Source organism: Dama dama, chromosome 16 (assembly GCF_033118175.1).
Source record: "Dama dama isolate Ldn47 chromosome 16, ASM3311817v1, whole genome shotgun sequence".
NCBI classification, from domain to species: Eukaryota; Metazoa; Chordata; class Mammalia; order Artiodactyla; family Cervidae; genus Dama; species Dama dama.
Genome location: NC_083696.1, coordinates 45,541,770 through 45,613,858, shown reverse-complemented (window position 1 = coordinate 45,613,858; position 72,089 = coordinate 45,541,770).

The window sequence follows — 72,089 nt, the reverse complement described above, 5'->3', positions numbered from 1 at the left end:
GACACCTTTTGAAGCTCTTCATATTTTTCACATCTTTTCAGGATCTTCATGTTTTTCAAAACCGATTCATGCTCCTCCTATTTTTCAGACCGTTTCATGCTCCTCCTATGTTTCAGAGCGTTTAATGCTCCTCATATTTTGACACCTTTTGAAACTCTTCATATTTTTCACACCTTTTCAGGCTCTTCATGTTTTTGAACATGGCTTCATGATCCTCCTATTTTTCTGACCGTTTCATGCTCCTCATATTTGACACGATTTGAAGCTCTTCATATGTTTCACACCTTTCCAGGCCCTTCATGATTTTCAACACCGATTCATGCTCTTCCTATTTTTCAGACCGTTTCATGCTCCTCCTATTTTTCAGAATTTCATGCTCCTCATATATTTACACCTTTTGAAGCTCTTAATATTTTTCACAACTTTTCAGGCTCTTCATGTTTCTGAACACGGCTTCATGCTCCTCCTATATTTCAGACCGTTTCATGCTCCTCATATTTTTGACACCTTTTGAAGCTCTTCATATTTTTCACACCTTTTCAGGCCTTTCATGTTTTCGAAAAGTGCTTCGTGCTCCTCCTATTTTTTAGACTGTTTCATGCTCCTCATATTTTTGACACCTTTTGTAGCTCTTCATATATTTCACACCTTTTCAGGCTATTCATGTTTTTCAACACCGCGTCATGCTCCTCCTATTTTTCACACCGTTTCATGCTCCTCCTATATTTGACACCTTTTGAAGCTCTTCATATATTTCACACCTTTTCAGGCTCTTCAGGTTTTTCAACACCGCTTCATGTTCCTCCTATTTTTCAGACCGTTTCATGCTCCTCATATTTTTGACACCTTTTGAAGCTCTTCATATTTTTCACACCTTTTTAGGCTCTGCATGTTTTTGAACACGGCTTCATGATCCTCCTATTTTTCAGGCCGTTTCTTGCTCCTCATATTTTTGACACCTTTTGAAGCTCTTCATATTTTTCACACCTTTTCATGCTCTTCATGTTTTTCAACACTGATTCATGCTCCTCCTATTTTTCAGACCGTTTCATGCTCCTCATATTTTTGACAACTTTTGAAGCTCTTCATGTTTTTCACACCTTTTCATGCCCTTCATGTTTTTCAACACCCATTCATGCTCCTCCTATTTTTCAGACCGTTTCATGCTCCTCCTATTTTTCAGGCCGTTTCATGCTCTTCATATTTTGACACCTTTTGAAGCTCTTCATATTTTTCACACCTTTTCAGGCTCTGCATGTTTTTGAACACGGCTTCATGATCCTCCTATTTTTCAGGCCGTTTCTTGCTCCTCATATTTTTGACACCTTTTGAAGCTCTTCATATTTTTCACACCTTTTCATGCTCTTCATGTTTTTCAACACTGATTCATGCTCCTCCTATTTTTCAGACCGTTTTATGCTCCTCATATTTTTGACAACTTTTGAAGCTCTTCATATTTTTCACACCTTTTCATGCCCTTCATGTTTTTCAACACCCATTCATGCTCCTCCTATTTTTCAGACCGTTTCATGCTCCTCCTATTTTTCAGCCGTTTCATGCTCTTCATATTTTGACACCTTTTGAAGCTCTTCATATTTTTCACACCTTTTCAGGCTCTTCATGTTTTTGAACACGGCTTCATGCTCCTCCTATTTTTCAGACCGTTTCATGCTCCTCATATTTTTGACACCTTTTGAAGCTCTTCATATTTTTGACACCTTTTCAGGCTCTTCATGTTTTTCAACACCGCTTCATCCTCCTCTTTTTTTTCAGACAGTTTCATTCTCCTCCTATTTTTGACACCTTTTGACGCTCTTCATATATTTCACTCCTTTTCAAGCTCTTCATGTTTTTGAACACCGCTTCACGCTCCTCCTATATTTCAGACCGTTTCATGCTCCCCCTATTTTTGACACCTTTTGAAGCTCTTCATATATTTCACACCTTTTCAGGCTCTTCAGGTTTTTCAACACAGTTTCATGTTCCTCCTATTTTCAGACCGTTTCATGCTCCTCCTATTTTTGACACCTTTTGAAGCTCTTCATATATTTCACGCCTTTTCAGGCTCTTCAGGTTTTTCAACACCGCTTCATGCTCCTCCTATTTTTCAGACCGTTTCATGCTCCTCCTATTTTTCAGGCCGTTTCATGTTCCTCATAGTTTTGACACCTTTTGAAACTCTTCATATTTTTCACACCTTTTCATGCACTTCATGTTTTTGAACACGGCTTCATGCTCCTCCTATTTTTCAGACCTTTTCATGCTCCTCATAGTTTTGACCCTTTTGAAGCTCTTCATATTTTTCACATCTTTTCAGAATCTTCATGTTTTTCAACACCGATTCATGCTCCTCCTATTTTTCATACCGTTTCATGCTCCTCCTATTTTTCAGACCTTTTAATGCTCCTCATATTTTGACACCTTTTGAAACTCTTCATATTTTTCACACCTTTTCATGCCCTTCATGTTTTTCAACACCCATTCATGCTCCTCCTATTTTTCAGACCGTTTCATGCTCCTCCTATTTTTCAGGCCGTTTCATGCTCTTCATATTTTGACACCTTTTGAAGCTCTTCATATTTTTCACACCTTTTCAGGCTCTGCATGTTTTTGAACACGGCTTCATGATCCTCCTATTTTTCAGGCCGTTTCTTGCTCCTCATATTTTTGACACCTTTTGAAGCTCTTCATATTTTTCACACCTTTTCAGGCCTTTCATGTTTTCGAAAAGTGCTTCGTGCTCCTCCTATTTTTTAGACTGTTTCATGCTCCTCATATTTTTGACACCTTTTGTAGCTCTTCATATATTTCACACCTTTTCAGGCTATTCATGTTTTTCAACACCGCGTCATGCTCCTCCTATTTTTCACACCGTTTCATGCTCCTCCTATATTTGACACCTTTTGAAGCTCTTCATATATTTCACACCTTTTCAGGCTCTTCAGGTTTTTCAACACCGCTTCATGTTCCTCCTATTTTTCAGACCGTTTCATGCTCCTCATATTTTTGACACCTTTTGAAGCTCTTCATATTTTTCACACCTTTTTAGGCTCTGCATGTTTTTGAACACGGCTTCATGATCCTCCTATTTTTCAGGCCGTTTCTTGCTCCTCATATTTTTGACACCTTTTGAAGCTCTTCATATTTTTCACACCTTTTCATGCTCTTCATGTTTTTCAACACTGATTCATGCTCCTCCTATTTTTCAGACCGTTTCATGCTCCTCATATTTTTGACAACTTTTGAAGCTCTTCATGTTTTTCACACCTTTTCATGCCCTTCATGTTTTTCAACACCCATTCATGCTCCTCCTATTTTTCAGACCGTTTCATGCTCCTCCTATTTTTCAGGCCGTTTCATGCTCTTCATATTTTGACACCTTTTGAAGCTCTTCATATTTTTCACACCTTTTCAGGCTCTGCATGTTTTTGAACACGGCTTCATGATCCTCCTATTTTTCAGGCCGTTTCTTGCTCCTCATATTTTTGACACCTTTTGAAGCTCTTCATATTTTTCACACCTTTTCATGCTCTTCATGTTTTTCAACACTGATTCATGCTCCTCCTATTTTTCAGACCGTTTTATGCTCCTCATATTTTTGACAACTTTTGAAGCTCTTCATATTTTTCACACCTTTTCATGCCCTTCATGTTTTTCAACACCCATTCATGCTCCTCCTATTTTTCAGACCGTTTCATGCTCCTCCTATTTTTCAGCCGTTTCATGCTCTTCATATTTTGACACCTTTTGAAGCTCTTCATATTTTTCACACCTTTTCAGGCTCTTCATGTTTTTGAACACGGCTTCATGCTCCTCCTATTTTTCAGACCGTTTCATGCTCCTCATATTTTTGACACCTTTTGAAGCTCTTCATATTTTTGACACCTTTTCAGGCTCTTCATGTTTTTCAACACCGCTTCATCCTCCTCTTTTTTTTCAGACAGTTTCATTCTCCTCCTATTTTTGACACCTTTTGACGCTCTTCATATATTTCACTCCTTTTCAAGCTCTTCATGTTTTTGAACACCGCTTCACGCTCCTCCTATATTTCAGACCGTTTCATGCTCCCCCTATTTTTGACACCTTTTGAAGCTCTTCATATATTTCACACCTTTTCAGGCTCTTCAGGTTTTTCAACACAGTTTCATGTTCCTCCTATTTTCATACCGTTTCATGCTCCTCCTATTTTTGACACCTTTTGAAGCTCTTCATATATTTCACGCCTTTTCAGGCTCTTCAGGTTTTTCAACACCGCTTCATGCTCCTCCTATTTTTCAGACCGTTTCATGCTCCTCCTATTTTTCAGGCCGTTTCATGTTCCTCATAGTTTTGACACCTTTTGAAACTCTTCATATTTTTCACACCTTTTCATGCACTTCATGTTTTTGAACACGGCTTCATGCTCCTCCTATTTTTCAGACCTTTTCATGCTCCTCATAGTTTTGACCCTTTTGAAGCTCTTCATATTTTTCACATCTTTTCAGAATCTTCATGTTTTTCAACACCGATTCATGCTCCTCCTATTTTTCATACCGTTTCATGCTCCTCCTATTTTTCAGACCTTTTAATGCTCCTCATATTTTGACACCTTTTGAAACTCTTCATATTTTTCACACCTTTTCATGCCCTTCATGTTTTTCAACACCCATTCATGCTCCTCCTATTTTTCAGACCGTTTCATGCTCCTCCTATTTTTCAGGCCGTTTCATGCTCTTCATATTTTGACACCTTTTGAAGCTCTTCATATTTTTCACACCTTTTCAGGCTCTGCATGTTTTTGAACACGGCTTCATGATCCTCCTATTTTTCAGGCCGTTTCTTGCTCCTCATATTTTTGACACCTTTTGAAGCTCTTCATATTTTTCACACCTTTTCATGCTCTTCATGTTTTTCAACACTGATTCATGCTCCTCCTATTTTTCAGACCGTTTTATGCTCCTCATATTTTTGACAACTTTTGAAGCTCTTCATATTTTTCACACCTTTTCATGCCCTTCATGTTTTTCAACACCCATTCATGCTCCTCCTATTTTTCAGACCCTTTCATGCTCCTCCTATTTTTCAGGCCGTTTCATGCTCTTCATATTTTGACACCTTTTGAAGCTCTTCATATTTTTCACACCTTTTCAGGCTCTTCATGTTTTTGAACACGGCTTCATGCTCCTCCTATTTTTCAGACCGTTTCATGCTCCTCATATTTTTGACACCTTTTGAAGCTCTTCATATTTTTGACACCTTTCCAGGCTCTTCATGTTTTTCAACACCGCTTCATCCTCCTCTTTTTTTTCAGACAGTTTCATTCTCCTCCTATTTTTGACACCTTTTGACGCTCTTCATATATTTCACTCCTTTTCAAGCTCTTCATGTTTTTGAACACCGCTTCACGCTCCTCCTATATTTCAGACCGTTTCATGCTCCCCCTATTTTTGACACCTTTTGAAGCTCTTCATATATTTCACACCTTTTCAGGCTCTTCAGGTTTTTCAACACAGTTTCATGTTCCTCCTATTTTCAGACCGTTTCATGCTCCTCCTATTTTTGACACCTTTTGAAGCTCTTCATATATTTCACGCCTTTTCAGGCTCTTCAGGTTTTTCAACACCGCTTCATGCTCCTCCTATTTTTCAGACCGTTTCATGCTCCTCCTATTTTTCAGGCCGTTTCATGTTCCTCATAGTTTTGACACCTTTTGAAACTCTTCATATTTTTCACACCTTTTCATGCACTTCATGTTTTTGAACACGGCTTCATGCTCTTCCTATTTTTCAGACCTTTTCATGCTCCTCATAGTTTTGACCCTTTTGAAGCTCTTCATATTTTTCACATCTTTTCAGAATCTTCATGTTTTTCAAGACCGATTCATGCTCCTCCTATTTTTCATACCGTTTCATGCTCCTCCTATTTTTCAGACCTTTTAATGCTCCTCATATTTTGACACCTTTTGAAACTCTTCATATTTTTCACACCTTTTCAGGCTCTTCATTTTTTTGAACATGGCTTCATGCTCCTCCTATTTTTCTGACCGTTTCATGCTCCTCATATTTGACATGATTTGAAGCTCTTCATATATTTCACACCTTTCCAGGCACTTCATGATTTTCAACACCGCTTCATGCTCCTCCTAATTTTCAGAACGTTTCATGCTCCTCATATTTTTGATACCTTTTGAAGCTCTTCATATTTTTCACACCTTTTCAGGCTCTTCATGTTTTTGAACACCCCTTCATGCTCCTCCTATTTTTCAGACAATTTCATGCTCCTCATATTTTTGACATGTTTTGAAGCTCTTCATATTTTTCACACGTTTTCAGGCTCTTCATGTTTTCAACACCGATTCATGCTCTTCCTATTTTTCAGACCGTTTCATGCTCCTCCTATTTTTCAGAATTTCATGCTCCTCATATTTTTACACCTTTTGAAGATCTTCATATTTTCCACAACTTTTCAGGGTCTTCATGTTTTTGAACACGGCTTCATGCTCCTCCTATTTTTCTGACCGTTTCATGCTCCTCATATTTTTGACACCTTTTGAAGCTCTTCATATTTTTCACACCTTTTCAGGCTCTTCATATTTTTCAACACCGCTTCATCCTCCTCCTTTTTTTAAGACAGTTTCATTCTCCTCCTATTTTTGACACCTTTTGACGCTCTTCATATATTTCACTCCTTTCAAGCTCTTCTTGTTTTTGAACACCGCTTCACGCTCCTCCTATTTTTCAGACCGTTTCATGCTCCTCCTATTTTTGACACCTTTTGAAGCTCTTCATATATTTCACACCTTTTCAGGCTCTTCAGGTTTTTCAACACAGTTTCATGTTCCTCCTATTTTCAGACCGTTTCATGCTCCTCCTATTTTTGACACCTTTTGAAACTCTTCATATATTTCACGCCTTTTCAGGCTCTTCAGGTTTTTCAACACCGCTTCATGCTCCTCCTATTTTTCAGGCCGTTTCATGCTCTTCATATTTTGACACCTTTTTAAGCTCTTTATATTTTTCACACCTTTTCAGGCTCTTCATGTTTTTGAACACGGCTTCATGCTCCTCCTATTTTTCAGACCGTTTCATGATCCTCATATTTTTGACACCTTTTGAAGCTCCTCATATTTTTCACACCTTTTCAGGCTCTTCATGTTTTTCAGCACCACTTCATGCTCCTTCTTTTTTTCAGACAGTTTCATTCTCCTCCTATTTTTGACACCTTTTGACGCTCTTCATATATTTCACTCCTTTTAAAGCTCTTCATGTTTTTGAACACCGCTTCATGCTCCTCCTATTTTTCAGACCATTTCATGTTCCTCATATTTTTGACACCTTTTGAAGCTCTTCATATATTTCACACTTTTTCATTCTCTTTATGATTTTGAACAACGCTTCATGCTCCTCCTATTTTTCAGACATTTTCATGCTCTTCCTGTTTTTCAGACCGTTTCATGCTCCTCATATTTTTGATAATTTTGAAGCTCTTCATATTTTTCACACCTTTTCAGGACTTTCATGTTTTTCAACACCGCTTCATGCTCCTCCTATTTTTCAGACTGTTTCATGCCTCCTCATGTATTTCACACCTTTTGAAGCTCTTCATATTTTTCATACATTTTCAGGCTCTTCTTGTTTTTGAACAACGCTTCCTGCTCCTCCTATTTTTCAGACCGTTTCTTTCTCCTCATATTTTTGACACCTTTTGAAGCTCTTCATATATTTCACACCTTTTCAGGCTCTACATCTTTTCAACGCCACTTCATGCTTCTCCTATTTTTCAGATCGCTTAATGCTCATCTCAATTTTGACCCGTTTTGAAGCTCTTCATATTTTTCACACCTCTTGAAGCTCTTCATATATTTCACACCTTTTCAGTCTCTTCATGTTTTTGAACACCGTTTCATGCTCCTCCTATTTTTCAGACCGTTTCATGCTCCTCATACTTTTCAAACCTTTTGAAGCTCTTCATATTTTTCACACCTTTTGAGGCTCTTCATGTTTTTGAACACCGCTTCATGCTCCTCCTATTTTTCACACCGTTTCATGCTCCTCATATTTTTGACACCTTTTAAAGCTCTTCATATTTTTCACAGCTTTTCAGGCTCTTCATGTTTTTCAACACCGCTTCATGTTCCTCCTATATTTCAGACCGTTTCATGCTCCTCATATTTTTGACACCTTTTGAAGCTCTTCATATTTTTCACACATTTTCAGGCTCTTCATGTTTTTCAACACCACTTCATGCTCCTCCTATTTTTCAGACCATTTCATGCTCCTCATATTTTTCGCTCCTTTTGAAGCTCTTCATATTTTTCACACCTGTTCAGGCTCTTCATGTTTTTCAACCCCGCTTCATGCTCCCCTATTTTTCAGTCCGTTTCATGCTCCTCATATTTTTGACACCTGTTGAAGCTCTTCATATATTGCACACCTTTTCGGGCTCTTCATTTTCTTGAACACAACTTCATGCTCCTCCTATGTTTCAGACCGCTTCATGGTCGTCATATTTTTGACACGTTTTGAAGCTCTTTATATTTTTCACACCTTTTCATGCTCTTCATGTTTTCACACAGCGCTTCATGCTCCTCCTATTTTTCAGACCATTTCATGCTCCTCCTATTTTTGACACCTTTTGAAGCTCTTCATATATTTCACACCTTTTCAGCCTTTTCATGTTCTTGTACACTGCTTCATGCTCCTGCTATTTTTCAGATCGTTTCATGATCCTCATATTTTTGACAGCTTTTGAAGCCCTTCATATTTTTCACACCTTTTCAGGCTCTTCATGTTTTTCAACACCGCTTCATGCTCATCCTATTTTTCACACCTTTTGAAGCTCTTCATATTTTTCACACCTTTTCAGGCTCTTCATGTTTTTCAACACCGCTTCCTGCTCCTCCTATTTTTCAGACTGTTTCATGCTCCACTTTATTTTTGACACCTTTTGAAGCTCTTCATATTTTTCACACCTTTTCAGGCTCTTCATGTTTTCAACACCGCTTCATGCTCATCCTATTTTTCACACCTTTTGAAGCTCTTCATATTTTTCACACCTTTTCAGGCTCTTCATGTTTTTCAACACCGCTTCCTGCTCCTCCTATTTTTCAGACTGTTTCATGCTCCACTTTATTTTTGACACCTTTTGAAGCTCTTCATATTTTTCACACCTTTTCAGGCTCTTCATGTTTTTCAACACCGCTTCATGCTCATCCTATTTTTCACACCTTTTGAAGCTCTTCATATTTTTCACACCTTTTCAAGATCTTCATGTTTTTCAACACCGCTTCGTGCTCCTCCTATTTTTCAGACAGTTTCATGCTCCACTTTATTTTTGACACCTTTTGAAGCTCTTCATATTTTTCACACCTTTTCAGGATCTTCATGTTTTTCAACACTGCTTCCTGCTCCTCCTATTTTTCAGACTGTTTCATGCTCCACTTTATTTTTGTCACCTTTTGAAGCTCTTCATATTTTTCACACCTTTCCAGGCTCTTCGTGTTTCTCAAAACCACTTCATGCTCCTCCTATATTTCAGACCATTTCATGATCCTCATATTTTTGAAACCTTTTGAAGCTCTTCATATTTTTCACACCTTTTCGGGCTCTTCATGTTTATGAACACCGCTTCATGCTCCTCCTATTTTTCAGATCTTTTCATGCTACTCATATTTATGACACCTTTTGAAGGTCTTCGTATTTGTCACACCTTTTCAGGCTGTTCATGTTTTTGAACACAGCCTCATGCTTCTCCTATTTTTCAGATGTTTCATGCTCCTCATATTTTTGACACCTTTTGAAGCTCTTCATATTTTTCACACCTTTTCGGGCTCTTCATGTTTTTGAACACAGATTCATGTTCCTCCTATTTTTCAGACGGTTTCATGCTCCTCATATTTTTGACACCTTTTGAAGCTCTTCATATTTTTCACACCTTTTCGGGCTCTTCATGTTTTTGAACACGGATTCATGTTTCTCCTCTTTTTCAGACCATTTCATGCTCCTCATATTTTTGACACCTTTTGAAGCTGCTCATATTTTTCACACATTTTGAGCTCTTCATATATTTCACACCTTTTCTGGCACTTCTTGTTCTTCAACCCCACTTCATGCTCCTCCTATTTTTCATACCGTGTCATGCTCATCACATTTTTGACACCTTTTAAAGCTCTTCATATATTTCACACCTTTTCAGGCTCTTAATGTTTTTCAACACCGCTTCATGCTCCTCCTATTTTTCCGACATTTTCATGCTCCTCATATTTTTGACACCTTTTGAAGTTCTTCATATTTTTAACACCTTGTCCGGCTCTACATGTTTTTGAACACGGCTTCATGTTCCTCCTCTTTTTCAGACGGTTTCATGCTCCTCATATTTTTGACACCTTTTGAAGCTCTTCATATTTTTCACAGCTTTATGGGTTTTTTCCTGTTTTTGAACAACGCTTCATGCTCCTCCTATTTTTCATACCGTTTCATGCTCCTCCTATTTTTCAGACCTTTTAATGCTCCTCATATTTTGACACCTTTTGAAACTCTTCATATTTTTCACACCTTTTCAGGCTCTTCATGTGTTTGAACATGGCTTCATGCTCCTCCTATTTTTCTGACCGTTTCATGCTCCTCATATTTGACATGATTTGAAGCTCTTCATATATTTCACACCTTTCCAGGCACTTCATGATTTTCAACACCGCTTCATGCTCCTCCTAATTTTCAGAACGTTTCATGCTCCTCATATTTTTGATTCCTTTTGAAGCTCTTCATATTTTTCACACCATTTCAGGCTCTTCATGTTTTTGAACACCCCTTCATGCTCCTCCTATTTTTCAGACAATTTCATGCTCCTCATATTTTTGACATGTTTTGAAGCTCTTCATATTTTTCACACCTTTTCATGCTCTTCATGTTTTCAACACCGATTCATGCTCTTCCTATTTTTCAGACCGTTTCATGCTCCTCCTATTTTTCAGAATTTCATGCTCCTCATATTTTTACACCTTTTGAAGATCTTCATATTTTTCACAACTTTTCAGGGTCTTCATGTTTTTGAACACGGCTTCATGCTCCTCATATTTTTCAGACCGTTTCATGCTCCTCATATTTTTGACACCTTTTGAAGCTCTTCATATTTTTCACACCTTTTCAGGCTCTTCATATTTTTCAACACCGCTTCATCCTCCTCCTTTTTTTAAGACAGTTTCATTCTCCTCCTATTTTTGACACCTTTTGACGCTCTTCATATATTTCACTCCTTTTCAAGCTCTTCTTGTTTTTGAACACCGCTTCACGCTCCTCCTATTTTTCAGACCGTTTCATGCTCCTCCTATTTTTGACACCTTTTGAAGCTCTTCATATATTTCACACCTTTTCAGGCTCTTCAGGTTTTTCAACACAGTTTCATGTTCCTCCTATTTTCAGACCGTTTCATGCTCCTCCTATTTTTGACACCTTTTGAAACTCTTCATATATTTCACGCCTTTTCAGGCTCTTCAGGTTTTTCAACACCGCTTCATGCTCCTCCTATTTTTCAGGCCGTTTCATGCTCTTCATATTTTGACACCTTTTTAAGCTCTTTATATTTTTCACACCTTTTCAGGCTCTTCATGTTTTTGAACACGGCTTCATGCTCCTCCTATTTTTCAGACCGTTTCATGATCCTCATATTTTTGACACCTTTTCAAGCTCCTCATATTTTTCACACCTTTTCAGGCTCTTCATGTTTTTCAGCACCACTTCATGCTCCTTCTTTTTTTCAGACAGTTTCATTCTCCTCCTATTTTTGACACCTTTTGACGCTCTTCATATATTTCACTCCTTTTAAAGCTCTTCATGTTTTTGAACACCGCTTCACGCTCCTCCTGTTTTTCAGACCATTTCATGTTCCTCATATTTTTGACACCTTTTGAAGCTCTTCATATATTTCACACTTTTTCATTCTCTTTATGATTTTGAACAACGCTTCATGCTCCTCCTATTTTTCAGACATTTTCATGCTCTTCCTGTTTTTCAGACCGTTTCATGCTCCTCATATTTTTGATAATTTTGAAGCTCTTCATATTTTTCACACCTTTTCAGGACTTTCATGTTTTTCAACACCGCTTCATGCTCCTCCTATTTTTCAGACTGTTTCATGCCTCCTCATGTATTTCACACCTTTTGAAGCTCTTCATATTTTTCATACATTTTCAGGCTCTTCTTGTTTTTGAACAACGCTTCCTGCTCCTCCTATTTTTCAGACCGTTTCTTTCTCCTCATATTTTTGACACCTTTTGAAGCTCTTCATATATTTCACACCTTTTCAGGCTCTACATCTTTTCAACGCAACTTGATGCTTCTCCTATTTTTCAGATCGCTTAATGCTCATCTCAATTTTGACCCGTTTTGAAGCTCTTCATATTTTTCACACCTCTTGAAGCTCTTCATATATTTCACACCTTTTCAGTCTCTTCATGTTTTTGAACACCGTTTCATGCTCCTCCTATTTTTCAGACCGTTTCATGCTCCTCATACTTTTCAAACCTTTTGAAGCTCTTCATATTTTTCACACCTTTTGAGGCTCTTCATGTTTTTGAACACCGCTTCATGCTCCTCCTATTTTTCACACCGTTTCATGCTCCTCATATTTTTGACATCTTTTAAAGCTCTTCATATTTTTCACACCTTTTCAGGCTCTTCATGTTTTGCAACACCGCTTCATGTTCCTCGTATATTTCAGACCGTTTCATGCTCCTCATATTTTTTACACTTTTTTAAGCTCTTCATATTTTTCAAAACTTTTCAGCCTCTTCATATTTTTGAACATCTTTTCAGGCTCTTCATTTTTTTCAACACCGCTTGATGCTCCTCCTATTTTTCAGACCACTTCATGCTCCTCATAATTTTGACACCGTTTGAAGCTTTTGATATTTTTAACACATTTTCAGGCTCTTCATGTTGTTCAACACCGCTTCATGCTCCTCCTATTTTTCAGACTGTTTCATGCTCCTCATATTTTTGACACCTTTTGAAGCTCTTCATATTTTTCACACCTTTTCAGTCTCTTCATGTTTTTGAACACCACTTCTTGCTCCTTAATTTTTGGAGATCGTTTCATGCTTCTCATATTTTTGACACCTTTTGAAGCTCTTCATATTTTTCACACCTTTTAAGGCTCTGCATACTTTTCAATACCGCTTCATGCTACTCCTATTTTTCAGACCGTTTCATGCTCCTCATATTTTTGACACCGTTTGAAGCTCTTCATATTTTTCACACCTTTTCAGGCTCCTCATGTTTTTCAACACCGCTTCATGCTCCTCCTATTTTTCAGACCGTTTCATGCTCCTCATATTTTTCACACCTTTTAAGGCTCTGCATGCTTTTCAATACCGCTTCATGCTACTCCTATTTTACAGACCGTTTCATGCTCCTCATATTTTTGACACCGTTTGAAGCTCTTCATATTTTTCACACCTTTTCAGGCTCCTCATGTTTTTCAACACCGCTTCATGCTCCTCCTATTTTTCAGACCGTTTCATGCTCCTCATATTTTTCACACCTTTTATGGCTCTTCGTATTTTTCACAGCTTTTCAGGCTCTTCGTGTTTTTCAACACTGCTTCATGCTCCTCCTATTTTTCAGACCGTTTCATGCTACTCATAATTTTCACACCTTTTGAAGCTCTTCATATTTTTCACACATTTTAAGGCTCTTCATGTTTTTCAACACCGCTTCATTCTCCTCCTATTTTTCAGACTGTTTCATGCTCCTCATATTTTTGACACCTTTTGAAGCTCTTCATATTTTTCACACGTTTTCAGCTCTTCATGTTTTTCAACACCGCTTCTTGCTCCTCCTATTTTTCAGACAGGTTCATGCTCCTCATATTTTTCAGACTTTCTGAAGCTCTTCAGATTTTTCACACCTTTTCAGGCTCTTCATGTTTTTGAACACCGTTTGATACTCCTCATAATTATCAGGCCGTTTCATGCTCCTCATATTTTTGACACCTTTTGAAGCTCTTCACGTTTTTCAACACCGTTTCATGCTCCTCTTAATTTTCAGACCATTTGATCCTCCTCTTATTTTTCAGACCGTTTCATGCTCCTCATATTTTTGACACCTTTTGAAGCTCTTCATATTTTTCACACCTTTTCAGGCTCTTCATGTTTTTCAACACCATTTCATGCTCCTCATATTTTTGATAGCTTTTTAAGCTCTTCATATTTTTCACACCTTCTCAGGCTTTTCATGTTTCTGAACACCGTTTCATGCTAATCCTATTTTTCAGACCGTTTCACGCTCCTCATATTTTTGAAACCTTTTGAAGCTCTTCATATTTTTCACACCTTTTCAGGCTCTGCAAGTAATTCAACAACGTTTCATGCTCCTCCTATTTTTCAGACCCATTCATGCTCCTGATATTTTTGACACCTTTTGAAGCTCTTCATATTTTTCACACCCTTTCAGGCTCTTCTTGTTTGTCAACACCGTTTCATGCCAATCCTATTTTTCAGACAGTTTCACGCTCCTCATATTTTTGACACCGTTTGAAGCTCTTCATATTTTTATCACCTTTTCAGGCTCTTAAAGTTTTTCAACAACGTTTCATGCTCCTCCTGTTTTTCAGACGTTTACATCCTCCTCATTTTCTTGAAACTTTTTGAAGCTTTTCATATTTTTCACATCTTTTCATGCTCTTCATATTTTTCAACACGGTTTCATGTTCCTCCTGTTTTTCAGACCGTTTCATGCTCCTCGTATTTTTGACACTTTTTGAAGCTCTTCATGTTTTTCAACACCGTTTCATGCTTGTCCTATTTTTCAGACCGTTTCATGGTCCTCATTATTTCAGACCGTTTCATGCTTCTCATATTTTTGACACCTTTTGCAGCTCTTCATATTTTTCACACCTTTTCTTGCTCTTCATGTTTTTCAACACCGTTTCATGCTCCTCCTATTTTTCAGACCATTTCGTGCTCCTCATATTTTTCAGACCGTCTCATGCTCCTCTTATTTATGACAGCTTTTGAAGCTCTTCATATTTTTCACACTTTTTGAAGCTCTTCATGTTTTTCAACACCGTTTCATGCTCCTCCAATGTTTATGACCCTTTCATGCTCCTCATATTTTTAACATCTTTTGAAGCTCTTCATATTTTTCATACCTTTTCAAGCAATTCATGTGTTCAACACCATTTTATGCTCCTCCTATTTTTCAGACCCTTTCATGCTCCTCATATTATTGACACCTTCTGAAGCTTTTCTTATTGTTCACAGCTTTTCAGACTCTTCATGATTTTCAACCCCGTTTCATGCTCCTCCTACTTTTCAGATGGTTTCAGACTCCTCATATTTTTGACACCTTTTGAAGCTCTTCATGTTTTTCAACACCGTTTCATGCTCGTCCTATTTTTTAGACCGTTTCATGGTCCTCATATTTTTCTGACAGTTTCATGTTCCTCATATTTTTGACACCTTTGAAGCTCTTCATATTTTTCCAACGTTTTCAGGTTCTTCATGTTTTTACACCGTCTCATGCTTCTCCTATTTTTAAGACCGTTTCATGCTCCTCATATTTTTGACACCTTTTGAAGCTCTTCATATTTTTCACACCTTTTCATTCTCTTCATGTTTTTCAACACCGTTTCATGCTCCTCCTCTTTTCCAGACCGTTTCTTGCTCCTCATATTTTTGACAGCTTTTGAAGCTGTTTATATTTTTCACACTTTTAATGGCCCTCATGTTTTTCAACACCGTTTCATGCTCCTCATATATTTGACACCTTTTGAAGCGCTTCATATTTTTCACCTTTTCAGGCTTTTCATGTTTTTCAACACCATTTCATGCTCCTCATATTTTTGACACCTTTTGAACTCTTGATATATTTCACACCTTTTCAGGCTCTTCACGTTTTTTAACACTGTTTAATGCTCCTCCTATTTTTCAGACAGTTGCATGCTCCTCATATTTTTGACACATTTTGAAGCTCTTCCTATTTTTCACACCTTTTCATGCTCTTCAGGTTTTTCAACACGTTTTCATGCTCCTCCTGTTTTTCAGACCGTTTCATGCTCCTCATATTTTTGACACCTATTGAAGCTCTTCATATTTTTCACACCTTTTCATGCTGTTTATATTTTTCAACACGTTTTCATGCTCCTCCTGTTTTTCAGACCGTTTCATGCTCCTCATATTTTTGACACCTTTTGAAGCTCTTCATATTTTTCACACCTTTTCATTCTCTTCATATTTTTCAACACTGTTTCATGCTCCTCTTTTTTTTTGACACCTTTTGAAGCTCTTCATATTTTTCACATCTTTTCATGCTCTTCAGGTTTTTCAACACGTTTTCATGCTCCTCCTGTTTTTCAGACCGTTGCATGCTCCTCTTTTTTTTGACACCTTTTGAAGCTTTTCATATTTTTCACACCTTTTCATGCTGTTCATATTTTTCAACACGTTTTCATGCTCCTCCTGTTTTTCAGACCGTTTCATGCTCCTCATATTTTTGACACCTTTTGAAGCTCTTCATATTTTTCACACCTTTTCATTCTCTTCATGTTTTTCAACACCGTTTCATGCTCCTCCTATTTTTCAGAACGTTTCATGCTCCTCAAAGTTTGGCACCTTTTGAAGCTCTTTATATTTTTAACACTTATCATGCTCTTCATGTTTTTCAACACCGTTTCATGCTCCTCCTATTTTTCAGACCGTTTCATGCTCCTCATATTTTTGACACCTTGAAAGCTCTTCATATATTTCCAACCTTTTCAGATTCTTCATGTTTTTCAACACCATCTCATGCTCCTACTTTTTTTCAGACTGTTCCATGCTCCTCATATTTTTGACTACTTTTGAAGATCTTCATATATTTTTTTTAACACCTCCTCTTCTGCATTTATTTATTTTTTTTTAGTACTTCTTCATTGTTTTAGGGTGCATTTCTTTAGTGACAAGTGATTATCAATGTATGACAAAACCCACTGGAAAAAACTAATAATAATAATAAAAAAAATAAAAAATTAAAAAAAAAAATAATGGGCAAAACATCTGAACAAACAATTTATCAAAGAAGATACACAGATTGAAAATAGGCACACAAAATGTACTCAAGATCTTCATATTTTTCACACTTTTAATGCTCTTCATGTTTTTCAACACCGTTACATGCTCCTCATATTTTTGACACCTTTTGCAGCTCTTCAAATTTTTCACACCTTTTCATGCTCTTCATGTATACATACAAAGTTTCATGCTCCTCCTATTTTCAGTCCCTTTCATGCTCCTCGTATGTTTGATAACTTTTGAACCTCTTCCTATTTTTCACACCTTTTCATGCTCTTCATGTTTTTCAACACCGTCTCATGCTCCTCCTTTTTTTGAAACCTTTTGAAGCTCTTCATATATTTCACACCTTTTCAGGATCTTCATGTTTTTCAACACCGTCTCATGCTCCTCCTATTTTTTTACCCGTTTCATGCGACTAATAATTTTGAAACCTTTTGAAGCTCTTCATATTTTTCACACCTTTTCATGCTCTTTATGTTTTTCAACACCGTTTCATACTCCTCCTATATTTCAAACCGTTTCATGATCCTCATATTTTTGACACCTTTTGAAGCTCTTCATATTTTTCACACCTTTTCAGGCTGTTCATGTTTTTCAAGACCATTTCATGCTCCTCCTATCTTTCAGACCCATTCATGCTACTGATATTTTTGACACCTTTTGAAGCTCTTCATATTTTTCACACCTTTTCAGGCTCTTCATTTTTTTCAACATCGTTTCATGCTCCTCCTATTTTTCAGACCGTTTCATGCTCCTCATATTTTTGACACCTTTTGGAGATTTTCATATATTTCACACTTTTTCAGGCTCTTCATGTTTTTCAACACCACTTCATGATCTTCCTATTTTTCAGACCGTTTCTTGCTCCTCTAATTTTTGACACCTTTTGAAGCTCTTCATATTTTTCACACCTTTTGAAACTCTTCATATTTTTCACACCTTTTGAAGCTCTTCATAGTTTTCACACCTTTTCAGGCTCTTCATGTTTTTGAACACCGTTTCATGCTCCTCCTATTTGTGACAACTTTTGAAGCTCTTCATATTTTTCACACCTTTTCAGGCTCTTCATGTTTTTCAACACCGCTTCATTCTCCTCGTATTTTTCAGACCGTTTAATGCTCCTCATATTTTTCACACCTTTTGAAGGTCTTTATATTTTTCACACCTTTTCAGGCTCTTCATGTTTTTGAACACCGCTTCATGCTCCTCCTATTTTTCAAACCGTTTCATGCTCCACATATTTTTGGCACCTTTTGAAGCTCTTCATATTTTTCACACCTTTTCATGTTCTTCATGTTTTTCAACACCGTTTCATGCTCCTACTGTTTTTCAGACCGTTTCATGCTCCTCGTATTTTTGACACTTTTTGAAGCTCTTCATATTTTTCAACACCGTTTCATGCTTGTCCTATTTTTCAGACCGTTTCATGGTCCTCATTATTTCAGACCGTTTCATGCTTCTCATATTTTTGACACCTTTTGCAGCTCTTCATATTTTTCACACCTTTTCAGTTTCTTCATGTTTTTCAATACCGTTTCATGCTCCTCCTATTTTTCAGACCTTTTCATGCTCCTCATTTTTGACATCTTTGAAGCTCTTCATGATTTTCCAACCTTTTCAGGTTCTTCATGTTTTTCAACACCGTCTCATGCTCCTCCTATTTTTCAGACCGTTCCATGCTCCTCATATTTTTCACACCTTTTGAAGCTCTTCATATTTTTCACACCTTTTCTTGCTCTTCATCTTTTCATACAACGTTTCATGCTCCTCCCATTTTTCAGACCATTTCGTGCTCCTCATAATTTTCAGACCGTCTCATGCTCCTCTTATTTATGACAGCTTTTGAAGCTCTTCATATTTTTCACACTTTTTGAAGCTCTTCATGTTTTTCAACACCGTTTCATGCTCCTCCAATGTTTATAACCCTTTCATGCTCCTCATATTTTTAACATCTTTTGAAGCTCTTCATATTTTTCAGACCTTTTCAAGCAATTCATGTGTTCAACACCATTTCATGCTCCTCCTATTTTTCAGACCCTTTCATGCTCCTCATATTATTGACACCTTCTGAAGCTCTTCTTATTGTTCACACCTTTTCAGGCTCTTCATGATTTTCAACACCGTTTCATGCTCCTCCTATTTTTCAAATGGTTTCAGGCTCCTCATATTTTTGACACCTTTTGAAGCTCTTCATGTTATTCAACACTGTTTCATGCTCGTCCTATTTTTTAGACCGTTTCATGGTCCTCATATTTTTCTGACAGTTTCATGTTCCTCATATTTTTGACAGCTTTGAAGCTCTTCTTATTTTTCCAACGTTTTCAGGTTCTTCATGTTTTTACACCGTCTCATGCTTCTCCTATTTTTAAGACCGTTTCATGCTTCTCATATATTTGACACCTTTTGAAGCTCTTCATATTTTTCACACCTTTTCATTCTCTTCATGTTTTTCAACACCGTTTCATGCTCCTCATATATTTGACACCTTTTGAAGCTCTTCATATTTTTCACCTTTTCAGGCTTTTCATGTTTTTGAACACCGTTTCATGCTCCTCATATTTTTGACACCTTTTGAACTCTTGATATATTTCACACCTTTTCAGGCTCTTCATGTTTAAACACTGTTTAATGCTCCTCCTATTTTTCAGACAGTTGCATGCTCCTCATATTTTTGACACCTTTTGAAGCTCTTCGTATTTTTCACACCTTTTCAGGCTCTTCATGTTTTTGAACACCGTTTCATGCTCCTCCTATTTGTGACAACTTTTGAAGCTCTTCATATTTTTCACACCTTTTAAGGCTCTTCATGTTTTTCAACACCGCTTCATTCTCCTCGTATTTTTCAGACCGTTTAATGCTCCTCATATTTTTCACACCTTTTGAAGCTCTTTATATTTTTCACACCTTTTCAGGCTCTTCATGTTTTTGAACACCGCTTCATGCTCCTCCTATTTTTCAGACCGTTTCATGCTCCACATATTTTTGGCAACTTTTGAAGCTCTTCATATTTTTCACACCTTTTCATGTTCTTCATGTTTTTCAACACCGTTTCATGCTCCTCCTGTTTTTCAGAACGTTTCATGCTCCTCGTATTTTTGACACTTTTTGAAGCTCTTCATATTTTTCAACACCTTTTCAGGCTCTTCATATTTGTGAACACTGCTTCATGCTCCTCCTATTTTCATACGGTTTCATGCTCCTCATATTTTTGAGACGTTTTGAAGCTCTTCATATTTTTCACACCTTTTGAAACTCTTCATATTTTTCACACGTTTTCAGGCTCTTCATGTTTTTGATCACCGTTTCATGCTCCTCCTATTTTTCAGACCGTTTCATGCTCATCTCAATTTTGACACCTTTTGAAGGTCTTCGTATTTTTCACACCTTTTGAAGCTCTTCTTACTTTTCGCACCTTTTCTGGCTCTTCATATTTTTCGCACCTTTTCAGGCTATTCATGTTTTTCAACACCGCTTCATGCTCCTCCTATTTTTCAGACCGTTTCATGCTCCTCGTATATTTGAGATGGTTTCATGCTCGTCCTATTTTTGACACCTTTTGAAGCTCTTCATACATTTCGCGCCTTTTCTGGCTCTTCATATTTTTCGCACCTTTTCAGTCTCTTCATGTATTTGAACACCAATTCATGCTCCTCCTATTTTTCAGACCGTTTCATGCTCCTCGGATATTTGAGACCGTTTCATGCTCCTCCTATTTTTCAGACCGTTTCATGCTCCTCATATTTTTGACACCTTTTGAAGCTCTTCATTTTTTTCACACCTTTTCAGGTTCTTCATAATTTTAAACACCGCTTCATCCTCCTCCTATTTTTCAGACCATTTCTTGCACCTAATAATTTTTACACCTTTTGAAGCTCTTCATATTTTTCACACCTTTTCAGGCTCTTTATGATTTTCAACTTTGCTTCATGATCCTCCTATTTATCAGACCGTTTCATGCTCATCTCATTTTTGACACCTTTTGAAGCTGCTCTTATTTTTCACACCTTTTGAAGCTCTTCATTTTTTTCACACCTTTTCAGGCTCTTCATGTTTTTCAACACCGCTTCATGCTCCTCCTGTTTTTCAGACCGTTTCAAGCTCCTCATGTATTTCATATCTTTTGAAGCTCTTCATATTTTTCACACGTTTTAAGGCTCTTCATGTTTTTCAACACCGCTTCATGATCCTCCCAATTTTCAGACTGTTTCATGCTCCTCATCATTTTCACATGTTTTGAAGTTCTTCATATTTTTCACAACTTTTCAGGCTCTTCATGTTTTTGAACACCGTTTAATGCTCCTCCTATTTTTCAGACCGTTTCATGCTCCTCATATTTTTGACACCTTTTGAAGCTCCTCATATTTTTCACACCTTTGGAAGCTCTTCATATTTTTCACACGTTCACAGGCTCTTCAGGTTTTTCAACCCCGCTTCATGCTCCTCCTATTTTTCAGACCGTTTCATGCTCCTCATAATTTTGACAACTTTGAAGCTCTTCATATTTTTCAAACCTTTTCAGGCTCTTCGTTTTTTTCAACAAAACTTCATGCACCTCCTATTTTTCAGACCGTTTCATGCTCCTCATATTTTGACACCTTTTGAAGCTCTTCATATTTTTCACACCTTTTCAGGCTCTTCATGTTTTTCAACACCACTTCATGCTCCTCCTATTTTTCAGACTGTTTCATGCTCCTCATATTTTTGACACCTTTTGAAGCTCTTCATTTTCTTCACACCCTTTCAGGCTCTTCATATTTTTAAACACCGCTTCATCCTCTTCCTATTTTTCAGACCGTTTCTTGCACCTAATAATTTTTACACCTTTTGAAGCTCTTCATATTTCTCACACCTTTTCAGGCTCTTCATGATTTTCAACACCGCTTCATGATCCTCCTATTTATCAGACCATTTAATGCTCCTCATATTTTTGACACCTTTTGAAGCTCTTCATATTTTCCCAACTTTTCAGGCTCTTCATGTTTTTCAACACCACTTCATACTCCTCTTATTTTTCAGACCTTTTCATGCTCGTGATATTTTTGACACCTTTTGAAGCTCTTCATATTTTCACACCTTTAGAAACTCTTCATGTTTTTCACACGTTTTCAGGCTCTTCATGTTTTTCAACACCGCTTCTTGCTCCTCCTATATTTCAGACCGTTTCATGCTCGTCATATTTTTGACACCTTTTGAAGCTCTTCATATTTTTCACGCCTTTAGAAGATCTTCATATTTTTCACACGTTTTCAGGCTCTTCATGTTTTTCAACACCGCTTCATTCTCCTCCGATTTTTCAGATAGTTTCATGTTCCCCATATTTTTGACACCTTTTGAAGCTCTTCATATTTTTCACACGTTTTCAGGCTCCTCATGTTTTTCAACACCACTTCATGCTCCTCCTATTTTTCAGTCGTTTCTTGGTTCTCATATTTTGACACCTTTTGAAGCTCTTCATATATTTCACACCTTTTCAGGCTCTTCATGTTTTTCAACACCGCTTCATGTTCCTCCTATTTTTCATTCCGTTTCATTCTTCTCATATTTTTGGCACCTTTTGAAGCTCTTCATATTTTTCAAACATTTTCATGCGCCTCATCTTTTGCAAAACAGTTTCATTTTCATCCTATTTTTCCGACTGTTTCATGCTCCTCATATTTTTGACACCTTTTGAAGCTCTTCATATAATTCACACCTTTTGAACTCTTCATATTTTTCACACGTTTTCAGGCTCTTCATGTTTTTCAACACCGCTTCCTGCTCTTCCTATTTTTCAGACTGTTTCATGCTCATCTCATTTTTCACACCTTTTGAAGCTCTTCATATTTTTCACATTTTTGAAGCTCTTCATATTTTTCACACGATTTCAGGCTCTTCATGTTTTTCAACACCGCTTCATGCTCCTCCTATTTTTGAGACCATTTCATACTCCTTATATTTTTGACATTTTTTGAGGCTCTTCATATTATTCACACCTTTTCAGGCTCTTCATGTTTTTGAACACCGTTTCATGATCCTCCTATTTTTCAGAACGTTTCATGCTCCTCATATTTTCACACCTTTTGAAGCTCTTCGTATTTTTCACACCTTTTGAAGCTCTTCATATTTTTCACATTTTTGAAGCTCTTCATATTTTTCACATATTTTCAGGCTTTTCATGTTTTTCAACACTGCTTCATGCTACTCCTATTTTTCAGACCATTTCATGCCCCTCATATTTTTGACAACTTTTGAAGCTCTTCATATTTTTCACACCTTTTCAGGCTCTTCATATTTTTGAACACCGGTTTATGCTCCTCCTATTTTTCAGACAGTTGCATGCTCCTCATATTTTTCACACCTTTTGAAGCTCTTCATATTTTTCACACCTTTTCAGTCTCTGCATATTTTTGAACACCGCTTCAGGCTCTTCATGATTTTCAACACCGCTTCATGCTCCTCCTAATTTTCAGTCGTTTCATGGTTTTCATATTTTTGAAACCTTTTGAAGCTCTTCATATATTTCACACCTTTTCAGGATCTTCATGTTTTTCAACACCGCTTCATGTTCCTCCTATTTTTCAGACCGTTTCATGCTTCTCATATTTTTGGCACCTTTTGAAGCTCTTCATATTTTTCAAACATTTTCATGCGCCTCATCTTTTGCAAAACAGTTTCATTTTCATCCTATTTTTCCGACTGTTTCATGCTCCTCATATTTTTGACACCTTTTGAAACTCTTCATATTTTTCACACATTTTCAGGCTCTTCATATTTTTCAACACCGCTTCATGCTCCTCCTATTTCTCAGACCGTTTCTTGCACCTCATATTTTTGACACCTTTTGAAGCACTTCATATTTTTGACAACGTTTCAGGCTCTTCATGTTTTTCAACACCGTTTCATGCTCCTCCTATTTTTCAGACCGTTTCCTGTTCCTCATATTTTGACACCTTTTGAAGCTCGTCATATTTTTCACACCTTTTCAGGCTCTTCATGTTTTTGACGACCGCTTCATGCTCCTCCTATTTTTCAGACCGTTTCATGCTCATCAAATTTTGGACACCTTTTGAAGCTCTTCATATTTTTCACACCTTTTCAGGCTCTTCATGTTTTTCATACTTTTTCAGGCTCTTGATGTTTTTGAACACCGTTTCATGCTCCTCCTATTTTTCAGACTGTTTCATGCTCCTCATATTTTTGACACATTTTGAAGCTCTTCACATTTTTCACACCTTTTCAGGCTCTTCATGTTTTTGAACACCGCTTCATGCTCCTCCTATTTTTCAGACCGTTTCCTGCCTATCTCATTTTGACACCTTTTGAAGCTTTTCATATTTTTCACACCTTTTGAAGCTATTCATATTTTTCACACGTTTACAGGCTCTTCATGTTTTTCAACACCGCTTCATGTTCCTCGTATTTTTCAGACCGTTTAAAGCTCCTCATATTTTTGACACGTTTTGAGGCTCTTCATATTTTTCCCACCTTTCCAGGCTCTTCTTGTTTTTGAACACCGTTTCATTCACCTCCTATTTTTCAGACCTTTTCATGCTCCTCATATTTTTGACACCTTTTGAAGCTCTTCATAATTTTCACCCCTTTTCAGGCTCTTCATGTTTTTCAACACCGCTTCTTGCTCCTCCTATTTTTCAGACCGTTTCATGCTCCTCAAATTTTTGACACCTTTTGAAGCTCTTCATATTTTTCACTCCTTTTCAGGCTCTTCATGTTTTTCAACACCTCCTCATGCTCCTCCTATTTTTCAGACCGTTTAATGCTCCTCATAATTTTGACACCTTTTGAAGCTCTTCATATTTTTCACCCCTTTTCAGGCTCTTCATGTTTTTTAACACCGCTTCATGCTCCTCCTATTTTTCAGACCGTTTCATGCTCATCTCAATTTTGACACCTTTTGAAGCTCTTCGTATTTTTCACACCTTTTGAAGCTCTTCTTACTTTTCGCACCTTTTCTGGCTCTTCATATTTTTCGCACCTTTTCAGGCTATTCATGTTTTTCAACACCGCTTCATGCTCCTCCTATTTTTCAGACCGTTTCATGCTCCTCGTATATTTGAGACCGTTTCATGCTCGTCCTATTTTTGACACCTTTTGAAGCTCTTCTTACTTTTCGCACCTTTTCTGGCTCTTCATATTTTTCGCACCTTTTCAGGCTATTCATGTTTTTCAACACCGCTTCATGCTCCTCCTATTTTTCAGACCGTTTCATGCTCCTCGGATATTTGAGACCGTTTCATGCTCCTCCTATTTTTCAGACCGTTTTATGCTCCTCATATTTTTGACACCTTTTGAAGCTCTTCATTTTTTTCACACCTTTTCAGGTTCTCCATAATTTTAAACACCGCTTCATCCTCCTCCTATTTTTCAGACCATTTCTTGCACCTAATAATTTTTACACCTTTTGAAGCTCTTCATATTTTTCACACCTTTTCAGGCTCTTCATGATTTTCAACTTTGCTTCATGATCCTCCTATTTATCAGACCGTTTCATGCTCATCTCATTTTTGACACCTTTTGAAGCTGCTCTTATTTTTCACACCTTTGAAGCTCTTCATTTTTTTCACACCTTTTCAGGCTCTTCATGTTTTTCAACACCGCTTCATGCTCCTCCTGTTTTTCAGACCGTTTCAAGCTCCTCATGTATTTCATATCTTTTGAAGCTCTTCATATTTTTCACACGTTTTAAGGCTCTTCATGTTTTTCAACACCGCTTCATGATCCTCCCAATTTTCAGACTGTTTCATGCTCCTCATCATTTTCACATGTTTTGAAGTTCTTCATATTTTTCACAACTTTTCAGGCTCTTCATGTTTTTGAACACCGTTTAATGCTCCTCCTATTTTTCGGACCGTTTCATGCTCCTCATATTTTTGACACCTTTTGAAGCTCCTCATATTTTTCACACCTTTGGAAGCTCTTCATATTTTTCACACGTTCACAGGCTCTTCAGGTTTTTCAACCCCGCTTCATGCTCCTCCTATTTTTCAGACCGTTTCATGCTCCTCATAATTTTGACACCTTTGAAGCTCTTCATATTTTTCAAACCTTTTCAGGCTCTTCGTTTTTTTCAAAAAAACTTCATGCACCTCCTATTTTTCAGACCGTTTCATGCTCCTCATATTTTTGACACCTTTTCAAGCTCCTCATATATTTCACACCTTTTCAGGCTCTTCATGTTTATCAACACCACTTCATGCTCCTCCTATTTTTCAGACTGTTTCATGCTCCTCATATTTTGACACCTTTTGAAGCTCTTCATATTTTTCACACCTTTTCAGGCTCTTCATGTTTTTCAACACCACTTCATGCTCCTCTTATTTTTCAGACTGTTTCATGCTCCTCATATTTTTGACACCTTTTGAAGCTCTTCATTTTCTTCACACCCTTTCAGGCTCTTCATATTTTTAAACACCGCTTCATCCTCTTCCTATTTTTCAGACCGTTTCTTGCACCTAATAATTTTTACACCTTTTGAAGCTCTTCATATTTCTCACACCTTTTCAGGCTCTTCATGATTTTCAACACCGCTTCATGATCCTCCTATTTATCAGACCATTTAATGCTCCTCATATTTTTGACACCTTTTGAAGCTCTTCATATTTTCCCAACTTTTCAGGCTCTTCATGTTTTTCAACACCACTTCATACTCCTCTTATTTTTCAGACCTTTTCATGCTCGTGATATTTTTGACACCTTTTGAAGCTCTTCATATTTTCACACCTTTAGAAACTCTTCATGTTTTTCACACGTTTTCAGGCTCTTCATGTTTTTCAACACCGCTTCTTGCTCCTCCTATATTTCAGACCGTTTCATGCTCGTCATATTTTTGACACCTTTTGAAGCTCTTCATATTTTTCACGCCTTTAGAAGATCTTCATATTTTTCACACGTTTTCAGGCTCTTCATGTTTTTCAACACCGCTTCATTCTCCTCCGATTTTTCAGATCGTTTCATGTTCCCCATATTTTTGACACCTTTTGAAGCTCTTCATATTTTTCACACGTTTTCAGGCTCCTCATGTTTTTCAACACCACTTCATGCTCCTCCTATTTTTCAGTCGTTTCTTGGTTCTCATATTTTGACACCTTTTGAAGCTCTTCATATATTTCACACCTTTTCAGGCTCTTCATGTTTTTCAACACCGCTTCATGTTCCTCCTATTTTTCATTCCGTTTCATTCTTCTCATATTTTTGGCACCTTTTGAAGCTCTTCATATTTTTCAAACATTTTCATGCGCCTCATCTTTTGCAAAACATTTTCATTTTCATCCTATTTTTCCGACTGTTTCATGCTCCTCATATTTTTGATACCTTTTGAAGCTCTTCATATATTTCACACCTTTTGAACTCTTCATATTTTTCACACGTTTTCAGGCTCTTCATGTTTTTCAACACCGCTTCATGCTCTTCCTATTTTTCAGACCGTTTCATGCTCATCTCATTTTTCACACCTTTTGAAGCTCTTCATATTTTTCACATTTTTGAAGCTCTTCATATTTTTCACACGGTTTCAGGCTCTTCATGTTTTTCAACACCGCTTCATGCTCCTCCTATTTTTGAGACCATTTCATACTCCTTATATTTTTGACATTTTTTGAGGCTCTTCATATTATTCACACCTTTTCAGGCTCTTCATGTTTTTGAACACCGTTTCATGATCCTCCTATTTTTCAGAACGTTTCATGCTCCTCATATTTTCACACCTTTTGAAGCTCTTCGTATTTTTCACACCTTTTGAAGCTCTTCATATTTTTCACATTTTTGAAGCTCTTCATATTTTTCACATGTTTTCAGGCTTTTCATGTTTTTCAACACTGCTTCATGCTACTCCTATTTTTCAGACCATTTCATGCCCCTCATATTTTTGACAACTTTTGAAGCTCTTCATATTTTTCACACCTTTTCAGGCTCTTCATATTTTTGAACACCGGTTTATGCTCCTCCTATTTTTCAGACAGTTGCATGCTCCTCATATTTTTCACACCTTTTGAAGCTCTTCATATTTTTCACACCTTTTCAGTCTCTGCATATTTTTGAACACCGCTTCAGGCTCTTCATGATTTTCAACACCGCTTCATGCTCCTCCTAATTTTCAGTCGTTTCATGGTTTTCATATTTTTGAAACCTTTTGAAGCTCTTCATATATTTCACACCTTTTCAGGATCTTCATGTTTTTCAACACCGCTTCATGTTCCTCCTATTTTTCAGACCGTTTCATGCTTCTCATATTTTTGGCACCTTTTGAAGCTCTTCATATTTTTCAAACATTTTCATGCGCCTCATCTTTTGCAAAACAGTTTCATTTTCATCCTATTTTTCCGACTGTTTCATGCTCCTCATATTTTTGACACCTTTTGAAACTCTTCATATTTTTCACACATTTTCAGGCTCTTCATATTTTTCAACACCGCTTCATTCTCCTCCTATTTCTCAGACCGTTTCATGCACCTCATATTTTTGACACCTTTTGAAGCACTTCATATTTTTGACAACGTTTCAGGCTCTTCATGTTTTTCAACACCGTTTCATGCTCCTCCTATTTTTCAGACCGTTTCCTGTTCCTCATATTTTGACACCTTTTGAAGCTCGTCATATTTTTCACACCTTTTCAGGCTCTTCATGTTTTTGACGACCGCTTCATGCTCCTCCTATTTTTCAGACCGTTTCATGCTCATCAAATTTTGGACACCTTTTGAAGCTCTTCATATTTTTCACACCTTTTCAGGCTCTTCATGTTTTTCATACTTTTTCAGGCTCTTCATGTTTTTGAACACCGTTTCATGCTCCTCCTATTTTTCAGACTGTTTCATGCTCCTCATATTTTTGACACATTTTGAAGCTCTTCATATTTTTCACACCTTTTCAGGCTCTTCATGTTTTTGAACACCGCTTCATGCTCCTCCTATTTTTCAGACCGTTTCATGCTCCTCATATTTTTGACACCTTTTGAAGCTCTTCATATTTTTCACACGTTCACAGGCTCTTCAGGTTTTTCAACCCCGCTTCATGCTCCTCCTATTTTTCAGACCGTTTCATGCTCCTCATAATTTTGACACCTTTGAAGCTCTTCATATTTTTCAAACCTTTTCAGGCTCTTCGTTTTTTTCAAAAAAACTTCATGCACCTCCTATTTTTCAGACCGTTTCATGCTCCTCATATTTTTGACACCTTTTCAAGCTCCTCATATATTTCACACCTTTTCAGGCTCTTCATGTTTATCAACACCACTTCATGCTCCTCCTATTTTTCAGACTGTTTCATGCTCCTCATATTTTGACACCTTTTGAAGCTCTTCATATTTTTCACACCTTTTCAGGCTCTTCATGTTTTTCAACACCACTTCATGCTCCTCCTATTTTTCAGACTGTTTCATGCTCCTCATATTTTTGACACCTTTTGAAGCTCTTCATTTTCTTCACACCCTTTCAGGCTCTTCATATTTTTAAACACCGCTTCATCCTCTTCCTATTTTTCAGACCGTTTCTTGCACCTAATAATTTTTACACCTTTTGAAGCTCTTCATATTTCTCACACCTTTTCAGGCTCTTCATGATTTTCAACACCGCTTCATGATCCTCCTATTTATCAGACCATTTAATGCTCCTCATATTTTTGACACCTTTTGAAGCTCTTCATATTTTCCCAACTTTTCAGGCTCTTCATGTTTTTCAACACCACTTCATACTCCTCTTATTTTTCAGACCTTTTCATGCTCGTGATATTTTTGACACCTTTTGAAGCTCTTCATATTTTCACACCTTTAGAAACTCTTCATGTTTTTCACACGTTTTCAGGCTCTTCATGTTTTTCAACACCGCTTCTTGCTCCTCCTATATTTCAGACCGTTTCATGCTCGTCATATTTTTGACACCTTTTGAAGCTCTTCATATTTTTCACGCCTTTAGAAGATCTTCATATTTTTCACACGTTTTCAGGCTCTTCATGTTTTTCAACACCGCTTCATTCTCCTCCGATTTTTCAGATCGTTTCATGTTCCCCATATTTTTGACACCTTTTGAAGCTCTTCATATTTTTCACACGTTTTCAGGCTCCTCATGTTTTTCAACACCACTTCATGCTCCTCCTATTTTTCAGTCGTTTCTTGGTTCTCATATTTTGACACCTTTTGAAGCTCTTCATATATTTCACACCTTTTCAGGCTCTTCATGTTTTTCAACACCGCTTCATGTTCCTCCTATTTTTCATTCCGTCTCATTCTTCTCATATTTTTGGCACCTTTTGAAGCTCTTCATATTTTTCAAACATTTTCATGCGCCTCATCTTTTGCAAAACATTTTCATTTTCATCCTATTTTTCCGACTGTTTCATGCTCCTCATATTTTTGATACCTTTTGAAGCTCTTCATATATTTCACACCTTTTGAACTCTTCATATTTTTCACACGTTTTCAGGCTCTTCATGTTTTTCAACACCGCTTCATGCTCTTCCTATTTTTCAGACCGTTTCATGCTCATCTCATTTTTCACACCTTTTGAAGCTCTTCATATTTTTCACATTTTTGAAGCTCTTCATATTTTTCACACGATTTCAGGCTCTTCATGTTTTTCAACACCGCTTCATGCTCCTCCTATTTTTGAGACCATTTCATACTCCTTATATTTTTGACATTTTTTGAGGCTCTTCATATTATTCACACCTTTTCAGGCTCTTCATGTTTTTGAACACCGTTTCATGATCCTCCTATTTTTCAGAACGTTTCATGCTCCTCATATTTTCACACCTTTTGAAGCTCTTCGTATTTTTCACACCTTTTGAAGCTCTTCATATTTTTCACATTTTTGAAGCTCTTCATATTTTTCACATGTTTTCAGGCTTTTCATGTTTTTCAACACTGCTTCATGCTACTCCTATTTTTCAGACCATTTCATGCCCCTCATATTTTTGACAACTTTTGAAGCTCTTCATATTTTTCACACCTTTTCAGGCTCTTCATATTTTTGAACACCGGTTTATGCTCCTCCTATTTTTCAGACAGTTGCATGCTCCTCATATTTTTCACACCTTTTGAAGCTCTTCATATTTTTCACACCTTTTCAGTCTCTGCATATTTTTGAACACCGCTTCAGGCTCTTCATGATTTTCAACACCGCTTCATGCTCCTCCTAATTTTCAGTCGTTTCATGGTTTTCATATTTTTGAAACCTTTTGAAGCTCTTCATATATTTCACACCTTTTCAGGCTCTTCATGTTTTTGAACACCGCTTCATGCTCCTCCTATTTTTCAGATCGTTTAATCCTCCTGTGTATTTCACACCTTTTGAAGCTCTTAATATATTTCACACCTTTTCATGCTGTTCATGTTTTTGAACACCATTTCATGCTCTTCCTATTTTGCAGAACTTTTCATTCTCCTCATATTTTTACACCTTTTGAAGCTCTTCATATATTTTACACCTTTTCAGGCTTTTCATTTTTTCAACACCACTTCATGCTCCTCCTATTTTTCAGACCGATTCATGCTCATCTCATTTTGACACCTTTTGAAGCTCTTCATATTTTTCACACCTTTTCAAGCTCTTCATATTTTTCATATTTTTGAAGTTCTTCATATTTTCACACATTTTCAGACTCTTCATGTTTTTCAACACCGCTTCATGCTCCTGCTATTTTTCAGACCGTTTCATGCTCTTCATAATTTTGACAGGTTTTTAGGCTTTTCATATTTTTCACACCTTTTCAGGCTCTTCATGTTTTTGAACACCGCTTCATGCTCTTCCTATTTTTCAGACAGTTTAATCCTCCTCATGTATTTCACACCTTTTGAAACTCTTCATATTTTTCACACCTTTTCATGCTCTTTATGTTTTTGAACACCATTTCATACTCGTCCTATTATGCAGACCGTTTCATTCTCCTCATATTTTTACACCTTTTGAAGCTCTTCATATATTTCACACTTTTTCAGGCTTTTCATTTTTTTCAACATCACTTCATGCTCCTCCTATTTTTCAGACCGGTTCATGCTCATCTCATTTTGACACCTTTTGTGGCTCTTCACATTTTTCACACCTATTCAGGCTCTTCATGTTTTTGAACACCGTGTCATGCTCCTCCTATTTTTCAGACCCTTTCTTACTCCTCATATTTTTGACACCTTTAGAAACTCTTCATATCTTTCACACCTTTTCAGGCGCTTCATGTTTTTCAACACCGCTTCATGCTCCTCCTATTTTTCAGACCGCTTCATTCTCCTCATATTCTTGACACCATTTGAAGCTCTTCATATATTTCACACCTTTTCAGGCTCTTCATTTTTTCAAACACCACTTCATGCTCCTCCGATTTTTCAGACACTTTCATGCTCATCTATTTTTTGACACCTTTTGAAGCTCTTCATATTTTTCACACCATTTGAAGCTCTTCCTATTTCTCACACTTTCTCAGGCTCTTCATGTTTTTCAACACCGCTTGATGCTCCTCCTATTTTTCAGACCGGTTCATGCTCCTCATATTTTTGACACCTTTTGAAGCACTTCATATTTTTCACACCTTTTAAGGCTCTTCATGTTTTTCAACACCGCTTCATGCTCCTCCTATTTTTCAGACCATTTCATGCTCCTCATATTTTTGACACCTTTTGAAGCTCTTCTTATTTTTCACACCTTTTCAGGCTCTTCATATTTTTCAACACCGCTTCATGCTCCTCCTATTTTTCAGACCGTTTCATGCTCCTCATATTTTTGACACTTTTAGAAGCTTTTCATATTTTTCACACCTTTTCAGGCTCTTCATTTTTTTCAATGCTACTTCTTGCTCCTCCAATTTTTCAGACCGTTTCATGCTCATCTAATTTTTGATACCTTTTGAAGCTTTGCATATTTTTCACAACTTTTCAGGCTCTTCATGTTTTTGAACACCGCTTCATGCTCCTCCTGTTTCTCAGACAATAACATGCTATTCATATTTTTCACCCCTTTTGAAGCTCTTCATATTTTTCACATTTTTTCAGGCTCTTCATGTTTTTGAACACCACTTCATGCTCCTCCTATTTTTCAGAGAGTTTCATGCTGCTCATGTATTTCACACCTTTTGAAGCTCTTCATATTTTTCACACCTTATCAGGCTCTTAATGTTTTTCCGCACCACTTCATGCTTCTACTATTTTTCAGCCTGTTTCATGCTCCTCATGTATTTCACATCTTTTGAAGCTCTTCATATATTTCACACCTTTTCAGGCTCTTCATGTTTTTGAACACCGCTTCATACTCCTCCTATTTTTCAGACTGATTCTTGCTCCTCATATTTTTGACACCTTTTGAAGCTCTTCATATTTTTCACACCTTTTCAGGCTCTTCATGTTTTTGAACACCGCTTCATGCTCCTCCTATTTTTCAGATCGTTTAATCCTCCTGATGTATTTCACACCTTTTGAAGCTCTTCATATTTTTCACACCTTTTCAGGCTCTTCATGTTTTTGAACACCGCTTCATACTCCTCCTATTTTTCAGACCGTTTCATGCTCATCTCATTTTGACACCTTTTGAAGCTCTTCATATTTTTCACACCTTTTCAAGCTCTTCATATTTTTCATATTTTTGAAGTTCTTCATATTTTCACACGTTTTCAGACTTTTCATGTTTTTCAACACCGCTTCATGCTCCTGCTATTTTTCAGACCGTTTCATGCTCTTCATAATTTTGACAGGTTTTTAGGCTTTTCATATTTTTCACACCTTTTCAGGCTCTTCATGTTTTTGAACACCGCTTCATGCTCCTCCTATTTTTCAGACCGTTTCGTGCTCCACATATTTTTGACACCTTTTGAAGCTCTTCATATTTTTCACACTTTTTGAAGCTTTTCATGTTTTTTAACCCCGTTTCATGCTCCTCCTATTTTTCATACCGTTTCATGCTCCTCATATGTTTCACACCTTTTGAAGCTCTTCATGTTTTTTAACACCTTTTCATGCTCCTCCTATATTTCAGACAGTTTCATGCTCCTCATATTTTGACACCTTTTGAAGCTCTTCATATTTCTCACACCTTTTCTGGCTCTTCATGTTTTTGAATACCGCTTCATGCTCCTCCTATTTTTCAGACCGTTTCATGCTCCTTATATTTTTGACACCTTTTGAAGCTCTTCATATTTTTCACACCTTTTCTGGCTCTTCATGTTTTTGAATACCGCTTCATGCTCCTCCTATTTTTCAGACCGTATCATGCTCCTCATATATATGACACCTTTTGAAGCTCTTCATATTTTTCACACCTTTTTAGGGTCTTCATGTTTTTCAACACCGCTTAATGCTCCTCCTATTTTTCAGACCATTCATGCTCCTCATATTTTTGACAACCTTTGAAGCTCTTCATATTTTTCACACCTTTTCTGGCTCTCCATGTTTTTCAACACCGCTTCATGCTCCTCCTATTTTTCAGACCGATTCATGCTCCTTAAGTATTTCACAACTTTTGAGGCTCTTCATGTTTTTCAGCACCACTTCATGCTCCACCTATTTTTCAGACCGTTTCATGCTCATCTCATTTTTGACACCTTTTGAAGCTCTTCATATTTTTCACACCTTTTCAGGCTCTTAATGTTTTTCAACAGCGCTTCATGCTCCTCCTATTTTTCAGACCGTTACAATCTACACATATTTTTGACACCTTTTGAAGCTTTTCATATATTTCACAACTTTTCAGGTTCTTCATGATTTTCAACACCACTTCATGCTCCTCCTATTGTTCAAACTGAATCATGCTCGTCATAATTTTGACACCTTTTGAAGCTCTTCATATTTTTCACACTTTTTCAGGCTCTTCATGTTTTTCAACACCACTTCATGCTCCTCATATTTTTCAGACCGATTCATGTTCCTCATATTTATGACACATTTTGAATCTCCTCAAAATTTTCACACCTTTTCAGGCTCTTCATGTTTTTGAACACCACTTGTGGTCCTCCTATTTTTCACACCGTTTCATGCTCCTCATATTTTTGATACCTTTTGAAACTCTTCATATATTTCACACGTTTTCAGGCTCTTCATGTTTTTCATCACCACTTCATGCTTCTCTTATTTTTCAGACCGTTTTATGCTCCTCGTATTTTTCACACCTTTTGAAGCTCTTCATATTTTTCACACCTTTTCAGGCTCTGCATGTTTTTGAACACCGCTTCATGCTCCTCCTATTTTTCAGACTGTTTCATGATCCTCATATTTTTGACACCTTTTGAAGCTCTTCATATTTTTCACACCTTTTATGGTCTTCATGTTTTTTACACCGCTTCATGCTCCTCCTATTTTTCAGACCGTTTCATGCTCCTCCTATTTTTGACACGTTTTGAAGCTCTTCATATTTTTCACACCATTTCAGGCTCTTCATGTTTTTGAACACCGTTTAATGCTCCTCCTATTTTTCAAACCGTTTCATGCTCCTCATATGTTTGACACCTTTTGAAGCTGTTCATATTTTTCACACCTTTTCAGGCTCCCCATGTTTTTGAACACCGCTTCATAATCTTCCTATTTTTCAGATCGTTTCATGCTCATCTCATTTTTGACAAATTTTGAAGCTCTTCATATTTTTCACACCTTTTGAAGCTCTTCATATTTTTCACACCTTTTGAAGCTGTTCATATATTTCACACCTTTTCAGGCACTTCATGTTTTTCAACACCACTTTATGCTGCTCCTATTTTTCAGACCCTTTCATGCTAATCTAATTTTTGACACCTTTTGAAGCTCTTCATATTTTTCACACCTTTTGAAGCTCTTCATTCTTTTCACACCTTTTCAGGCTGTTCATGGTTTTGAACACCGCTTATGCTCCTCCTATTTTTTAGACCGTTTCATGCTCCTCATATTTTTGACACCTTTTGAAGCTCTTCATATTTTTCACACCTTTTCAGGCTCTTCATGTTTTTCAACACCACTTCATGCTCCTCGTATTTTTCAGACCGTTTCATTCTCCTCATATTTTTGACACCTTTTGAAGCTCTGCCTATTTTTCACACCTTTTCAGGCTCTTCATGATTTTCAACACCGCTTCATGCTCCTCCTATTTATCAGACCGTTTCATGCTCATCTCATTTTTGACATCTTTTGAAGCTCTTCATATTTTTCACACCTTTTGAATCTCTTCATATTTTTCATATTTTTGAAGCTCTTCATAGTTTTCACACGTTTTCAGGCTCTTCATGTTTTTCAATACCACTTCATGGTCCTCCTATTTTTCAGACCGTTTCATGCTCATCTCATTTTTGACAACTTTTGATGCACTTCATATTTTTCGCACCTTTTGAAGCTCTTCGTATATTTCACACTTTTTCAGGCTCTTCATGTTTTCAACACCACTTCATGCTCCTCCTATTTTTCAGACCCTTTCATGCTAAACTAATTTTGACACCTTATGAAGCTCTTCATGTTTTTCACACCTTTTCATGCTCTTTATGTTTTTGAACACCGGTTCATGCTCCTTCTATTTTTCAACCCGTTTCATGCTCCTCCTATTTTTTACACCTTTTGAAGCTCTTCATATTTTTCACAATTTTTCAGTCTCTGCATTTTTTTGAACACCGCTTCATGCTCCTCCTATTTTTTATACCGTTTCATGCTCATCTCATTTTTGACACCTTTTGAAGCTCTTCATATTTTTTACACCTTTTGAAGCTCTTCATATTTTTCACACCTTGTCAGTCTCTTCATGTTTTTGAACACCGCTTTATGCTCCTCCTATTTTTCAACCCGTTTCATGCTCCTCCTATTTTTTACACCTTTTGAAGCTCTTCATATTTTTCACACCTTTTGAAGCTCTTCATATATTTCACACATTTTCAGGCTCTTCATGATTTTCAACACCGCTTCATGCTCCTCCTATTTTTCAGACCGTTTCATGCTCATCTCATTTTTGACATCTTTTGAAGCTCTTCATATTTTTCACACCTTTTCAGGCTCTTCATGATTTTCAACACCGCTTCATGCTCCTCCTACTTTTCAGACCGTTTCATGCTCATCTCATTTTTGATATCTTTTGAAGCTCTTCATATTTTTCACACCTTTTCAGGCTTTTCATGTTTTTGAACACCGTTTCATGCTCCTCATATTTTTCAGACCTTTTAATGCTCCTCATGTATTTCACAGCTTTTGAAGCTCTTCTTATGTTTCACACATTGTGAAGCTATTCCTTTTTTTTAACACCGCTTCATGCTCTTCGTATTTTTCAGACCGTTTCATGCTCCTCATATTTTTCACACCTTTTGAAGCTTGTCTTAATTTCACAGATTTTCAGGCACTTCATGTTTTTCAACACCGCTTAATGCTCCTCCTATTTTTCAGACCGTTTCATGCTCCTCATATTTTTGACACCTTTTGAAGCTCTTCATATTTTTCACAACTTTTCAGGCTCTTCATGTTTTTCAACAACGCTTCCTGCTCCTCCTATTTTTCAGACCGTTTCATGCTCCTCATATTTTTGACACCTTTTGAAGCTCTTCATATTTTTCACACTTTTTGAAGCTCTTCATGTTTTTTAACCCCGTTTCATGCTCCTCCTATTTTTCATACCGTTTCATGCTCCTCATATGTTTCACACCTTTTGAAGCTCTTCATGTTTTTTAACACCTTTTCATGCTCCTCCTATATTTCAGACAGTTTCATGCTCCTCATATTTTGACACCTTTTGAAGCTCTTCATATTTCTCACACCTTTTCTGGCTCTTCATGTTTTTGAATACCGCTTCATGCTCCTCCTATTTTTCAGACCGTTTCATGCTCCTTATATTTTTGACACCTTTTGAAGCTCTTCATATTTTTCACACCTTTTCTGGCTCTTCATGTTTTTGAATACCGCTTCATGCTCCTCCTATTTTTCAGACCGTATCATGCTCCTCATATATATGACACCTTTTGAAGCTCTTCATATTTTTCACACCTTTTTAGGGTCTTCATGTTTTTCAACACCGCTTAATGCTCCTCCTATTTTTCAGACCATTCATGCTCCTCATATTTTTGACAACCTTTGAAGCTCTTCATATTTTTCACACCTTTTCTGGCTCTTCATGTTTTTCAATACCGCTTCATGCTCCTCCTATTTTTCAGACCGATTCATGCTCCTTAAGTATTTCACAACTTTTGAGGCTCTTCATGTTTTTCAGCACCACTTCATGCTCCACCTATTTTTCAGACCGTTTCATGCTCATCTCATTTTTGACACCTTTTGAAGCTCTTCATATTTTTCACACCTTTTGAAGCTCTTCATATTTTTCACAAGATTTCAGATCTTCATCTTTTTCAACACTGCTTCTTGATCCTCCTATTTTTCAGATCGTTTCATGCTCCTCATATTTTTGACACGTTTTGAAGCTCTTCATATTTTACAAACATTTTCAGGCTTTTCATGTTTTTGAACACCGCTTCATGTTCCTCCTAATTTTCACACCTTTTGAAGCACCTCAAATTTTTCACACCTTTTCATGTTTTCATGTTTTTCAACACCGCTTCATGCTCCTCCTATTTTTCAGACCGTTTCTTGCTCCTCATGTATTTCACATCTTTTGAAGCTCTTCATATTTTTCACACCTTTTGAAGCTCTTCATATTTTTCACACCTTTTGAAGCTCTTCATATTTTTCTCACCTTTTCAGGCTGTTCATGTTTATGAACACCGTTTCATGCTCCTCCTATATTTCAGACCGTTTCATGCTCCACATATTTTTGACACCTTTTGAAACTCTTCATATTTTTCACCCCTTTTCAGGCACTTCATGTTTTTCAACACCGCTTCCTACTCCTCATATTTTTCAAACCGTTTCATGCTCCTCATATTTTTGACACCTTTTGAAGCTCTTCATATTTTTCAAACCTTTTCAGGCTCTCCATGTTTTTCAACACAACTTCATGCCCCTCCTATTTTTCAGACCGTTTCATGCTCATCTCATTTTTGACAGCTTTTGAAGCTCTTCATATTTTTCACACCTTTTGAGGCCCTTCATATTTTTCACTCTTTTTCAGGCTCTTCTTGTTTTTGAACACCGTTTCATGCTGCTCCTATTTTTCAGACCGTTTCATGCTTCTCATATTTTTGACACGTTTTGAAGCTCTTAATATTTTTCACAGCTTTTCATGCTCTTCATGTTTTTCAACACCGCTTCATGATCCTCCTATTTTTCAGACAGTTTCATGCTCCTCATGTGTTTCACACCTTTTGAAGCCCTTCATATTTTTCACACCTTTTCATGCTCTTCATGTTTTTGAACACCGCTACAATCCTCCTCCTATTCTTCAGACCGTTTCATGCTCCTCATATTTTTCACACCTTTTGAAGCTCTTCATATATTTAACACCTTTTCAGGCGCTTCATGTTTTTGATCACCATTTCAATCTCCTCCTATTTTTCAGACCGTTTCAGGCTCCTCATATTTTTGACACATTTTCAAGCTCTTCATATTTTTCACACCTTTACAGGCTCTTCATGTTTTTAAACAACGCTTCATGATCCTCCTATTTTTCAGACCGTTTCTTTCTCCTGATATTGTTGTCACCTTTTGAAGCTCTTCATATTTTTCACAACTTTTGAATATCTTCATATATTTCACACTTATTCAGGCTCTTCATGATTTTCAACACCACTTCATGCTCCTCCTATTTTTCAGACCGTTTCATGCTCTTCTCATTTTTGACAGCTTTTGAAGCTCTTCATGTTTCTGACACCTTTGAATCTCTTCATATTTTTCACACCTTTTGAAGCGCTTCATATATTTCAAACATTTTCAGGCTCTTCATGTTTTTCAACACTACTTCATGCTCCTCATATTTTTGAGTCCGTTTCATTCTCCTCATATTTTTGACACAGTTTGAAGCTCTTCATATTTTTCACACCTTTTCATGCTCTTCATGTTTTTGAACATCGCTACAATCCTCCTCCTAGTCTTCACACCGTTTCATGCTCCTCATATTTTTCACACCTTTTGAAGCTCTTCATATATTTCACACCTTTTCAGGCTCTTCAATTTTTTCCACACCACTTCATGCTTCTCCTATTTTTCAGCCCGTTTCATGCTCATCATGTATTTCACACCTTTTGCAGCTCTTCTTATTTTTCACACCTGTTCAGGCTCTTCATGTTTTTCAACACCACTTCATGCTTCTCCTATTTTTCAGCCCGTTTCCTGCTCCTCATGTATTTCACACCTTTTGAAGCTCTTCATATTTTTCAAACCTTTTCAAGCTCTTCATGTTTTTCAACACAGCTTCATGCCCCTCCTATTTTTGAGATGCTTTCATTCTCCTCATATTTTTGACACTGTTAGAAGCTCTTCATATTTTTCACAACTTTTTAGGCTCTTCATGTTTTTCAACACCGCTTCATGCTCCTCCTATTTTTCAGACCGTTTCATGGTCATCTCATTTTTGACACCTTTTAAAGCTCTTCATATTTCTCACAACTTTTTAGGCTCTTCATGTTTTTGACACTGCTTCATGATCCTCCTATTTTTCAGAGAGTTTCATGCTCCTCATGTATTTCACATCTTTTAAAGCTCTTCATATTTCTCACAACTTTTTAGGCTCTTCATGTTTTTCCACACCACTTCATGCTTCTCCTATTTTTCGGCCTGTTTCATGCTCCTCATGTATTTCACACCTTTTGAAGCTCTTCATATTTTTCACACCTTTTCAGACTCTTCATATTTTTAATCACCGTTTCATGCTCCTCCTATTTTTCTGACCGTTTCATGCTCCTCTTATATTTGACACATTTTGAAGCTCTGAATATTTTTCACACATTTTCAGGCTCTTCATGTTTTTGAACACTGCTTCATGATCCTCCTATTTTTCAGACCGTTTCATGTTCTTCATATGTTTGACACCTTTTGAAGCTCTTCATATTTTTCACTCCTTTTCAGGCTCTTCATGTTTTTCAACACCACTTCATGCTTCTCCTATTTTTCAGACCGTTTCATGCTCCTCATGTATTTCACACCTTTTGAAGCTCTTCATAATTTTCACACCTTTTCAGGCTCTTCATGTTTTTGAACACCATTTCATGCCGCTTCTATTTTTCAGACCGTTTCATGCTCCTCATATTTTTCACACCTTTTGAAGCTCTTCATATTTTTCATACCTTTTCAGGCTCTTCACGTTTTTGAACACCGCTTCATGACCCTCCTATTTTTCAGACCATTTCATGCTCTTCATATTTTTGACACCTCTTGAAGCTCTTCATATATTTCACACCTTTTCAGCCTCTTCATTTTTTTCAAAACCGCTTCATGTTCCTCCTATTTTTCACACCGTTTCATGCTCATCTCATTTTTGACACCTTTTGAAGCTCTTCATATATTTCACACCTTTTCAAGTTCTTCATATTTTTCAGACCTTTTCAGGCTCTTCATGTTTTTGAACACCGCTTCATGCTCCTCGAATTTTCAGACCGTTTCATGCTCCTCATATTTTTGACACCGTTTGAAGCTCTTCATATTTTTCACACCTTTTCAGGCTCTTCATGTTTTTGAACACCGCTTCATGCTCCTTCTATTTTTCAGAGAGTTTCCTGCTCCTCATGTATTTCACACCATTTAAAGCTCTTCATATTTTCCACACCTTTTCAGGCTCTTCATATTTTTCCACACCACTTCATGCTTCTCCTATTTTTCAGCCCGTTTCAAACTCCTCATGTATTTCACACCTTTTGAAGCTCTTCATATTTTTCACACCTTCTCCGGCTCTTCATGTTTTTCACACCTTTTCAGGCTCTTCATGTTTTTGAACACCGCTTCATGCTCCTCGAATTTTCAGACCGTTTCATGCTCCTCATATTTTTGACACCTTTTGAAGCTCTTCATATTTTTCACACCTTTTCATGCTCTTCATGTTTTTGAACATCGCTGCAATCCTCCTCCTATTCTTCAGACCGTTTCATGCTCCTCATATTTTTCACACCTTTTGAAGCTCTTCATATTTTTCACACCATTTCAGGCTCTTCATATTTTTCAACACTGCTTCATTATCCTCCTATTTTTAAGACAGTTTCATGCTCCTCTCACTTCTGAAACCTTTTGAAGCGCTTCATATATTTCAAACATTTTCAGGCTGTTCATGTTTTTCACCACCACTTCATGCTCCTCCTTTTTTTCAGACCGTTTCATGTTCATCTCATTTTTGACACATTTTGAAGCTCTTCATAATTTTCACACCTTTTGAAGCTCTTCATAATTTTCACACGTTTTCAGGCTCTTCATGTTTTTCAACACTGCTTCATGCTCCTCTTATTTTTAACACCGTTTCATGCTCCTCATATTTTTCACACCTTTTGAAGATCTTCCTATTTTCACACCTTTTCACGCTCTTTATGTTGTTCCACACCGTTTCATGCTCCTCCTATTTTCCAGACCATTTCATGTTTCTCATATTTTTGACACCTTTTGAAGCTCTTCATATTATTCACAACTTTTCAGGCTCTTCATGTTTTTCAACACCGCTTCATGCTCCTCCTGTTTTTCAGACCGTTTCATGCTCATCTCATTTTCGACACCTTTTGAACCTCTTCATATTTTTCACACCTTTTGAAGCTCTTCATATTATTCACAACTTTTCAGGCTCTTCATGATTTTCAACACCGCTTCATGCTCCTCCTATTTTTCACACCGTTTCATGCTCTTCTCATTTTTTACACCTTTTGAAGTTCTTCATATTTTTCACAGCTTTTGAAGCTCTTCATATTATTCACACATATTCAGGCTCTTCATGTTTTTGAACACTGCTTCATTCTCCTCCTATTTTTCAGACCGTTTCATGCTCCTCATATAAGTGAAACATTTTGAAGCTCCTCCTATTTTTCACACCTTTTCAGGCTCTTCATATTTTTGAACATCGTTTCATGCACCTCCTATTTTTCAGACTATTTCATGCTCCTCTTATTTTTGACACCTTTAGAAGCTCTTCATATATTTCACACATTTTAAGGCTCTTCATGTTTCTGAACACCGCTTCATGCTCCTCCTATATTTCACACCTTTTGAAGCTCTTCATATATTTCACAACTTTCAGACTCTTCATGTTTTTCAACATCGCTTCATACTCCTCCTATTTTTCAGACCGTTTCATGCTCCTCATATATTTGACACCTTTTGAAGCTCTTCATATTTTTCACATGTTTTCACGCTCTTCATGTTTTTCAACACAACTTCTAGCTCCTCCTATTTTTCAGACCGATTCATGTTCCTCATATTTTTGACACGTTTTGAGGCTCTTCATATTTTTCACACCTTTTCAGGCTCTTCATGTTTTTGAACACCGTTTCATGCTCCTCTTTTTTTTCAAACCTTATCATGCTCCTCATATTTTTGACACCTTTTGAAGCTCTTCATATTTTTCACAGCTTTTCAGGCTCTCCATGTTTTGAACACCACTTCATGCTCCTTCTATTTTTCAGACCGTTTCATGTTCCTCATATTTTTGACACCTTTTGAAGCTCTTCATATTTTTCACACCTTTTCAGTCTCTTCATGTCTTTGAACACCGCTTCATTCTCCTCCTATTTTTCAGACCGTTTCATGTTCCTCATATTTTTCACACCTTTTGAAGCTCTTCATATTTCTCACACCTTTTCAGGCTCTTCATGTTTTTGAACACCGCTTCATGCTTCTACTATTTTTAGGACATTTTCATGCTCCTGATATTTTTGACACCTATTGAAGCTCCTCCTATTTTTCACCCCTTTTCAGGATCTTCATGTTTTTCAACACCGTTTCATGCTCCTCCTATTTTTCAGACCGTTTCATGCTCCTCCGATCATTCAGATCGTTTCATGCTCGTCATATATTTGACAGCTTCTGAAGCTCTTCATATTTTTCACACCTTTTCAAGCTCTTCATGTTTTTGAACACCGCTTCATGCTCCTCCTTTTATTCAGACCGTTTCATGCTCCTCATATTTTTGACACGTTTTAAATCTCTTAATTTATTTCACACCTTTTCAGGCTCTTCATGTTCTTCAACACCGCTTCATGCTCCTCGTATTTTTCAGACCGTTTCATGCTTCTCAAATTTTTGACACCTTTTGAAGCTCTTCATATTTTTCACACCTTTTCAGGTTCTCCATTTTTGTCAACAAAGCTTGATGCTCCTCCTATTTTTCAGAACGTTTCATGCTCCTCATATTTTACACACCTGTTTAAGCTCTTCATATTTTTCACACCATTTCAGGCTCTTCTTTTTTTTCAACACCATTTCAAGGTCCTCCCATTTTTCAGACTGTTTCATGCTCCTCATATTTCTGACACCTTTTGAAGCTCTTCATATATTTCACACCTTTTCAGGCTCTTCATGTTTTTGAACACCGATTCATGCTCCTCCTATTTTTCAAACCTTTTGAAGATCTTCAAAAATTTCAAACCTTTTCAAGCTCTTCATGTTTGTGAACACCGCTTCATGCTGCTCATATTTTTCACACCTTTTGTAGCTCTTAATATTTTTCACACATTTTCAGGCTCTTCATGTTTTTGAACACCGTTTAATGCTCCTCCTATTTTTCAGACCGTTTCATGCTCCTCATATTTTTGACACCTTTTGAAGCTCTTCATATTTCTAACATCTTTTCAGGCTCTTCATGTTTTTCAACACCGCTTCATGCTCCTCCTATTTTTCAGACCGTCTCATTCTCCTCATATTTTAGACACCTTTTGAAATTCTTCATATATTTCACACCTATTCAGGCTCTTCATTTTTTTCAAAACCACTTCATTCTCCTCGTATTTTTAAGACCGTTTCATGCTCCTCATATTTTTGACACCTTTAGAACCTCTTCATATTTTACACACCTTTTCAAGCTCTTCATGTTTTTCAACACGCTTCATGCTCCTCAGCATTTTCAGACCGTTTCATGCTCCTCATATTTTTGACACCTTTTGAAGCTCTTCATATTTCTCACACCTTTTCAGGCTCTTCATGTTTTTCAACACCGCTTCATGCTCCTCCTGTTTTTCAGACCGTTTCATGCTCCTAATAATTTTGACACGTTTTGAAGCTCTTCATATTTTTCACACCTTTTCAGGCTCTTCATATTTTTGAACACCGCTTCATGCTCCTCCTATTTTTCAGACCGTTTCATGCTCCTCATATTTTTGACACCTTTTGAAGCTCTTCATAGTTTTCACACCTTTTGAAGCTCTTCATATTTTTCATATTTTTGAAGCTCTTCATATTTTTACACGTTTTCAGATTCTTCATGTTTTTCAACACCACTTCATGATCCTGCTATTTTTCAGACCGTTTCATGCTCCTCATATATTTAACACCTTTTGAAGCTCTTTATATTTTTCACATCTTTTGAAGCTCTTTGTATTTTTCACATTTTTTGAAGCTCTTCATATTTTTCACACCTTTTCAGGCTCTTCATGTTTTTCAACACGGCTTCATGCTCCTCCTATTTTTCAGATCGTTTCATGCTCCTCATATTTCTGACACCTTTTGAAGCTCTTCAAATTTTTCACACCTTTTCAGGCTCTTCATGTTTTTCAACACCGCTTCATGCTCCTCCTATTTTTCAGACCGTTTCATGCTCCTCATATTTTTGACACCTTTGGAAGCTTTTCATATTTGTCACACCTTTTCAGGCTCTTCAAGTTTATCAACACCACTTCATGCTCCTCCTTTTTTGCAGACCGTTTCATGCTCCTCATATTTTTGACACCTATTGATGCTCTTAATATTTTTCACACCTTTTCAGGCTCTTCATTATTTCAACACCACTTCATGCTCCTCCTATTTTTCAGACCGTTTCATGCTCATCTCATTTTTGACACCTTTTTAACCTTTTCATATTTTTCACAGCTTTTCAGGCTCTTCAAGTTTATCAATACCACTTCATGCTCCTCCTTTTTTGCAGACCGTTTCATGCTCCTCATATTACTGACACCTTTTGAAGCTCTTTATATTTGTCACTTCTTTTCAGGCTGTTCATGTTTTTCACCACCACTTCATGCTCCTCCTTTTTTTCAGACCGTTTCATGTTCATCTCATTTTTGACACATTTTGAAGCTCTTCATAATTTTCACACCTTTTGAAGCTCTTCATAATTTTCACACGTTTTCAGGCTCTTCATGTTTTTCAACACTGCTTCATGCTCCTCTTATTTTTAACACCGTTTCATGCTCCTCATATTTTTCACACCTTTTGAAGATCTTCCTATTTTCACACCTTTTCACGCTCTTTATGTTGTTCCACACCGTTTCATGCTCCTCCTATTTTCCAGACCGTTTCATGTTTCTCATATTTTTGACACCTTTTGAAGCTCTTCATATTATTCACAACTTTTCAGGCTCTTCATGTTTTTCAACACCGCTTCATGCTCCTCCTATTTTTCAGATCGTGTCATGCTCATCTCATTTTTGACACCTTTTGAAGCTCTTCATATTTCTAACATCTTTTCAGGTTCTTCATGTTTTTCAACACCGCTTCATCCTCCTCCTATTTTTCAGACCGTTTCATGCTCCGCATATATTTGACACCTTTTGAAGCTCTTCGTATATTTCACACATTTTCAGGCTCTTCATGTTTTTCAACACCACTTCATTCTCTTCGTATTTTTCAGACCTTTTCATGCCCCCTCATATTTTTGACACCATTTGAAACTCTTCATATTTTTCACAATTTTCAGGCTCTTCATGTTTTTCAACAACACTTCATGCTCCTCCTGTTTTTCAGACTGTTTCATGCTCCTCACATTTTTGAAACCTTTAGAATCTCTTCATATTTTTCACAACTTTTCAGGCTCTTCATGTTTTTCAACACCGTCTCATGATCCTCCTATTTTTCAGACCGTTTCATGCTCCTCGTATTTTTGACAACTTTTGAAGCTCATCATATATTTCACACCTTTTCAGGCTCTTCATGTTTTTCAACACTACTTCATGCTCTTCGTATTTTTCAGACCGTTTCATGCTCATTCCATTTTTGACACCTTTTGAAGCTCTTCATATTTTTCACACTTTTGAATCTCTTCATATTTTTCACACATTTTCAGGCTCTTCAAGTTTTTGAACACAGCTTCATGCTCCTCCTATTTTTCTGACCGTATCATGCTCCTCATATTTTTGACACCTTTTGAAGCTCTTCATATTTTTCACACCTTTTTAGCCTCTTCATGTTTATCAACACCGTTTCATGATCTTCCTATTTTTCAGACCGTTTCATGCTCCTCATATATTCGACACCTTTTGAAGCTCTTCATATAGTTCAAACCTTTTCAGGCTCTTCATGTTTTTCAAAACCACTTCATTCTCCTCGTATTTTTAAGACCGTTTCATGCTCCTCATATTTTTGACACCTTTAGAACCTCTTCATATTTTACACACCTTTTCAAGCTCTTCATGTTTTTCAACACGCTTCATGCTCCTCAGCATTTTCAGACCGTTTCATGCTCCTCATATTTTTGACACCTTTTGAAGCTCTTCATATTTCTCACACCTTTTCAGGCTCTTCATGTTTTTCAACACCGCTTCATGCTCCTCCTGTTTTTCAGACCGTTTCATGCTCCTAATAATTTTGACACGTTTTGAAGCTCTTCATATTTTTCACACCTTTTCAGGCTCTTCTTATTTTTGAACACCGCTTCATGCTCCTCCTATTTTTCAGACCGTTTCATGCTCCTCATATTTTTGACACCTTTTGAAGCTCTTCATAGTTTTCACACCTTTTGAAGCTCTTCATATTTTTCATATTTTTGAAGCTCTTCATATTTTTACACGTTTTCAGATTCTTCATGTTTTTCAACACCACTTCATGATCCTGCTATTTTTCAGACCGTTTCATGCTCCTCATATATTTAACACCTTTTGAAGCTCTTCATATTTTTCACATCTTTTGAAGCTCTTTGTATTTTTCACATTTTTTGAAGCTCTTCATATTTTTCACACCTTTTCAGGCTCTTCATGTTTTTCAACACCGCTTCATGCTCCTCCTATTTTTCAGATCGTTTCATGCTCCTCATATTTCTGACACCTTTTGAAGCTCTTCATATTTTTCACACCTTTTCAGGCTCTTCATGTTTTTCAACACCGCTTCATGCTCCTCCTATTTTTCAGACCGTTTCATGCTCCTCATATTTTTGACACCTTTGGAAGCTTTTCATATTTGTCACACCTTTTCAGGCTCTTCAAGTTTATCAACACCACTTCATGCTCCTCCTTTTTTGCAGACCGTTTCATGCTCCTCATATTTTTGACACCTATTGATGCTCTTAATATTTTTCACACCTTTTCAGGCTCTTCATTATTTCAACACCACTTCATGCTCCTCCTATTTTTCAGACCGTTTCATGCTCATCTCATTTTTGACACCTTTTTAACCTTTTCATATTTTTCACAGCTTTTCAGGCTCTTCAAGTTTATCAATACCACTTCATGCTCCTCCTTTTTTGCAGACCGTTTCATGCTCCTCATATTACTGACACCTTTTGAAGCTCTTTATATTTGTCACTTCTTTTCAGGCTGTTCATGTTTTTCACCACCACTTCATGCTCCTCCTTTTTTTCAGACCGTTTCATGTTCATCTCATTTTTGACACATTTTGAAGCTCTTCATAATTTTCACACCTTTTGAAGCTCTTCATAATTTTCACACGTTTTCAGGCTCTTCATGTTTTTCAACACTGCTTCATGCTCCTCTTATTTTTAACACCGTTTCATGCTCCTCATATTTTTCACACCTTTTGAAGATCTTCCTATTTTCACACCTTTTCACGCTCTTTATGTTGTTCCACACCGTTTCATGCTCCTCCTATTTTCCAGACCGTTTCATGTTTCTCATATTTTTGACACCTTTTGAAGCTCTTCATATTATTCACAACTTTTCAGGCTCTTCATGTTTTTCAACACCGCTTCATGCTCCTCCTGTTTTTCAGACCGTTTCATGCTCATCTCATTTTCGACACCTTTTGAACCTCTTCATATTTTTCACACCTTTTGAAGCTCTTCATATTATTCACAACTTTTCAGGCTCTTCATGATTTTCAACACCGCTTCATGCTCCTCCTATTTTTCACACCGTTTCATGCTCTTCTCATTTTTTACACCTTTTGAAGTTCTTCATATTTTTCACAGCTTTTGAAGCTCTTCATATTATTCACACATATTCAGGCTCTTCATGTTTTTGAACACTGCTTCATTCTCCTCCTATTTTTCAGACCGTTTCATGCTCCTCATATATGTGAAACATTTTGAAGCTCCTCCTATTTTTCACACCTTTTCAGACTGTTCATGATTTTCAACACCGTTTCCTGCTCCTCCTATTTTTGAGACCGTTTCATATTCCTCCTATTTTTCAGACCATTTCATGCTCCTCATATTTTTGACACCTTTTGAAGCTCTTCATATTTTTCAAACATTTTCAGGCTCTTCATGTTTTTCAACACCGCTTCATGCTCCTCCTATTTATCAGACCGTATCATGCTCCTCAAATTTTAACACCTTTTTAAGCTCTTCATATATTTCACACTTTTTCAGGCTCGTCATGTTTCTGAACACCGCTTCTTGCTCCGCCTATTTTTCAGACCGTTTCATGCTCCTCCTATTTTTGACACCTTTTGAAGCTCTTCATATATCTCACTTTTTTCAGGCTCTTCATGTTTTTCAACACTGCTTCATGCTCCTCCAATTTTTCAGACCGTTTCATGCTCCTCATATTTTTGACACGTTTTGAAGCTCTTCATATTTTTCACACCTTTTCAGGCTCTTCTTGTTTTTGAACACTGTTTCATGCTCCTCCTATATTTGACACCTTTTGAAGCTCTTCATATTTTTCACACTTTTTCAGGCTCTTCATATTTTTAAACAGTGCTTCATGCTCCTCATATTTTTGATACATTTTGAAGCTCTTCATATTTTTCACACCTTTTCTGGCTCTTCATGTTTTTCAACACCACTTCCTGCTCCTAACATTTTTGACACCTTTTGAAGCTTTCATATATTTCACACCTTTTCAGACTCTTCATGTTTTTCAAACCTTTTCAGGCTCTTCATGTTTTTCAACAGTGCTTCCTGCTCCTCCTATTTTTCACACCGTATCATGCTCCTCATATTTTTCAAACCTTTTGAAGCTCTTCATATATTTCACACCTTTTCTGACCCTTCTTGTTTTTCACACCTTTTCAGGCTCTTCATGTTTTTCAACACCGCTTCATGCTCCTCCTATTTTTCAGACCGTATCATGCTCCTCAAATTTTAACACCTTTGAAGCTCTTCATGTATTTCACACATTTTCAGGCTCTTCATGTTTTTCATCACCCTTCATGCTCCACCTATTTTTCAGACCGTTTCATGCTCCTCATATTTTTGACACCTTTTGAAGCTCTTCATTTATTTCACTCTTTTCAGGCTCTTCATGTTTTTCAACACCGTTTCATGCTCCTCCTATTTTTCAGACCGTTTCATGCTCCTCATATTTTTGATACTTTTTGAAGCTCTTCATGTTTTTCACACCTTTTCAGGCTTTTCAAGTTTTTCAACACCGCTTCATGCGCCTCCTATTTTTCAGACTGTTTCAGGCTCCTAATATTGTTAACACCTTTTCAGGCTCTTCAAGTTTTTCAACACCGTTTCATGCTCCTCCTATTTTTCAGACCGTTTCATGCTCCTCATATTTTTGATACTTTTTGAAGCTCTTCATGTTTTTCACACCTTTTCAGGCTTTTCAAGTTTTTCAACACCGCTTCATGCGCCTCCTATTTTTCAGACTGTTTCAGGCTCCTAATATTGTTAACACCTTTTCAGGCTCTTCAAGTTTTTCAACACCACTTCATGCTCCACCTATTTTTCAGACCGTTTCATGCTCCTAATATTTTTAACACCTTTTCAGGCTCTTCATTTTTTTTCAACACCGCTTCATGCTCCTCCTATCTTTCAGACCGTATCATGCTCCTCAAATTTTAACACCTTTTGAAGCTCTTCATATATTTCACTTTTTCAGTCTCGTCATGTTTTTCAGCACTGCTTCATGCTCCACCTATTTTTCAGACCGTTTCATGCTCCTAATACTTTTAACACCTTTTCAGGCTCTTCAAGTTTTTCAACACCGCTTCATGACCCACCTATTTTTCAGATCGTTTCATGCTCCTCATATTTTTGACACCTTTTGAAGCTCTTCATATATTTCACTCTTTTCAGGCTCTTCATATTTTTCACACCTTTTCAGGCTCTTCAAGTATTTCAACACCGCTTCATGTTCCCTCTATTTTTCATACCGTTTCATGCTCCTCATATTTTTGACAAATTTTGAAACTCTTCATATGTTTCACACCTTTTCAGGCTCTTATGTTTTTGAACACCTCTTCATGCTCCTCCTATTTTTCAGACCGTTTCATGCTCCTCATATTTTTGACACTTTTTTAAGCTCTTCATATTTTTCACACCTTTTCTGACTCTTCATGTTTTTCAACACCGCTTCATGCTCCTCCTATTTTTCAGACCGTATCATGCTCCTCAAATTTTAATACCTTTGAACCTCTTCATGTATTTCACACTTTTTCAGGCTCTTCATGTTTTTCATCACCCTTCATGCTCCACCTATTTTTCAGACCGTTTCATGCTCCTCATATTTTTGACACCTTTTGAAGCTCTTCATTTATTTCACTTTTTTCAGGCTCTTCATGTTTTTCAACACCGTTTCATGCTCCTCATATTTTTGACATTTTTTAAGTTCTTCATATTTTTCACACCATTTCAGGCTCTTCATGTGAACACCGCTTCATGCTACACCTATTTTTCAGACCGTATCATGCTCCTCATATTTTTCACACCTTTTCAGGCTCTTCATGTTTTTGAACACCGTTTCCTGCTCCTCCTATTTTTCAGACCGTTTCATGCTCCTCATATATTTGACACCTTTAGAAGCTCTTCATATTTATCACACCTTTTCAGGCTCTTTATGTTTTTCAACACCGCTTCATGCTCCTCCTCTTTTTCAGACCGTTTCATGCTCCTCATATTTTTGACACCATTTGAAGCTCTTCATATTTCTCACACCTTTTCAGGTTCTTCATGTTTCTCAACACCGCTTCATGCTCCTCCTCTTTTTCAGACCGTTTCATGCTCATCTAATTTTTGACAACTTTTGAAGCTCTTCATATTTTTCACAACTTTGGAAGCTCTTCATATTTTTCACACCTTTTCAGGCTCTTCATGTTTTTCAACACCGCTTCATGCTCCTCCTATTTTTCAGACCGTTTCATGCTCCTCCTATTTTTCAGACCGTTTAATGCTCCTCATATTTTGACACCTTTTGAAACTCTTCATATTTTTCACACCTTTTCAGGCTCTTCATGTTTTTGAACATGGCTTCATGCTCCTCCTATTTTTCTGACCGTTTCATGCTCCTCATATTTGACACGATTTGAAGCTCTTCATATATTTCACACCTTTCCAGGCACTTCATGATTTTCAACACCGCTTCATGCTCCTCCTAATTTTCAGAACGTTTCATGCTCCTCATATATTTGATACCTTTTCAAGCTCCTCATATTTTTCACACCTTTTCTGGCTCTTCATGTTTTTGAACACCCCTTCATGCTCCTCCTATTTTTCAGACAATTTCATCCTCCTCATATTTTTGATATGTTTTGAAGCTCTTCATATTTTTCACACCTTTTCATGCACTTCATGTTTTCACACCGATTCATGCTCTTCCTATTTTTCAGACCGTTTCATGCTCCTCCCATTTTTCAGAATTTCATGCTCCTCATATTTTGACACCTTTTGAAACTCTTCATATTTTTCACAACTTTTCAGGCTCTTCATGTTTTTGAACACGGCTTCATGCTCCTCCTATATTTCAGACCGTTTCATGCTCCTCATATTTTTGACACCTTTTGAAGCTCTTCATATTTTTCACACCTTTTCCGGCTCTTCATGTTTTTGAACACCGATCCATGCTCCTCCTATTTTTTAGACTGTTTCATGCTCCTCATAGTTTTGACACCTTTTGTAGCTCTTCATATATTTCACACCTTTTCAGGCTCTTCATGTTTTTCAACACCGCGTCATGCTCTTCCTATTTATCACACCGTTTCATGCTCCTCCTTTTTTTCACACCTTTTCAAGCTCTTCATATATTTCACACCTTTTCAGGCTCTTCAGATTTTTCAACACCTCTTCATGTTCTTCCTATTTTTCAGACCGTTTCATGCTCTTCATATTTTTGACACCTTTGGAAGCTCTTCATATTTTTCACACCTTTTCTGGCTCTTCATGTTTTTGAACACGGCTTCATGATCCTCCTATTTTTCAGGCCGTTTCTTGCTCCTCATATTTTTGACACCTTTTGAAGCTCTTCATATTTTTCATACCTTTTCATGCTCTTCATGTTTTTCAACACTGATTCATGCTCCTCCTATTTTTCAGACCGTTTCATGCTCCTCATATTTTTGACAACTTTTGAAGCTCTTCATAATTTTCACACCTTTTCATGCCCTTCATGTTTTTCAACACCCATTCATGCTCCTCCTATTTTTCAGACCGTTTCATGCTCCTCCTATTTTTCAGGCCGTTTCATGCTCTTCATATTTTGACACCTTTTGAAGCTCTTCATATTTTTCACACCTTTTCAGGCTCTTCATGTTTTTGAACATGGCTTCATGCTCCTCCTATTTTTCAGACCGTTTCATGCTCCTCATATTTTTGACAACTTTTGAAGCTCTTTATATTTTTCACACATTTCAGGCTCTTCATGTTTTTGAACAGCGCTTTATACCCCACTATTTTTCAGAGCGTTTCATGCTCCTCATATTTTTCACACGTTTTGAAGCTCTTCATATTTTTCACACCTTTTCAGGATCTTCATGTTTTTGAACACCGCTTCATGCTCCTTCTATTTTTAAGACAGTTTCATGCTCCTCCTATTTTTGCACCTTTTGAAGCTCTTCCTATTTTTCACACCTTTTCATGCTCTTCATGTTTTTCAACACCGTTTCATGCTCCTCCTATTTTTCAGACCGTTTCATGCTCCTCCTATTTTTCAGACTGTTTCATGCACCTCTTATTTTTGACACCTTTTCAAGCTCTTCATATTTTTCACACCTTTTCAGGCTCTTCATGTTTTTGAACACCATTTCATGCTGCTCCTTTTTTCAACCCGTTCACGCTCCTCCTATTTTTCAGACTGTTTCATGCAACGCTTATTATTGACACCTTTTGAAACTCTTTATATTTGTGACACCTTTTAAGGCTCTTCCTATTTTTCAGACCGTTTTATGCTCCTCATATTTTTGATAATTTTGAACCTCTTCATATTTTTCACACCTTTTCAGGACTTTCATGTTTTTCAACACCGCTTCATGCTCCTCCTATTTTTCAGACTGTTTCATGCCTCCTCATGTATTTCACACCTTTTGAAGCTCTTCATATTTTTCACACATTTTCAGGCTCTTCTTGTTTTTGAACAACGCTTCCTGCTCCTCCTATTTTGCAGACCGTTTCTTTCTCCTCATATTTTTGACACCTTTTGAAGCTCTTCATATATTTCACACCTTTTCAGGCTATACATCTTTTCAACGCCACTTCATGCTCCTCCTATTTTTCAGATCGCTTAATGCTCATCTCAATTTTGACACATTTTGAAGCTCTTCATATTTTTCACACCTCTTGAAGCTCTTCATATATTTCACACCTTTTCAGTCTCTTCGTCTTTTCAACCCCACTTCATGCTCCTCCTATTTTTCAGACCTTTTCTTGCTCCTCATATTTTTGACACCTTTTGAAGCTCTTCCTAATTTTGACGCCATTTCAGGCTCTTCATGTTTTTCAACATCGCTTCATGCTCCTCCTATTTTTCAGACCGTTTCATGCTCCTCATATTTTTCACACCTCTTGAAGCTCTTCATATTTTTCACACATTTTCAGGCTCTTCATTTTTTCACACTTTTTCAGGCTCTTCATGTTTTTCAACACCGCTTCATGTTCCTCCAATTTTTCAGACCGGTTCATGCTCCTTATATATTTGACACGTTTTGAGGTTCTTCATATTTTTCACACCTTTCCAGGCTCTACATGTTTTTGAACACCGTGTCAAGCTCCTCCTATTTTTTGTCCGTATCATGCTCCTCATATTTTTGACAGTTTTTGAAGCTCTTCATAGTTTTCACACCTTTTCAGGCTCTTCAAATTTTTGAACACCGCTTCATGCTCCTCCTATTTTTCAGACCATTTCATGCTCCTCACATTTTTCACCCCTTTTGAAGCTCTTCATATTTTTCACACCTTTTCAGGCTATTCATGTTTTTGAGCACAGCTTCATGCTCCTCCTATTTTTCAGAACGTTTCATGCTCCTCATATTTTGACACCTTTTAAACTCTTCACATTTTTCACAACTTTTCAGGCTCTTCATGGTTTTGAACACTGCTTCATGCTCCTCCTATTTTTCCGACCGCTTCATGCTCCTTCTATTTTTCAGACCATTTCATGCTCCTCACATTTTTCACCCCTTTTGAAGCTCTTCATATTTTTCACACCTTTTCAGGCTCTTCATATATTTGAACACACCTTCATGCTCCTCCTATTTTTCAGACCGTTTCATGCTCCTCATGTATTTCACACCTTTTGAAGCTCTTCATATTTTTCCCACCATTTCAGGCTCTTCTTGTTTTTGAATACAGCTTCATGCTCCTCCTATTTTTCAGACAGTTTCATGCTCATCTCATTTTTGACACCTTTTGAAACTCTTCATATTTTTCACACGTTTTCAGGCTCTTCATGTTTTTGAACACGGCTTCATGCTCCTCCTATATTTCAGACCGTTTCATGCTCCTCATATTTTTGACACCTTTTGAAGCTCTTCATATTTTTCACACCTTTTCAGGCCTTTCATGTTTTTGAAAAGTGCTTCATGCTCCTCCTATATTTTAGACTGCTTCATGCTCCTCATATTTTTGACACATTTTGTAGCTCTTCATATATTTCTCACCTTTTCAGGCTATTCATGTTTTTCAACACCGCGTCATGCTCCTCCTATTTTTCACACCGTTTCATGCTCCTCCTATTTTTCAGACTGTTTCATGCAACACTTATTATTGACACCTTTTGAAACTCTTTATATTTGTGACACCTTTTAAGGCTCTTCCTATTTTTCAGACCGTTTTATGCTCTCATATTTTTGATAATTTTGAAGCTCTTCATATTTTTCACACCTTTTCAGGACTTTCATGTTTTTCAACACCGCTTCATGCTCCTCCTATTTTTCAGACTGTTTCATGCCTCCTCACGTATTTCACACCTTTTGAAGCTCTTCATATTTTTCACACATTTTCAGGCTCTTCTTATTTTTGAACAACGCTTACTGCTCCTCCTATTTTGCAGACCGTTTCTTTCTCCTCATATTTTTGACACCTTTTGAAGCTCTTCATATATTTCACACCTTTTCAGGCTATACATCTTTTCAACGCCACTTCATGCTCCTCCTATTTTTCAGATCGCTTAATGCTCATCTCAATTTTGACACATTTTGAAGCTCTTCATATTTTTCACACCTCTTGAAGCTCTTCATATATTTCACACCTTTTCAGTCTCTTTGTCTTTTCAACCCCGCTTCATGCTCCTCCTATTTTTCAGACCATTTCATGCTCCTCACATTTTTCATCCCTTTTGAAGCTCTTCACATTTTTCACACCTTTTCAGGCTATTCATGTTTTTGAGCACAGCTTCATGCTCCTCCTATTTTTCAGAACGTTTCATGCTCCTCATATTTTGACACCTTTTAAACTCTTCACATTTTTCACAAATTTTCAGGCTCTTCATGGTTTTGAACACTGCTTCATGCTCCTCCTATTTTTCCGACCGCTTCATGCTCCTTCTATTTTTCAGACCGTTTCATGCTCCTCATATTTTTGACAATTTTGGAAGCTCTTCATATTTTTCTAACATTTTCATGCTCTTCATGTTTTTGAACACCGTTTCATACCCCTCCTAATTTTCAGACCGTTTCATGCTCCTCATGTTTTTGACAGTTTTGAAGCTTTTAATATATTTCACACCTTTTCAGGCTCTTCATGATTTTGAACACCGCTTCATGCTTCTCCTAAGTTTCAGGCCTTTTCATGTTCCTCATATTTTTGACACCTTTTGAGCTCTTCATATTTTTCACACCTTTTCAGGCTCTTCATATTTTTGAACACACCTTCATGCTACTAATATTTTTCTGACCGTTTCATGTTCCTCATGTGTTTCACACCTTTTGAAGCTCTTCATATTTTTCACACCTTTTCAGTCTCTTCATGTATTTGAACACAATTTCATGCTCCTCCTATTTTTCAGACCGTTTCATGCTCCTCATATATTTGAAACCTTTTGAAGCTCTTCAGATTTTTCACAACTTTTCAGACTCGTCATGTTTTTCAACACCACTTCATGCTCCTCCTATTTTTCAGACCGTTTCATGCTCATCTCATTTTTGACACCTTTTGAAGCTCTTCATATTTTTCACACCTATGAAGCTCTTCATATTTTTCACACATTTTCAGGCTCTTCATGTTTTTGAACAGCACTTCATTCTCCTCCTATTTTTCAGACCGTTTCATGCTCCTCATATTTTGACACCTTTTGAAGCTCCTCCTATTTTTCACACCTTTTCAGGCTCTTCATGTTTTTCATCACCGTTTCATGCTCCTCCTATTTTTCTGACAGTTTCATGCTCCTTCTATTTTTCAGGCCGTTTCATGCTCCTCATATTTTTGACAATTTTGGAAGGTCTTCATATTTTTCAAACTTTTTCATGCTCTTCATGTTTTTGAACACCGCTTCATTCTCCTCCTATTTTTCAGACCTTTTCATGCTCCTCATATTTTTGACACCTTTTGAAGCTCTTCATATTTTTCACACCTTTTCAGGCTCTTCATATATTTGAACACACCTTCATGCTACTCCTATTTTTCAGACCGTTTCATGCTCCTCATGTATTTCACACCTTTTGAAGCTCTTCATATTTTTCCCACCATTTCAGGCTCTTCTTGTTTTTGAATACAGCTTCATGCTCCTCCTATTTTTCAGACAGTTTCATGCTCATCTCATTTTTGACACCTTTTGAAACTCTTCATATTTTTCACACGTTTTCAGGCTCTTCATGTTTTTGAACACGGCTTCATGCTCCTCCTATATTTCAGACCATTTCATGCTCATCTCATTTTTGACACCTTTTGAAGCTCTTCATATTTTTCACACCTTTTCAGGCCTTTCATGTTTTTGAAAAGTGCTTCATGCTCCTCCTATTTTTTAGACTGCTTCATGCTCCTCATATTTTTGACACATTTTGTAGCTCTTCACATATTTCTCACCTTTTCAGGCTATTCATGTTTTTCAACACCGCGTCATGCTCCTCCTATTTTTCACACCGTTTCATGCTCCTTCTATTTTTCAGACTGTTTCATGCAACACTTATTATTGACACCTTTTGAAACTCTTTATATTTGTGACACCTTTTAAGGCTCTTCCTATTTTTCAGACCGTTTTATGCTCCTCATATTTTTGATAATTTTGAAGCTCTTCATATTTTTCACACCTTTTCAGGACTTTCATATTTTTCAACACCGCTTCATGCTCCTCCTATTTTTCAGACTGTTTCATGCCTCCTCATGTATTTCACACCTTTTGAAGCTCTTCATATTTTTCACACATTTTCAGGCTCTTCTTGTTTTTGAACAACGCTTTCTGCTCCTCCTATTTTGCAGACCGTTTCTTTCTCTTCATATTTTTGACACCTTTTGAAGCTCTTCATATATTTCACACCTTTTCAGGCTATACATCTTTTCAACGCCACTTCATGCTCCTCCTATTTTTCAGATCGCTTAATGCTCATCTCAATTTTGACACATTTTGAAGCTCTTCATATTTTTCACACCTCTTGAAGCTCTTCATATATTTCACACCTTTTCAGTCTCTTCGTCTTTTCAACCCCGCTTCATGCTCCTCCTATTTTTCAGACCTTTTCTTGCTCCTCATATTTTTGACACCTTTTGAAGCTCTTCCTAATTTTGACGCCATTTCAGGCTCTTCATGTTTTTCAACACCGCTTCATGCTCCTCCTATTTTTCAGACCGTTTCATGCTCCTCATATTTTTCACACCTCTTGAAGCTCTTCATATTTTTCACACATTTTCAGGCTCTTCATTTTTTCACACTTTTTCAGGCTCTTCATTTTTTTCAACACCGCTTCATGCTCCTCCTATTTTTCAGACCTTTTCTTGCTCCTCATATTTTTGACACCTTTTGAAGCTCTTCCTAATTTTGACGCCATTTCAGGCTCTTCATGTTTTTCCACACCGCTTCAGTCTCCTTCTATTTTTCAGACCGTTTCATGCTCCTATTTTTCAGACCGTTTCTTGCTGATCTCATTTTTTACACCTTTTGAAGTTCTTCATATTTTTCAAAGCTTTTGAAGCTCTTCATAATTTTCACACCTTTACAGGCTCGTTATTTTTGTCAGAACCGCTTCATGCTCCTCCTATTTTTCAGACCGTTTCATGCTCCTCCTACTTTTGAGATGGTTTCATGCTCCTCATATTTTTCAAACCTTTTGAAGCTCTTCATATTTTTCACACCTTTTCAGGCTCTTCATGTTTCTCAACACCGCTTCATGCTCCTCCTATTTTTCAGACCGTTTCATGCTCCTCATATTTTTGAAACCTTGTGAAGCTCCTCCTATTTTTCAAATATTTTCAGGCTCTTCATGTATTTCAAGACCTTTTCATGCTTTTCCTATTTTTCAGAGCGTTTCATGCTCCTCCTATTGTTCAGACCGTTTCTAGCTCATCTCATTTTTTACACCTTTTGAAGCTCTTCATATTTTTCACACCTTTTGAAGCTCTTCATATTTTTCACACCTTTTCAGGCTCTTCATGTTTTTCAACACCGCTTCATGCTCCTCCAATTTTTTAGACCGTTTCATGCTCCTCGTATTTTTGACACCTTTTGAAGCTACTCCTATTTTACACACCTTTTCAGTTTCTTCATGTTTTTCAACACCGCTTAATACTCATCCTATTAATCAGACCGTTTCTTGCTCCTAATATATTTCACACCTTTTATAGCTCTTCATATTTTTCACACCTTTTCAGGTTCTTCACGTTTTTCAACACCATTTCATGATCCTCCTATTTTTCAGACCGTTTCATGCTCCTCATATTTTTGACACACTTTGAAGCCCTTCATAAATTCACACATTTTCGGGCTCTTCATGTTTTTCAACACCACTTCATTCTCCTCCTACTTTTCAGACGTTTCATGCTCATCTCATTTTTGACACCTTTTGAAGCTCTTCATATTTTTCACACCATTTGAAGCTCTTCACATTTTTCTAACTTTTTTAGGCTCTTCATGTTTTTCAACACCGCTTCATTCTCCTCCTATTTTTCAGATCGTTTCATGTTCCCCATATTTTTGACACCTTTTGAAACTCCTCCTATTTTTCACACCTTTTGAGGCTGTTCATGTTTTTCAACACCGTTTCATGCTCCTCCGATTTTTCAGACCGTTTCAAGCTCCTCCTATTTTTCAGACCGTTTCATGCTCCTCATATACTTGACACAATTTGAAGCTCTTCATGTTTTTCACACCTTTTCAGGCTCTTCATGTTTTTGAACACCGCTTCATGCTCCTCCTATTTTTCAGACCGTTTCATGCTCCTCCTATTTTTCAGACCGTTTCATGCTCCTCATATTTTTAACACCTTTTGAAGTTCTTCATATTTTTCACACCTTTTCAGGCTCTTCATGTTTTTGAAAAGCACTTCATGCTCCTCCTATTTTTCAGACCGTTTCAAGCTGCCCATATTTTTGACACTTTTTGAAGCTCCTCCTATTTTTCACACGTTTTCTGGCTCTTCATGTTTTTGAACACCACTTCATTCTCCTCCTATTTTTCAGACGTTTCATGCTCATCTCATTTTTGACACCTTTTGAAGCTCTTCATATTTTTCACACCATTTGAAGCTCTTCATATTTTTCAAACTTTTTCGCGCTCTTCATGTTTTTCCACACTGCTTCATTCTCCTCCTATTTTTCAGATCGCTTCATGTTCCCCATATATTTGACACCTTTTGAAGCTCTTCATATTTTTCACACCATTTGAAGCTCTTCATATTTTTCAAACTTTTTCGCGCTCTTCATGTTTTTCCACACCGCTTCATTCTCCTCCTATTTTTCAGATCGCTTCATGTTCCCCATATATTTGACACCTTTTGAAGCTCTTCATATTTTTCACACCTTTTCAGGCTCTTCATGATTTTCAACACCGCTTCATGCTCCTCTTATTTTTCAGACCGTTTCATGGTAATCTCATTTTTGACACTTTTTGAAGCTCTTCTTATTTTTCACACCTTTTGTAGCTCTTCATATTTTTCACATTTTTGAAGCTCTTCATATTTTTCACACATTTTCAGGCTCTTCATGTTTTTGAACACAGTTTCATGGTCCTCCTATTTTTCAGACCGTTTCATGCTCATCTCTTTTTGACACCTTTTGAAGCTGTTCATGTTTTTCACACCTTTTGAAGCTCTTCATATTTTTCACACCTTTTCAGGCTCTTCATGATTTTCAACACCGCTTCATGCTCCTCCTATTTTTCAGACCGTTTCATGGTAATCTCATTTTTGACACCTTTTGAAGCTCTTCCTATTTTTCACACCTTTTGAAGCTCTTCACATTTTTCACATTTTTGAAGCTCTTCATATTTTTCACACATTTTCAGGCTCTTCATGTTTTTGAATACAGTTTCATGCTCCTCTTAATTTTCAGACCCTTTCATGCTTCTCATATTTTTGACACCTTTTCAAACTCTTCATATTTTTCACAACTTTTGAAGCTCTTCATATTTTTCACACATTTTCAGGCTCTTCATGATTTTCAACACCTCTTCATGCTCCTCCTATGTTTCAGACCGTTTCATGTTCATCTCATTTTTGACACCTATTGAAGCTCGTCGTATTTTTCACACCTTTTGAAGCTCTTCATATTTTTCACATTTTTGAAGCTCTTCATATTTTTCACACGTTTTCAGACTCTTCATGTTTTTCAACACCCCTTCATGCTCCTCCTCTTTTTCAGACCGTTTCATGCTCTCATGTATTTCACACCTTTTGAAGCTCTTCATATTTTTCACACCTTTTCAGGCTCTTCATGTTTTTCAACACTGCTTTATGCTACTCCTATTTTACAGACCGTTTCATGCTCCTCATATTTTTGACACCTTTTGAAGCTCTTCATATTTTTGACACCTTTTCAGGCTCTTCATATTTTTGAACACCGGTTCATGCTCCTCCTATTTTTCAGACCGTTGCATGCTCCTCATATTTTTCACACCTTTTGAAGCTCTTCATATTTTTCACACCTTTTCAGCCTCTGCAGGTTTTTCAACACCGCTTCATGACCCTCCTCTTTGTCAGAACGTTTCATCTCCTCATGAATTTCACACCTTTTAAAGCTCTTCATATTTTGCACACCTTTTCAGGCTCTTGAAGTTTTTCACAACCACTTCATTCTCCTCCTACTTTTCAGACAATTTCATGCTCCCAATATTTTTGACACCTTTTGAATCTCTTCATATTTTTCACAACTTTTCAGGCTCTTCATGTTTCTCAACACCGCTTCATGCTCCTCCTAGTTTTCAGACCGGTTCATGCTCCTCATATTTTTGACACCTTTTGAAGCTCTTCCTATATTTCACACATTTTCAGGCTCTTCATGTTTTTCAACATCACTTCATGCTCCTCCTATATTTCAGTCCGTTTCATGCACATCTCATTTTTGACAACTTTTGAAGCTCTTCATATTTTTCACACCTTTTGAAGCTCTTGATATTTTTCACATTTTTGAAGCTCTTCAAATTTTCCCTGGTTTCAGGTTCTTCATGTTTTTCAACACCGCTTCTTGCTCCTCCTATTTTTGAGACCAATACATACTCCTTATATTTTTGACATTTTTTGATGCTCTTCATATTTTTGACACGTTTCAGGCTCTTCATGTTTTTGAACACCGTTTCATGATCCTCCTCTTTTTCAGAACGTTTCATGCTCCTCATATTTTGACACATTTTGAAGCTCTTCCTATTTTTCACAACTTTTGAAGCTCTTCATATTTTTCACATTTTTGAAGCTCTTCATATTTTTCACACGTTTTCAGGCTCTTCATGTTTTTCAACACCGCTTCATGATCCTCCTATTTTTCAGAACGTTTCATGCTCCTCATATTTTGACACCTTTTAAAGCTATTCATATTTTTTACACCTTTTGTGGCTCTTCATGTTTTTGAACACCGCTTCATGCTCCTCCTATTTTTCAGACCGTTTCATTCTCCTCATATTTTTCACACCTTTTGAAGATCTTCATATTTTTCACACCTTTTCATGCTCTTCATGTTTTCAACACAACTTCATGCTTCTCCTATTTTTCAGACCGTATCATTCTCCTCATGTATTTCACACATTTTGAAGCTCTTCATATTTTTCACATCTTTTCATGCTCTTCATGTTTTTAAACACCGCTTCATGCTCCTCCTATTTTTCAGACCGTTTCATGCTCCTCATATTTTTCACACCTTTTGAAGCTCTTCATATTTTTCACACCTTTTCAGGCTCCTCATGTTTTTCAACACAACTTCATGCTTCTCCTATTTTTCAGACCGTATCATGCTCCTCATGTATTTCACACCTTTTGAAGCTCTTCATATTTTTCACACCTTTTAATGCTCTTCATGTTTTGAACACCGTTTCGTGCTCCTCCTATTTTTCTAACCGTTTCATGCTCCTCATATTTTTGCAACCTTTTGAAGCTCTTCATATTTTCCACACCTTTTCAGGCTCTTCATGTTTTTCAACACTGCTTCATAATTTTCCTTTTTTTCAGACTGTTTCATGCTCTTCATATTGTTGACACCTTTTGAAGATCTTCGTATTTTTCACACTTTTCAGGCTCTTAATTTTTTTCAACACCACTTCATGCTCCTCCTATTTTTTAGACCGTTTCATGCTCATCTCTTTTTGACAACTTTTGAAGCTGTTCATGATTTTCACACCTTTTGAAGCTCTTCATATTTTTCACACGTTTTCGGCTCTTCATGATTTTCAACACCGCTTCATGCTCCTCCTATTTTTCAGACCGTTTCATGGTAATCTCATTTTTGACACCTTTTGAAGCTCTTCCTATTTTTCACACCTTTTGAAGCTCTTCATATTTTTCACATTTTTGAAGCTCTTCATATTTTTCACACATTTTCAGGCTCTTCATGTTTTTCAACACCGCTTCATGCTCCTCCTATTTTTCAGACCGTTTCATACTCCTCATATTTTTGATATTTTTTGAGTGTCTTCATATTTTTCACACCTTTTCAGGCTCTTCATGTTTCTGAACACCGTTTCATGCTCCTCTTATTTTTCAGACCGTTTCATGCTCCTCATATTTTGACACCTTTTCAGACTCTTCATATTTTTCACAACTTTTGAAGCTCTTCATATTTTTCACACATTTTCAGGCTCCTCCTGTTTTTCAACACCACTTCATGCTTCTCCTATTTTTCAGTCCGTTTCATGCTCCTCATATTTTTCACACGTTTTGAAGCTCTTCATATTTTTCACACCTTTTCAGGCTCTTCATGTTTTTGAACACAGTTTCATGCTCCTCCTATTTTTCAGACCGTTTCATGCTCCTCATATTTTTGACACCTTTTCAGACTCTTCATATTTTTCACAACTTTTGAAGCTCTTCATATTTTTCACACCTTTTCAGGCTCTTCATGATTTTCAACACTGCTTCATGCTCCTCCAATGTTTCAGACCGTTTCATGTTCATCTCATTTTTGACACATTTTGAAGCTCTTCCTATTTTTCACAACTTTTGAAGCTCTTCATATTTTTCACATTTTTGAAGCTCTTCATATTTTTCACACGTTTTCAGGCTCTTCATGTTTTTCAACACCGCTTCATGATCCTCCTATTTTTCAGAACGTTTCATGCTCCTCATATTTTGACACCTTTTAAAGCTATTCATATTTTTTACACCTTTTGTGGCTCTTCATGTTTTTGAACACCGCTTCATGCTCCTCCTATTTTTCAGACCGTTTCATTCTCCTCATATTTTTCACACCTTTTGAAGATCTTCATATTTTTCACACCTTTTCATGCTCTTAATGTTTTCAACACAACTTCATGCTTCTCCTATTTTTCAGACCGTATCATTCTCCTCATGTATTTCACACATTTTGAAGCTCTTCATATTTTTCACATCTTTTCATGCTCTTCATGTTTTTAAACACCGCTTCATGCTCCTCCTATTTTTCAGACCGTTTCATGCTCCTCATATTTTTCACACCTTTTGAAGCTCTTCATATTTTTCACACCTTTTCAGGCTCCTCATGTTTTTCAACACAACTTCATGCTTCTCCTATTTTTCAGACCGTATCATGCTCCTCATGTATTTCACACCTTTTGAAGCTCTTCATATTTTTCACACCTTTTAATGCTCTTCATGTTTTGAACACCGTTTCGTGCTCCTCCTATTTTTCTAACCGTTTCATGCTCCTCATATTTTTGCAACCTTTTGAAGCTCTTCATATTTTCCACACCTTTTCAGGCTCTTCATGTTTTTCAACACTGCTTCATAATTTTCCTTTTTTTCAGACTGTTTCATGCTCTTCATATTGTTGACACCTTTTGAAGATCTTCGTATTTTTCACACTTTTCAGGCTCTTAATTTTTTTCAACACCACTTCATGCTCCTCCTATTTTTTAGACCGTTTCATGCTCATCTCTTTTTGACAACTTTTGAAGCTGTTCCTGATTTTCACACCTTTTGAAGCTCTTCATATTTTTCACACGTTTTCGGCTCTTCATGATTTTCAACACCGCTTCATGCTCCTCCTATTTTTCAGACCGTTTCATGGTAATCTCATTTTTGACACCTTTTGAAGCTCTTCCTATTTTTCACACCTTTTGAAGCTCTTCATATTTTTCACATTTTTGAAGCTCTTCATATTTTTCACACATTTTCAGGCTCTTCATGTTTTTCAACACCGCTTCATGCTCCTCCTATTTTTCAGACCGTTTCATACTCCTCATATTTTTGATATTTTTTGAGTGTCTTCATATTTTTCACACCTTTTCAGGCTCTTCATGTTTCTGAACACCGTTTCATGCTCCTCTTATTTTTCAGACCGTTTCATGCTCCTCATATTTTGACACCTTTTCAGACTCTTCATATTTTTCACAACTTTTGAAGCTCTTCATATTTTTCACACATTTTCAGGCTCCTCCTGTTTTTCAACACCACTTCATGCTTCTCCTATTTTTCAGTCCGTTTCATGCTCCTCATATTTTTCACACGTTTTGAAGCTCTTCATATTTTTCACACCTTTTCAGGCTCTTCATGTTTTTGAACACAGTTTCATGCTCCTCCTATTTTTCAGACCGTTTCATGCTCCTCATATTTTTGACACCTTTTCAGACTCTTCATATTTTTCACAACTTTTGAAGCTCTTCATATTTTTCACACCTTTTCAGGCTCTTCATGATTTTCAACACTGCTTCATGCTCCTCCAATGTTTCAGACCGTTTCATGTTCATCTCATTTTTGACACATTTTGAAGCTCTTCCTATTTTTCACAACTTTTGAAGCTCTTCATATTTTTCACATTTTTGAAGCTCTTCATATTTTTCACACGTTTTCAGACTCTTCATGTTTTTGAACACCGCTTCATGATCCTCCTATTTTTCAGACCGTTTCATGCTCCTCATGTATTTCACACCTTTTGAGGCTCTTCATATTTTGCACACCTTTTCAGGCTCTTCATGATTTTCAACACCGCTTCATGCTCCTCCTATTTTTCAGACCGTTTCATGGTAATCTCATTTTTGACACCTTTTGAAGCTCTTCCTATTTTTCACACCTTTTGAAGCTCTTCATATTTTTCACATTTTTGAAGCTCTTCATATTTTTCACACATTTTCAGGCTCTTCATGTTTTTGAACACAGTTTCATGGTCCTCCTATTTTTCAGACCGTTTCATGTTCATCTCTTTTTGACACCTTTTGAAGCTGTTCATGTTTCTCACACCTTTTGAAGCTCTTCATATTTTTCACACCTTTTCAGGCTCTTCATGATTTTCAACACCGCTTCATGCTCTTCCTATTTTTCAGACCGTTTCATGGTAATCTCATTTTTGACACCTTTTGAAGCTCTTCCTATTTTTCACACCTTTTGAAGCTCTTCACATTTTTCACATTTTTGAAGCTCTTCATATTTTTCACACATTTTTAGGCTCTTCATGTTTTTGAATACAGTTTCATGCTCCTCTTAAATTTCAGACCCTTTCATGCTTCTCATATTTTTGACACCTTTTCAAACTCTTCATATTTTTCACAACTTTTGAAGCTCTTCATATTTTTCACACATTTTCAGGCTCTTCATGATTTTCAACACCGCTTCATGCTCCTCCTATGTTTCAGACCGTTTCATGTTCATCTCATTTTTGACACCTATTGAAGCTCGTCGTATTTTTCACACCTTTTGAAGCTCTTAATATTTTTCACATTTTTGAAGCTCTTCCTATTTTTCACACGTTTTCAGGCTCTTCATGTTTTTCAACACCCCTTCATGCTCCTCCTCTTTTTCAGACCGTTTCATGCTCCTCATGTATTTCACACCTTTTGAAGCTCTTCATATTTTTCACACCTTTTCAGGCTCTTAATGTTTTTCAACACTGCTTTATGCTCCTCCTATTTTACAGACCGTTTCATGCTCCTCATATTTTTGACACCTTTTGAAGCTCTTCTTATTTTTGACACCTTTTCAGGCTCTTCATATATTTGAACACTGGTTCATGCTCCTCCTATTTTTCAGACCGTTGCATACTTCTCATATTTTTCACACCTTTTGAAGCTCTTCATATTTTTCACACCTTTTCAGCCTCTGCAGGTTTTTGAACACCGCTTCATGACCCTCCTCTTTGTCAGACCGTTTCATCTCCTCATGAATTTCACACCTTTTGAAGCTCTTCATATTTTGCACACCTTTTCAGGCTCTTGAAGTTTTTCACAACCACTTCATGCTCCTCCTACTTTTAGACCATATCATGCTCCTCATGTATTTCACACCTTTTGAAGCTCTTCATATTTTTCACACCTTTTCATGCTCTTCATGTTTTTGAACACCGCTTCATGCTCCTCCTATTTTTCAGACCGTTTCATGCTCCTCATATTTTTGATATTTTTTGAGAGTCTTCATATTTTTCACACCTTTTCAGGCTCTTCATGATTTTCAACACCGCTTCATGCTCCTCCTATTTTTCAGACCGTTTCATGCTCCTCATAGTTTTGACACCTTTTGAAGCTCTTCATATTTTTCACACATTTTCAGGCTCCTCATATTTTTCAACACCGCTTCATGCTCCTCCTATTTTTCAGACCGTTTCATGCTCCTCATATTTTTCACACCTTTTGAAGCTCTTCATATTTTTCGCACCTTTTCAGGCTCTTCATGTTTTTCAACACCGCTTCATGCTCCTCCTATTTTTCAGACCGTTTCATGCTCCTCATATTTTTGACACCTTTTAAAGCTTTCATATTTTTCACACCTTTTCAGGCTCTTCATTTTTTTCAACACTACTTCTTGCTCCTCCTATATTTCAGACCGTTACATGCTCCTCATATTTTTGACACCTTTTGAAGCTCTTAATATTTTTCACACCTTTTGAATCTCTTCATATTTTTCACACGATTTCAGGCTCTTCATCTATTTCAACACCGCTTCATGTTGCTTCTATTTTTCAGATCGTTTCCTGCTCGTCATATTTTTGACACCTTTTAAAGCTCTTCATATTTTTCACACCTTTTCAGGCTCTTCATATTTTTCACACCTTTTCAGGCTGTTCATATTTTTTAACACGGCTTCATGCTCCTCCAATTTTTCAGACCGTTTCATGTTCCTCATATTTTTGACACCTTTTCAAGCTCTTCATATTTTTCACACTTTTGAAGCTTTTCATATTTTTCATATTTTTGAAGCTCTTGATATTTTTCACACCTTTTCAGGCATTTCATGTATTTGAACACCGGTTCATGCTCCTTCTATTTTTCAGACCGTTTCATGCTCCTCCTATTTTTCACTCCTTTTGAAGCTCTTCATATTTTTCACACCTTTTTAGTCTCTACATGTTTTTGAACACCGCTTCATGCTCCTCCTATTTCTCAGACCATTTCATGCTCCTCATGTATTTCACACCTTTTGAAGCTCTTCATATTTTGCACACATTTTCAGGCTTTTCATGTTTTTCACAACCACTTCATGCTGCTCCTATTTTTCAGACCGTTTCATGCACATCTCATTTTTGACACCTTTTGAAGCTCTTCATATTTTTCACACCTTTTCAGGCTCTTCCTGTTTTTGAACACCACTTCATGCTCCCCCTATTTTTCAGACCGTATCATGCTCCTCATATTTTTGACAACTTTTGAAGCTCTTCATAATTTTCACACCTTTTCAAGCTCTTCTTGGTTTTGAACACCGCTTCATGCTCCTCCTATTTTTCAGACCGTTTCAAACTCCTCATATTTTTGACACCTTTTGAAGCTATTCACATTTTCCCACCTTTTCAGGCTCTTCATGTTTTTGAACACCATTTCATGCTCCTCCTATTTTTCAGACCGTTTCATGGTCATCTCTTTTTGACACCTTTTGAAGCTCTTCATATTTTTCACACCTTTTGAAGCTCTTCATGTTTTTCAACACTGCTTCATGCTCCTCCTAATTTTCAGACTGTTTCATGCCTCTCATATTTTTGACACCTTTTGAAGATCTTCATATTTTTAACACCTTTTCAAGCTCTTCATGTCTTTCAAAACCGCTTCATGCTCCTCCTAATTTTCAGACTGTTTCATGCTCTTCATATTTTTGACACCTTTTGAAGCTCTTCATATTTTTAACACCTTTTCTGTCTCTTCATTTTTTTGAACACCGCTTCATGCTCCTCCTATTTATCAGACAGTTTCATGCTCCTCATGTTTTTCACATCTTTTGAGGCTCTACATATTTTTCACACCTTTTCAGGCTCTTCATGTTTTTCCACACCGTTACTTGCTCCTCCTATTTTTCAGACCGTTTTATGCTCCTCTTATTTTTCAGACCATTTCATGTTCCTCATATTTTTGACACGTTTTGAAGCTCTTCATATTTTTCACACCTTTTCAGGCTCTTCATGTTTTTGAACACCGCTTCATGCCCCTCTTATTTTTCAGACCGTATCATTCTCTTCATATTTTTGATACCTTTTGAAGCTCTTCATATATTTCACACCTTTTCAGGCTCTTCATGTTTTTAACACCACTTCATGCTCTCCTATTTTTTAGACCGTTTCCTGCTCATCGATTTTTGACACTTTGAAGCTCTTCATATTTTTCACACCTTTTGAAGCTCTTAATATTTTTCACACGTTTTCAGGCTCTTCACGTTTTTCAACACCGCTTCATGCTCCTCCTATTTTTCAGACCGTTTCATTCTCCTCATATATTTGACACGTTTTGAAGCTCTTCATATTTTTCACCACTTTTCAGTCTCTTCATGTTTTTGAACACCGTTTCATGCTCTTCCAATTTGTCAAACCGTTTCATGCTCCTCATATTTTTGACACCTTTTGAAGCTCTTCATATTTTTCACACCTTTTCAGGCTCTTCATGTTTTTCAACACCACTTCATGCTCCTCCTCTTTTTCAGACCGTTTCATGCTCCTTATATTTTTGACACCTTTTGAAGCTCTTCATATTTTTCACACCTTTTCAGGCTCTTCATGTTTTTGAACACCACTTCTTGCTCCTTATTTTTTGCAGATCGTTTCATACTCCTCATATTTTTGACACCTTTTGAAGCTCTTCATGTTTCTCACACCTTTTCAGGCTCTTCATGTTTTTCAACACCCCTTCATGCTGCTCCTATTTTTAACACCTTTTTAATCTCTTCATATTTTTCACACCTTTTGAAGCTCTTCATATTTTTCACACCTTTTGAGGCTCTTCATATTTTTCCAACCTTTCCAGGCTCTTCATGTTTTTGAACACCGTTTAATGCTGCTCCTATTTTTCAGACCGTTTCATGCTCCTCATATTTTTGACACATTTGAAGCTCCTCCTATTTTTCACACGTTTTCAGGCTCCTGATGTTTTTCAACACCGTTTCATGCTGCTCCTATTTTTCAGACCATTTCATGCTCCCCTTATTTTTGTGACCGTTTCATGCTCCTCATATTTTGACACGTTTTGTAGCTCTTCATATTTTTCACTCTTTTTCAGGCTCTTCATGTTTTTCAACACCGCTTCATGCTCCTCCTATTTTTCAGACCGTTTCATGCTCCTCATATTTTTCAGGCTGTTTCATGCACCTCTTATTATTGACACCTTTTGAAGCTCTTCATATTTTTCACACCATTTCAGTCTCTTCATGTTTTTGAACACCGTTTAATGCTCCTCCTATTTTTCAAACTGTTTCATGCTCCTCATATTTTTGACACCTTTTGAAGCTCTTCATATTTTACCCACCTTTTCAGGCTCTTCATGTTTTTCAACACCGCTTCATGCTCGTCCTATTTTCCAGACCGTTTCATGCTCCTCATAATTTTCACACCTTATGAAACTCTTCATATTTTTCACATCTTTTCAGGCTCTTCACGTTTTTGAAAACCCTTTCATGCTCCTCCTATTTTTCAGACCGTTTCATGCTCCTCATATTTTTGACACCTTTTGAAGCTCTTCATATTTTTCACACCTTTTCAGGCTCTTCATGTTTTTGAACACCCTTTCATGCTCCTCCTATTTTTCAAACCGTTTCATGCTCCTCATAATTTTCACACCTTATGAAGCTCTTCATATTTTTCACATCTTTTCCAGTTCTTCATGTTTTTGAACACTGTTTCATGCTCCTCCTATTTTTCAGACCGTTTCATGCTCCTCATTTATTTCACACCTTTAGAAGCTGTTCATATTTTTCACAGCTTTTCAGGCTCTTCATGTTTTTGAACACCGTTTCATGCTTCTCCTATTTTTCAGACCATTTCATGCTCCTCATATTTTTGAGACCTTTTGAAGCTCTTCATATTTTTCA